This window comes from Neofelis nebulosa, chromosome 10, assembly GCF_028018385.1.
Source record: "Neofelis nebulosa isolate mNeoNeb1 chromosome 10, mNeoNeb1.pri, whole genome shotgun sequence".
Classification (NCBI taxonomy): domain Eukaryota; kingdom Metazoa; phylum Chordata; class Mammalia; order Carnivora; family Felidae; genus Neofelis; species Neofelis nebulosa.
The window spans coordinates 105,445,292-105,501,081 of NC_080791.1; the positions used below are offsets into that span (position 1 = coordinate 105,445,292).

General features: G+C 46.8%; 3 protein-coding genes across 11 annotated transcripts; 2 read left to right on the forward strand and 1 right to left on the reverse strand.

The window, feature by feature from the left end:
- The first annotated feature begins 1,961 nt into the window (after nt 1–1,961).
- On the forward strand, nt 1,962–6,402 carry TMEM216 (transmembrane protein 216). Of its 3 annotated transcripts, none has more exons than XM_058689226.1 (5): nt 1,962–2,090; nt 2,680–2,781; nt 3,346–3,438; nt 5,342–5,543; nt 5,835–6,402. In XM_058689226.1, the coding sequence occupies exons 1-5, from the start codon at nt 2,078–2,080 to the stop codon at nt 5,848–5,850; spliced, it is 426 nt and encodes a 141-aa protein (XP_058545209.1). In that variant the 5' UTR covers nt 1,962–2,077; the 3' UTR covers nt 5,851–6,402. The 3 variants fall into 3 exon arrangements, with proteins under 3 accessions (XP_058545209.1, XP_058545210.1, XP_058545211.1); XM_058689227.1 differs by having other exon boundaries at nt 1,980–2,104; XM_058689228.1 differs by lacking the exons at nt 1,962–2,090; nt 2,680–2,781 and adding an exon at nt 2,910–3,205.
- A 2,848-nt stretch (nt 6,403–9,250) lies between these two features.
- On the reverse strand, nt 9,251–33,589 carry CPSF7 (cleavage and polyadenylation specific factor 7). Of its 5 annotated transcripts, XM_058689221.1 has the most exons (11): nt 33,474–33,589; nt 32,744–32,862; nt 25,003–25,221; nt 24,073–24,176; nt 23,515–23,687; nt 20,543–20,698; nt 20,284–20,341; nt 19,660–19,778; nt 17,195–17,363; nt 16,376–16,543; nt 9,251–11,344 (listed from the first exon to the last, which is right to left on the reverse strand). In XM_058689221.1, the coding sequence occupies exons 2-10, from the start codon at nt 32,795–32,797 to the stop codon at nt 16,381–16,383; spliced, it is 1,215 nt and encodes a 404-aa protein (XP_058545204.1). In that variant the 5' UTR covers nt 32,798–32,862; nt 33,474–33,589; the 3' UTR covers nt 9,251–11,344; nt 16,376–16,380. The 5 variants fall into 5 exon arrangements, with proteins under 5 accessions (XP_058545204.1, XP_058545203.1, XP_058545200.1 ...); XM_058689220.1 differs by having other exon boundaries at nt 20,284–20,698; nt 23,542–23,687; XM_058689217.1 differs by having other exon boundaries at nt 20,284–20,698.
- An 11-nt stretch (nt 33,590–33,600) lies between these two features.
- Nucleotides 33,601–47,986, forward strand: SDHAF2 (succinate dehydrogenase complex assembly factor 2). Of its 3 annotated transcripts, XM_058689222.1 has the most exons (5): nt 33,632–33,730; nt 37,557–37,634; nt 37,970–38,193; nt 38,278–38,387; nt 47,697–47,986. In XM_058689222.1, exons 1-5 carry the CDS (start codon nt 33,695–33,697, stop codon nt 47,825–47,827), a joined length of 579 nt encoding a protein of 192 aa, XP_058545205.1. In that variant the 5' UTR covers nt 33,632–33,694; the 3' UTR covers nt 47,828–47,986. The 3 variants fall into 3 exon arrangements, with proteins under 3 accessions (XP_058545207.1, XP_058545205.1, XP_058545208.1); XM_058689224.1 differs by lacking the exon at nt 37,557–37,634 and having other exon boundaries at nt 33,601–33,730; XM_058689225.1 differs by lacking the exons at nt 33,632–33,730; nt 37,557–37,634 and adding an exon at nt 33,787–33,892.
- The last annotated feature ends 7,804 nt before the right edge of the window (nt 47,987–55,790 follow it).

Genomic DNA, 55,790 nt, shown 5'->3' on the forward strand with positions numbered 1-55,790 from the left:
AGATTTTTGTCTGTTTTGTTACTGAGCTGTATAAATTCTCTATAGATTTTGGATCTTAATCCCTTACTGGATACATAACTACATTGTAATTGCTCCCTCCTCCAGGCGCCCTGGCTTATTAGCCGCTTGCTCAGAAACGTGCTAAGTCCTTGCCCTGGGCTTCTCAGCTGTGGCATCTATTGTGTGCACCTCTATCTGGGCTCACAGGACTTGAGTGCCGGGAAACCAGGTATGTTCCCGCTGCTTGCTGTGCTGCGAGCAACTCAGTCTTATCCCCTACTCTGGGCGCCTACAGAGTCGTGGCAATTTTACTCCTCGCCATCCTCTATGACAGGGGTGACAACGTTTTTCTTAAAGGGCCAGCTGCAGTATTCCAGGCTGCAGGCCACGTTTTCTCTGTTGGCAACTACTCAGCTTAACCACGGTAGCCTGCCGGAAGCTGTTTACAGTATGCAAATGAGTGGATGTCGTTGTGTTTCCCCCCTCAGAATTTTAAGTACAAGAACCAGCAGCTGGCCCACCTTCCTTCTCAGATGGGACAGGTGAGGCTCGGAGGAACCTGCCTAATGGCTCTTATCTGGCAGGCAGTGGAGGTAAGGAAGTGGAGGTGAAGGTGGCCCTTTGTTGGTACATCCCTTTCCACCTTTCCCCACTTTAGTCTCTGCTTTTTTTCACCGGTGCTAAAGAAAACCTCCAGCTTGCGGTTAAGTTCCTAACAATGGGAGGCACGAGCCGAGACCGGAAGACAGAGGACAGGGGAGGGAAACGTAATCGGTAATTCAGCCACCAGCTTCTCAGACCGCCGCCCCCTGGCGGGAGGACTTCTCGCTACGTCTCTCCAGGTGCATGGAGTTGCTTCTGCTCTTTCCCTTTTAGGACTAAGAAGAGATGACCGTCCCACCTCCATTCCAACTAGGTAGGAGCACAGCACTGTCCTTAAAGGTTGATCACTCGACTCAAATGACCTGTTTCTTGCTCTGCGGGGACTGACTGCGGGTCAACAGTCAAGCCAGCTGGAGTCCTCTAAAAACCCTTTTTCTTTCCACTCCACTGCGGGAAGTAACACACTTTACTCCACGTTGTCGTCAGGCTTCAAATCCCAGTTCACAGGCCATCTCTTGGAAACTTCTTTTTCTCTTTCTTTCTTTCTTTCTTTCTCTCTTTCTTTCCTTTCTTCTTTCTCTCTCTTTCTTTCTTTCTTTTTCTTTCTGGAGACAGTGTTTCTATTATTGCTTTTAATGTGTGTTTATTTGTTTTAAGAGCACACCAGCCTGAGAGCGGGGGAGGGGCAGAGAGAATCCCAAGCGGACTCCCAGTCCTCAGGGCAGAGCCTGACAAGGGGTCCATCTCACGAAGTGTGAGATGTGAGATCATGACCTGAGACAAAATCAAGAGCCCCAGCTTAACAGACTGAGCCATCCAGGGACCCTTTGGAAACTTCTTTCAGGTCCTACCCAGGAGTACTTTGTCCTCTCAACTCCCCCTGCACGTTCTGGGGTCACGTGGTGATCACGTTTCATCTGTGTGTCTCATCCGTGCTCCTTGGAAGGAGCCTCTAGTTCTGATTCGCTTTGGTGCCCGCTAACTACCTGGTTCGTAAATCCGCCACACAAAAGACCGATGCTAAACCCAACCAGGCGTTTGCCGAGCACCGTCGCGCAAACCGTTTCTCATTAAGACCGCTATTAGAAAAAAGAATCGTGGGGCTAAGGCCTATTTACCAATCCCGCGGTCACACCGCCACAACTGACCACTTCTGCCAACACACTGTCACCTGGGGCTGGGGGGGCCGAGAACTGCCCCTGCCCCGGAGCCCTGCGGCCGACGGCTTCGGGCTCAGCCTCTGACCCCCTAAGCCTCAGCGAGCCGAAATCCCAGCGCAAGCCTTTCGCGCCGGCAGTCCTCCCCGCGCACGCGCAGCCTGCCCCCGGTCGGGCCCCGGCCCTGGAAACCATAGAGTGCCGGGGCTAAGCAGAGGGGCCAGAAAGCCGGGGTCGCTCCATCTCCTGCTTCCGGCTGCGCCTCGCTGCTCTGGGAGCGGCTGTAGCGGCGTACGCAGTTTCCATGGGGACTGAAGATGGCGCCGCGAGGTGAGATTCCGGAGGTGTGTGAGTCGCTGGTCCTGATGCCTTCAGTGCCCCTCTCTCCCCTGACAGAGCTCGACCTCAGCTCTTCTTCTCGGGTGTTAGGGACATCGCTCCTCACCTGTCCAGAGTGGGGTTTCGAGCCCCACCCACGCTGAGTGCGTGAAGGTCTTGAGGTGCAGATCTCAGAAACCCCCCAATCCTGGGCTCGGCCTGTTCTAGGCAGGATCGGTTACAGATTTGCTGTGTGACCTGGACCAGGCCATTGCTGGCCTCTGCGCACCAGTTTCTTCTCCCAAATAGTGACGGGGTTAGATCTTAGAGCGGCCTTGCCTTTCACCCCGAAGCCGAGTCGAGTTGGACGGCGATTCCCGGGGAAAGGGGGGATTGAAGGAAGCCCCCTACACACACACGCACGCACGCACGCACGCACACACCTTCATCATCATCAATCGCAAGTGCCCCGAATGGCCTTTCCCACTACTGCGACCTCGTGTGTTCTTCAAGTTAGATACCGAACCATTCGAAGAACAGAGATTGAACAGAGATTGAGCTGCCCCCCGCCCATACCTCTTTTTTGTGCTTATCTTTTCAGGTAAACGACTGTCCTCCACCCCGCTGGAAATCCTGTTCTTTCTGAACGGGTGGTATTATGCCACCTACTTCCTGCTGGAACTCTTCATATTTCTGTATAAAGGTAAGGCCTGGGGCTTGACTACCATTGGCCCCAATATCCCTTCCCCACTTCAGCCCAGAGCCAACTCCCATCAAGTGCCTTCTTATTTTTCATTCTTTCCTGTAGCTCCTCTTCGCTGCAAGGTAGAAGGCTCTTCATCATATGGCTTCTTTGAGAATGATTCAGTAGGAAGCCCCGCAGCAAGAATCTCCTGAGTTTGAGAAATGTGGGCTTCTCCATCCTTACTCTCCCTCATCGCCTCTTTGCAGAACTGCACGTTAAGCTCACTGGTGACCCTCAGGATCTATTCAGCGGCCAGTGTACCCTTGTAGATCCGATCATTTTGGAGAATGGGGTCCTCACAGACTTTGGCTTAGGAGTAAAATCTCCTAATAATGCGCGTGCCTCCAACAGTCGCACTAGGAGTTAACATATCCTGCAGCAGGTGAACAGATCCTGCCCATACCTCATGAACTAGTTCATGGAAAGCTGATAAGACTCATGCCCTCATTATCCCCAGGCGTGTGGGTGTTCTTGTGGGTGCCGGTGTATGTTGTTTGCAAACTCTGGCTTTTGTGTTGGCAGCTCTCCTCCTACCATACCCAACAGCCAATCTAGTCTTGGATGTGGTGATGCTCCTCCTTTACCTTGGAATTGAAGTGATCCGACTGTTTTTTGGTGAGTGTTGGCCAGAGAATCCTTCCATTCCCTCTGAGAAGAACTGCTACCTGTAACTTGATTAACGAGAACAAGTACATAACCTAGTCTCACAATAAGAGATTGGATCTAGTGGGATGTCCCATTATGCCCTCTCTGAAGTTTCAAGCGGCTTCCTATTTTGGGTCAGGATCTGTTTGTGTGTTGCTCTGTAGGGGCAGGAGTGGGCAGTAGCAGGAGATTTTAGATTGTTCCCTCCCGAACTGCATAACTGCCAGGAGAGCCTGGTTCCTCTCCCTGGTTTGCTTGGGAGAATAGATTTACCTGGAAGGAACTCCATGTTCAAGGCAGTGCATGTCACCCGAGTCAGCACTCAGGTCCCTTCCACTTCTCTGAACAGGGGTTTCTGTAGGACAAGTTTATCCTCAGGTCTAGAGCAAACCTCCTATTAGTTAGAATAGCTCATCCCATAAAACACAAAGAAGAAACAATACTTCCAACACATGTAATGAAGGATGAAGAAGGTCCACATAAATCAATAAGGAAAAGACAACCTAATTTTAAAAACTGTGAAGGGACACGAATAGGCAGTTCCCATAAGAATAATAAGAGGATCAATAATCATGATAAAATGCCCAAACTCACTAATAAAAAGCAAATTGAAACAACAAGGTAACAGTTTCATCCAGCAGATTAAAAGGATTTCCAAATACCTAGCATTAGATTGGGTGTGAGGACCAGGTCTCTATATTCCCACACTCTTTGGGAACGTAAATTACAGCAGTCATTTTGCTAATCGTTTTGCCATGTAAAATTGTATTCTTGGACCTAACAATTACACTTCTAAAACTGGGTGAAAAAAACAAACACTTCCACAGATATGTAAAGATATCGATGTGTTTTGTAACCTGAAAACATTAGAGGGGTGCCTGGCTGGGTCGGTCATGGAGTGAGCGACTCTTGACTTTGGGCTTGTGAGTTCAAGCCCCAAGTTGGGTGTAGAGATTACTTAAAATAATACATTCTTAAGAAAAAAAGAAATTAGAAACAACCTAAACATCTGTCAGTACAGGATTAAATTATGGAATTGCTTCAATGAAATCGTTCATAGCGATTAAGAAAAGAATAAGGTAGTTACATGTGGCAAGCTGTCTAACTCCTGTTAAATGGGGAAAAAATATAAGTTGAAAACAGTATGTAGAGTATGATTCCATTTTTATAATAATAGTAATATGTAAGTATACACACATAACAAAATCTGAAACAATATACATCGTTCCATAAGAATGGCTATCTCCAGTGAGGAATCATGGGGTCTTTTTAGTTTCTAGATTTTCTAAAATTATTTTCTGTATTTGTATTAGTTGGAAAGTTTTCAATGATTATATAATTAAAAAATATATTTCCGGGGCGCCTGGGTGGCGCAGTCGGTTAAGCGTCCGACTTCAGCCAGGTCACGATCTCGCGGTCCGTGAGTTCGAGCCCCGCGTCAGGCTCTGGGCTGATGGCTCGGAGCCTGGAGCCTGTTTCCGATTCTGTGTCTCCCTCTCTCTCTGCCCTTCCCCTGTTCATGCTCTGTCTCTCTCTGTCCCAAAAATAAATAAAAAACGTTGAAAAAAAATTTAAAAAAAAAAAAAATATATATTTCCCCCCAAGTAAAGAACCCATTGTCCCAGAGTGGGAGCCAGACCTGAAGCAGGACCTTTGGAGTGAATGACTCCAACCCTAATGGCTCCTCCAAAACCTCTCATTTTGAGCACAGAGGGACCCCACTTATAATCCTGCCCATCTCCATCCAGGACCAGTTTTCTCTGCCTTGCTGGTCCATCCCATCCCATCCCATCCCATCCCATCCCCCCAACGTTTTCTCTGAGCCCAGGGAAAGCAGGCCACTGGAGGTGACCCCATGGGCTGTGTCTGACAGGTACCAAGGGAAACCTCTGCCAACGAAAGATGCCACTTGGTATTAGTGTGGCTTTGACCTTCCCATCTGCCATGATGGCCTCCTATTACCTGCTGCTACAGACCTACGTGCTCCGCCTGGAAGCCATTATGAACAGCATCTTGCTTTTCTTCTGTGGTTCCGAGCTGCTGCTTGAGGTGCTCACCCTGACTGCTTTCTCCAGGTACTGCTGCTGAGGGACCATTTCCTGTCACCTGAGGGTTGGGTTCCCATCCCATCCTAGGGAGGGATTCATTGTTCTTCTGAAGCCCGATGGGTCTCTAAAGGATTGCTAAGGGGAAAGGGGTGTCTGTGAGATTGCTTTTCCTATTTAGGGTAGACCGTTACCCAGGGAAGACATTCTCCTTGTTCTTTGGGGCCAAGAGGCTTGGAATATAGAACAGTTCAGGCCAGTCGCTTTTGTTCACTGGTCTTTTAACATTTTCTTTCTTTCTTTCTTTCTTTCTGCCATCAGTATGGACAGGATTTGAAGTGCAAAAATTTCAGCCAGCAGTCCTCAGGGGCTGAGACCACAGATACTTCTGGTCTTTAGGCACACCAGTGAGAAGTGGTGGGTCACGTTGTCCCGGGAAAGTTGCAGCTTTTCCTCAACACAGATATTTGGGCAACAAACTGAGCATCAGGCCACTGGGCATCATCTTCTAAACCAGGACCATCAGCCTGAGAGACTGTTCTACACTCCAGTGTAGGGAGGGGCAAGGCTGTCCCAAGCTGGCCCTTCTCAGAACCAGTTCCCTGCTGCCCTCAAGTCCTCTGTGATCCTCGTGGCTTGTGTGGACCACGGAGGCTCGTTGGGCTTCCAGCAGGACTGGAGCCCCACACTCCCCGTACGTGCCGTGCCACCCCTGTCACCCGAGCACAGAGAGCCTCAGGATGCCTGCCCCTAGAGTGACGCAAAAGCCTCTCACCTCATTCCTCAGAGACTGAGCTCCGGAACTTTTTTTTTAGTAGCTCATAGTGTTATTTTTCTACTCTCATCATGAAACAAACATTATTTTGTAATAAACGTGTATTTTCCGTCATGGGGGTTGCAGCCTTTTTCTTATGGCACCTGTCCCTAGAATTTCATCCACGACAAGGGAAGGGAGCGACTGTCCCGGCAGGTTTTTCTCAGGCTGTGCTCGGCGACCCAGCGTGAACGCAAAGGCAGCGATGACTTTCTTCCCCCAGCGGTAGCCTAGATTAATCCCTAAAGGCAGCAGTTTCCGTATCTTCTTCAGGCCTGTCATCCTGTAAAAGACTCTGCTTTATATTCTTCGCCTCTGCCCCCAATCCCGCATCCCCGCGTCTTTTCCCTCCTCCCTCTTACAGACAGCTGTCAGCTGCTTTCCAGAGTGAGGCATAAATAATTGGAAGAAGTATATGCAAAATTTGGCAGCATTTTTGTCATCTGGTTTAAAATTTCAATTTCATGTAAAAGGAAACCCTTTTTTTTTTTTTTTTTTAATAAGCTGGGGAAATATTGTCCTTAGTACATCATTCCCTTCTCCAAGCAAGAGAAATATTGTCCTGAGTACATCATTCCCTTCTCCAAGCGACCAGCTTTAAACCTGTTTCTCATCTTACTTGGTAGTGGCTTTTTTGTTTGTTTTTCTAAGTCCCAGGACACATGACAGAATTCACTTTAGAAACCCTTGAGCCATATGGCTATTTGCTATCAGATGAATCCTCTGATATCTACTCTTGCTCCCAGTAGAAAGTGAATTGGTCTTTAAGCGTTTTCATGCTGGTTTTTAATTCTGCTTATTTCCTGGGGTTGAGCTCATTTTCATCCTGTGAAGGTCACCGCTGTCCAAAGCACTGAGACTTTTCTCGTTTCCTACCTCTTCTGTGTCCTTGCCTCCTAGCTGCCTTTGGGTCTACCCAAAAGCTATAGTAGACAGGTGTAATCAACCACGAAACAGTAACAAAAAATCCAGTGGGAACCTCCCTGATACTTGTCACAAACCCCGCTAATCCCCTGACTTTTCTGCTGCTCACACTGCTTTCTCTATCTGCGCTTTGAAGAAGTTGCTGGCATCAAACTGGACAGGAACTTTTTCCATGGCCTCCCCGTTTCTTCGAGAGGTTCAGTGGTTAAGGTCACTCTCCTGGCAACACAGATAAAGGAATGAAAGACTCCGCTGAAGTTTAGAGTTGGCTTCAAATTTAAAAGGGACCTTAGAAATGAATCTAATCCCCCACCTTGCAGGCTTAGCAACGAGGAACAGCCAAGCCTCGCACACCTGGTTAAACAGCTGGAAATAGAAACCTTGTCTGAGGAGTCTCCATTTAGATCAAGCAAACTCTATTTCAACAGGTACCGCTTGAGGATGAGAAGGAGTGGTTGAAAATGGGGATAGGCTACAACAGGAAGTCCCCTCATTTTTTCATGCTTATCTGGGAGCTTCGTGCCTCTTGCTTCCTGTGTATGGCTCCACCCATGTTCAATCTTCCTGGTGCTTGTTGGAGCCACCTGTGCGGGTGCAGTCACACCAGAGTAGAAAGAACATCATTCAACAGACACCGAGGCAGCAGAGGACAGGAATGAGGACAGCTAGCCTTTCAGGGTCAGTGTGGTACAGTGGAGAGGACCTGAGTGAAGGAGCAGGCTGTGGTCACAGGTGCTGGTAGAGACCTGCTCAGATATTCACACTCATGGCTAGAACTTGTCAAGTGACTGCAGTGGCCATCTCTAGAGGCTGAGGTGTGGCCCAGTTCAGGAAGCACTTCGGACCCACAGATTCAGGTTTCTGGCTCTATACCCTGACAGCAATGTGTAGGAGACTATGTCCCATCCAGGGCCTGGCAGAGTATATTTTAATCCATGCTGCGATCCTATAAGGCAGAAAATCAACTTGAATGTGAAGTCAACTTGTGTCTGAGCGCATTTAGCTTAAAAAGTAAGAGTTGGGATTTGAACCTAGAGTAACCCAAAGGTCACCCCTTTCTGTACCACCATGGTAGCTCTTCGATGAAGGATGTGTTTCCTTCTCTAAGCCACCAGTCCTCACGCTTTACTTTACATAAAAGTCATCTGGGCATAAAAAGTAGGTTTCTAGATTTCACGTAGAAGTGGATGCAGGCAGAGAAGAGGCACTTTTAGCAAGCACAGCACGTACCTGAGACGCAGGGGACCACGTTACTGGCCTGGACTAAGCACACTTACTTCCCTCACGCTGCTTCTGGTCATAGAGTTTCTGGGGCTCTCCCTCCCCCTGGAAGTGTTTTTTTATGCCAGTCTTGCCTGTGCTCGTCCCAATACTCATTCACTATCACCTGATCTCTGGTTCATCTTTTTATACATGTGACTCTCCTCTTGCTCACCTGGCTTTCTGGAATTCCAAGGAACTGACTCACAACACTTGGCTGAACTTTCCAAATGTGTACTTCCCGACGTTTAGACAGCAATCCAGTTTCCAAAACACGTTCACGTTATCTCTGATTCTTAAGACACCCCTGTGTGGAAGGCAGAATAGCTGTTCTCAGCTCAGAGGAGACAGGCTATGCTGCTGTCAACAGCCAGGTAAACAGACGGTGGAAGCAGGCACTGCGAGCACACTTCCTAAGTCCGGGCAGAGGAATCTTCCCTTCCTGAGCGTGAGAACATCAGAACGTTCTCCTTACTCTGAGCATGAATCTTAGGGATCTTAAAGGATAAAGGACTTGGGATGTTTCTTTCCCTAGGTTAGATGGCTAAGGAAGAAGGCTAAGCCTCAAGGGGGGCACTTCCAAAGGTTTGCACTAGAGGCCTCCTCGGGGCACCACAGGCGCCCGGGTGCCCGCCAGGCGATTCCGGCCGAGGGCTCAGGGTTCCGCTCCCATCCCACAGACTCTCCATCAGCCCATGCCCACGTCCCAGACACCTCAACAAATCTATTCAATGCAGAATCCATAAAACAGCTCACACCCCATTTATTATTTAAAAATATTTTGTTACAAAAGGAAAAAAATACAATGCAGTATAAAAGATTGACAGCGTCATCAAGTTTATTACACAATTTTCAACCTATCAGAAAGACAAACAAATCACCGACAACAGGGGGACGGGGCCTTGGCTTTTTTGAGGGCTGGGTTGTTTTTTTTTTTTTTTTTTTCCTTTTGCTATCAGGAAATAAAACTAAAATTTGTGTCATTGAGTAAAAACAAAACAAAAGTGGGGAGAAAAAAATTCTCCGGGTAAACGGCTTTTCTGGTATTCTATATATTTTCTTCCTTAAACTGTCACCTTACTTGGTTTTCTCTACATTTTAAAAAGACACCCGGAGCTGCTCTTGAGGATAAGCACATCACTTAACACTTGGCCAGTTGGGCGGGGGGCCGTGTTCTGAAGTGGAGGTGGGGATGGGGTTGGGGGACAGGGGGAAAAAAGCTACAAACCTGTAGCCTCTGTCCCAAGGGAATGTGCCTCTCCAACCCTGGGGGGACCCCTCACTGACTGATTGAGGGCTATGTCAGAAACGTGCAGGGAACAGAGGAAGGGTTCAGTCCCACTCAGTCTCTCCCCTCTGAGCCAGAAGGGTCTCCAGTGACCCTACGTCTCACATGCCAAGTCTCATCTCACACGCCACGTCTCTTCTCATGTCGGATGTCACATGCCCTGTAAATGCAGGCAGAAACAGCCCCCGTCGCCCCATGGGTACCGCAGGACCCCGTCGCCGCTTCTTCCTTCAGCAGCAACCACATCACAACTTAGATGTTATGGGAAAAGCAATTCCATTTGCCTGTGTAGAAAACGGCCCCCAGAGTGGTGGTCCTTAGAACGCTGAGCTGAACTCATTCGAGTCAGGCTCCACTTCTTCCTTGCTCCCCATGAGAGGCAGGAAGTGCCTCCACGTAGAGCGAGGGGAGCTATTAAGTCAACAGTCAAAAGGTGGAAAGACACCACATTTGTGACTTTACCTGCCTACTAGTGCCAGGTTATCCCACGGTAAGTAAAGGTATGTACCTGGAGGATGTAAGCCCCTGCTCACATCGAACCTGAAAACAGAAAAGCCTATGGAAGTAGGCTCTCTCTCGCCCAGCTTGCCTCCTCTCCCACTCCTCCTGGTACTTCACAAGGGTTCTTCGTTGCTGAGGTCCGATGTCCCCATCTCCCAGTGGCAGTATCTTCCTCTAAAACAAGGAAGCAGCCTTCTTGGGGGAGGGGCTCCACGTGTGAAATGGAAAAGCCCCAGGAAAGGGAACACCTAGTACAGGTGGTTATTGCAAGAGGCGACCAAGCACGAAGCAGCAGAGGGTGGTAAGTGGCGCTGCCGGCTCCCCGGCAGAAAGCGACCTCAGGGGCCTTCTCTGCTTAGGAGGGGCAGGTCCACTGAGGCGGCTGGGCGGCAGGGGGCCGGAAAGGTTCGGCCCTCTGGGAGGTCAGGGAAACCAACCGTCAATACGTAAGAGGGGAACGCAAGAACAGGAGAGGCTGCTCATAAGGGAATTTCTGTTCTCAGGGTCCCTCTCAAAGGGCTGGGAGGGTAAAGGAGTTAAACAAAGAAGTGGTATGTTAGCAAGGGGTTTGGACCCTCTTGGCCCCATCAAACCTAGTGCCGAGGGCAGGACCCCGGGCGTATTTTGGCGCACCCAGTCCCTCTCCTAGATCCTGCAGGGAGGATCCATCTTCTTTGGGAAGAGAGCCTTCCCGCCAACCTCACCACTGAACCGCTCCTGGAGAATCAGAAACTCCTACGTTTCCTTGGACCGAGCACCATTCTCTATGGAGACCAGGGGCCTGGACATGTTTTCTTCCTGTCTGCCACCCCTCCCAACCACACGAAGTCTTTAGGTTCGTTCCCCTGACAAACAGGAGGTGTGGGATTGGGAGGGCCGCCAGGCAACCTTCAATCCTGTAGGGCAGAGGGTATTCCCTGGGTGTCTGAAGGGGGTTAGGGGCTTGGAGGAAGGGGGAGGGGTGGAGTGGCCTCCGTCCTTTAGTCCTGATCAAGGTGAGGAGATGCAAGTCCATTAAAAAAACATTTGCTTCCAACCAGACTCCTGCAATGAGAACATCAGAAGAAAAGAAAGAAAACGCAAGTTAGAGGTTACTTTCCGAATGATGGGCTTCTATGAACGACACTGGCATTTTTCTCAAGTTACCACATACGAAGTAGCGCATATACACGGACTGCAAGCCTGGGAGGGTGAAAGCAAGCAGGCAAGACTGTCCAGGGGCGTCCGGCACTGTGAGCAGTGAGGGAGAGGCTGCAGGAGCTACGGTGAGCAGAAAGAGAAAGCAGGGGCATCTCACTTGGAGGTTAGGGGGAAACAGACAATGAAAAGAGCTCTCAAAGCAGTTTGATTGGAAAGTAGGTGTTGGCTGGAAAAGTACGGAAACTCCAGCATTTCAAGAAAAGCTGCTCTAAGGGAATATGGGGAGTTTAAAGCCTGTTTCAGAAAATCTATTTTGAGCAAGTCCTAGCTTACCTTAAGGGGAGGGGTAAACATCTGGAAACGGGAGGCACAAGGGTTAAGAAAACAAGCAGGTACACGACCAAATCTACTGACTCCAAACACCCAGGAGGCCCTGTCAGGGAGCATGTACTTACACAGGAGACTCCTATACTTTTCTTTTAAAGAAGCCCCGTTTAAAACAGACTCCAGTGTCTACGAGAACACTTGTGGAGGCACACGTGCAAAGAGCCAGGGATGTTCTAAGCTGTACTAAAGGGATTTTAAGTCTTTACCCAGATGACAGCTCTGAGTGAGGGACCAAGAAGCATCCTGATACCAAGCAAGAGTGATCTGGCCAGGCCCCAACAGAAAGCAAGGAATGGAAGTAAAAGAATCGGCAGTTACCATCCAAGAAACCCAAAAGCACAAGTAAGAACTTCTGCCCAACAGTAAGGTACTGCTAAGCTACTTGCCACATCGCTACCAAACTTATAAGGTCCCTAGTACGTTCAACTCTGTTCCAATGCTGCAGTACCAGTAAGCGGGGGATGGGGGGGGGCGGGGGAGAGGTAGCTGGATCAATCTGACCATATAAGACAAAATTAATCACTAACAGGAAAAAGGGAGATTAAATTTGGGCTTAGGATGTCTACTAATGGCCAAACCAGCAACACAGCCTCCACACAAATGCTCCCTCTTTATGTATGCACTTCTGTGACCTAGAGGGGCTATCCGAGAAAAACACATCCACAAGCTACCTGATCCTTCTACGTTCTGAAATGGCACTATTTCGGCTTGGGATCTTCAGAATCTGTTACAGAAGCCTCTGTTTTCCGGTTTCTCTAAATACCTGTGCTGGCAGATGTCTGTCTCATTTTCTATATGGGAAAACTGAAGCCCTCAGTGCCTTCTCCATTTCTCACCATTGGGGTTTCTGAATCTCTGCATCGGATCAAAACTGAACACAATGTTTAGTTTTCACTGGACCAGGAGGATGGGAACGAGGTGAGAATGACCATCTTAAATAGGATAATAGCCCCAAATAATGAGCCAATAGCCAAGAACTACAGGAAGTTGAAGCCAAAGCCACAGATTACCTAAGAATATCCTCAAATTCCAAAGCATACACCTGTATACCCCAAAAGAGATGTAATTTGGGAATTGTCCCTACAAAGCAAAACATGAAGGATAACTAGTACATCAGGAGACGTAAACTGTAGCACCCAATTCTTAGAGGGTATGGTTACATCTGCTGGTAATGTTTGGATGCAGGCAGAAGCCAAAGTGGGCCAATCAGACTTCGTGCCCCAGTGCTGGTGTCCATCGTGAGGAAGGATGGAGAAAAAAGGTTGCTGTTGAATTGCTGCCTCTAGACAGAAGACACCTTTTGCTCTCAGGAAACACCTGTCTATACAATATAAACACTATTCTTTTCTAACTAAAAGGTGTTGTACATAGAACCCGCAAGGTTCTCCAGATATATGGGCCCATGTACATCTCCCCAACATGAGATCTCCTACGTCACAACTTGGCGACTGCAGATAGAACGAAGAGCCCTTAGGATGAGGATGTGAGAAAGTGACATTTTTGGGGTGTCTCAATCAGTTCTTTGGACTAGTTGTTCGGAGGGAATAACCAACGTGTCTAAGGGGTAAAAAATGGGGAACTGGAAAACCCATCGCAGAGTTCCTTTTCCTTGTCTTGTCATAGGCCTGCACAGGCCAAATGACTTTTCTGGGTACTGGGTTAAGGGATTCTTCAGTTATCCAAATGGAATCACCCTCCTCATGGAAGAAACAGTCCCATTTTACAGGTGGGAGAAATGAAGCAAAAGGACAGCTAAAGTCTCAGGTTCAGATGTTCAGTCCCCAAAGTACTAATTATCAGTGGACCTCACAAGTTCTCTATCAAAAGGCCGTGAAAAGCAAAGCCACCAGGAATGGTGACATGCAGGGACATGTTCTAACTGCTGAACCGAAGGTAGCCCCAGAGACTACAATCCGTGCTCTGCACGGACAAGTGCCTCCCTCGTCACTGTTCTCCTAGTCTCCACTCTGAAGGACCTACACCGTGAGCAGCAGGATTGGGGAAGGGGGGACACTGGACCCACAGCAACACTAGCAACTGTGCTAGCTCAAACAAGAGAAGGGGGATGCTGCCGCTGCCACCGAAGGGTGAGACAGGGACAAAGGTCTACCCCAATGCCTAGCTCTCCTGCCCACTCTGAGGCCAAATTAGCCAAGAGCTATTAGCAGCTCCACCTCCCCTCAAGTCTGTTTTTCTGGAAGATATATGGGCACCTTCTCAAACTCAACTTGTTGCAAAATCTAGAAAGAAGTATCTGGAACCCACAGCCTAACTGTTGATTTTATGTGGACTACCTTAGATTTCAGTGATCTCAAGCACTCTAAAATTTTGTGGAATAAATACGTGGTTTAAGAACAGAGAAGGAGGGGCGCCTGGGTGGCTCAGTAGGTTAACTGCCTGACTTTGGCTCAGGTCCTGATCTCATCGTTCATGAGTTCAAGCCCCGCATCGGGCTCTCTGCTGTCAGTGCAGAGCCTGCTTCGGATCCTCTCTCTGCCCCTCTCCCACCTCTCAAAAATAAAACTAAAAAAGAAGGGAAGCAGTTAAAAAGTTTAACTTTTCATTTTCCCACTTATTCGCCTCCTACAAAAGACGACAGAAAAGAATTTCCAGCTCTAACTGCTTAAATTAATGGCAGATAATGCCAAACAACAAAGTAGAAGGCAGCACCACATAACAGAACTTTCTTGTTAGCAGGTTGTCAGCAGGCCTAACACCACAGTTTCTGTCTACAGTCCCACCATTGCGTGTGAAGCACAGGCACTCTCAGGTAGCGGGAGGCTTTCTTTCCCCTTCTTCATCCAGTCATCCATCCAGCCACCCCTCAGACATGACAGAACCACTCCTAAGCCTCACCTTACCCCTCCTCACCCTGTTACTTCAGACCAACCAAACTGGCAAAAAAAAAACCAGGACACCTTCGTAACACACTTGACGTGAAACCACAATGTTGAAAAGAGCCCCCCCCGCGCCCGGTCACCTGGGTCACTCAGTAGCCTTCGGGAACCATGAACAGACCACCATCCCAGCCAGAGTCTAGACTACCGTTAAAGGTCTCCACGAAAAGAGAATCAACAATCACTCCTGCTTGCTTATAGACTAGAAACAATCTTCATTGGAAGTATTCTTTCAGTTGGGATTACTAAGCTGGTAGGACATAACTGGGAACTATGGGGCCCCTGCCCCCTTCCCTCAAGGTCTGAGAATGAAGACCGAGAAAAAGCAGGGTTGAGACATGCGGAGGGATTAAGTCCTGAGGGCACAGCTGGAGCCCCTGGATCCAGCTTACCCTTACTCAACTTCTCCATTACCTGAGTTAAAAAGTTCCCCCCACAACTCTTCTGCTTTTGCTTTGGAAAAAAAAAAAAAAACAAACAAAAAAACCCCCCAAAAAAACCCCATAGGACTGTCAATGAGATTTTTTCCCCCAAAAACAAATGTATCCTTCCATTGAAGTATACTCCACACTATTACATTAAATATGATTTTTTTAGATCAGACTTCTCCTCTGACTAAAGTATCCTGAGTTTCAAAATCTTTTTAATAGATATTAATTCTTAAAATCATTAATGCTGTGCCTTTTGAAAACTAACAAGAAGGCAATGGTCTTACTTTTTGTCTTGGTCAGTTCTTCTGATTTCTTACTTGCAAGTTTGGTGAGGTGAAAACAGAAGTGGCTATCATCTATTGAGAACTTGGTATGTGACAAGTCCTATGAGCGCTAAATGCTCTACATGGACTGTCTCACTGAATTCAACAATTCGGGGAGACAGTTGTTTTTATTATCTTCATTCCCAAATGAGGAAACTGAAGAACAAAGTAATAAGGCCCACAGGGGTGCCTGGGTGGCTCAATTGGTTAAGCGTCCTGTAAAACGTCCAACTCTTGGTTTCGGCTCGGGTCATGATCTCATGGTTCGGGAGATCTCAAGCCCCATGCATGGCTCTCCACCAAGTGTGTAGCCTGTTTGGGATTCTCTCTCTCCCTCTCTCTCTCCAAATAAATAAATAAACTTAAAAACAACAACAGGGGCGCCTGGGTGGCTCAGTCGGTTAAGTGGCCGACTTCGGCTCAGGTCATGATCTCACGGTCTGTGAGTTCGAGCCCCGCGTCAGGCTCTGTGCTGACAGCTCAGAGCCTGGAGCCTGTTTCAGATTCTGTGTCTCCCTCTCTCTCTGCCCCTCCCCTGTTCACGCTCTGTCTCTGTCTCAAAAATAAATAAACGTTAAAACAACAACAACAACAACAACAACAACAAAGTAATACGGCCCGCAGACACTGTGCTCTCAGCCCAGACGCCATGCTGTCTCCCAGGTACGAGCCTAAGGCAGACAAGACACAGACAAAACCAGCACAATCTCAGGTCCATTTCAGGGTGAGTCTTCTCCAAACGAGCCCCAAATCTGCCCTCCTCAACTTCCGGTTACCTAAGTCAAAAGTCCTCCCTTCCCCTTTATTTGCTTTAAAGAGAGAGAGCAAAATCTTTGCCGTAAGTATTTTTCCTTTCACACGAGGTGTCCCGCAGCCAGGAACAGGGCCTCATCCCACCTTTCTCAGTGGTGCCGGTCCCGCTCTCTATCCCGGTGTCGCTCATGCTCCCGGTTCCTTTCTTGGAAATAATCATCATGTCGATCTTCGTTATGAAGCAGGTCCCGATGCCTCCTGCTGCTCTCCCGGGACCGGCTAGGTGACCTCTCTCGGGATCGATGTCTTTTCCTATTAGAAAGATCCTTCAGCCTCACTCGGAGGACCTACCACACGCCTTCCAAGAGTGTTGTGTTTCGGTGTCTTCTGGTATTTGTCTGAACCACTTTTCTAGCATGGGCCCAATGTCTGAGGATTTAGCTCTTTGAGGACTCGTCTTTTTTTGGGGAAACAGTAACAGTCAAGTTTGTTGAGATCTTACTAATGTATCAGGCACAGTGCTAAGAGCTTTACATGCTTCTCTCACCTCATCTTTACGACAGGTCGGTACGATAAGTACTACTGTTGTCCCCTTTTTAAAAATGAGAAAAATGAGGTTTGGAAAGCCGAGTGACTTCCATACTCAAAGTCACACAGGTACTTAGAAGCAGAACTGAGATTCAAACCCAAGCACGTATGGCTTCAAAGCCCACGTTCTTAACTATGCCAGTCTATCTTTATTCCTAAATAGCCCACTGCCTCACCCAACACAGGTTCCAGACATCACGTCATTTGTCAACACAGGTGTTTGACTAACTCCTTCCCCTTAAAGACGTTACAGGGCTAGATCTGCTCTTTCAGCCAGGGCCCTGCCAGACCCCCTGGGCTCTTTTCCTCCCCCTGCCAATCCCTGGAAGAGTGCTACTCAGGGCTGGGAGGCCGCGGAAGCAACCAACAACTCACCTGGATGAGCTCCCGCTGGCACCCACACTGTAGGACTTGGCTTCAATGCCATGAAGACAGTCCTTAAGAGAGGAGATGAGGACACGGCAACGCTCATCATTGGCGACCCGGGACTGTTTGATAACAGCAATGGCTGTGAGCAGCGTCTCAATCGCGTCACTGTAATCCCCTGATAGGGGACGGATGGGAAAGGCCAACGATGAGCAGAGGCAGTAGACTATCGGGACCAAAAGGAGAACTCAGGAGGACACAATCAAGAGTAACTAGCTGTCCCACAGAACCATGGTAAAATGGACGAAGCAGAAGTGGCAGGTATAAAGCTGGACGGCACCTATATTCCAATGGTCTGGAATCAGACTGACGTTCTCAGATGTTGCTAGTGGATGTACAAACTGGTGCGTGGTTGTCTGAGGGCGACTGGACGATATCCGTTAAAATAAACAACATGCATACTTTTCGACCCAGCAATTCTAAAAATGTTCTACTTCTCTTCACAAGTATGTATGCTTAACAACGTATGTTTCGGCATTATTTTGTCAAAGAACTAGACACGACTTCAGTAGGGTCTGGCTATATGAATTATGGGACATTGGTTTTATAGAACACTACATAACCGTTAAAAAGCATAAGATAAATCTGTAGGTAAACAGAGTAATCCACATAAAGCGCTTAGCACAGTGCCAGGCACACAGTAAGGGCTCAATAAATGTTAGGTATTAGTACATATTGATAGATGTCCAGGATGTATTAATTTTTAAAAAGTTGCAAAACAGTATTCCATTTTTGTAAAAATAAAAATTACATGTATGCTGTCCTATACTGACACTAAATTGTAGATGGTCTTGGTGGTAGTCCTTGTATAGAGGACTTTCATTTATTAACAATGCACATTTCTAAGTCTGAATTATTTTAAATCTATAATCAGATGTGTGTACACATGTGTGTAACGTGTACCTAACACTTCTACACGTAGTGTGTGTGCGTATACATTTTTAAGTTACACTGCCATCAAGAACCAGCCCCTTCATTCCCCAAATATGAGCAATGCCTGGCTCAGGGATAGTGGTCATGGGCTGGGTACTTGCACGATGCTTTCCCAAGCTAGGTCAAGTGCATTACAGACAGAAGACAATGCGAGGGAAGCATGAAACCAGACAGGGGTCCAATGAGGAGGACTGGTAGCTTCCTCTGTGCAAGACAGTAAGAACAGAACAGAAGCTGAGGAGGAACTGTGATTCTGTAGAGGTCCAGGCACACCAGGCTGTCCGCTCTACCGGGGTGGGGAATTTTTGCTTATTTTGTAGGTATTCAATAAGTATTTGTGGTTTGAATGACTGGAATGAGAACAACAAAAAGGGAGGGAGATAGAGATTCAGTTATTGATCATCTCGAAGTGAAGGAGTTGGTAAGGAAGAACAATGATTATTTCCCTTATACTCCTCTGTATATATCTGACTTTAGTTACAATGAGCACTGATTACTTTCTAATTTAAAAATCACTCAGATGTCAATGAATGTTTTGGGGAGGAAAAAAAAAGGAAATAAGAAATATATATATATATATATGTGTGTGTATATATATATATATGTGTGTATATATATATATATATGCGTGTGTGTGTGTATATATATATATATATATATATATATATATATATGTGTGTGTGTATATATATAAAATATTTCCTGTCTTTAACCTACTCTGTGGATTCAAATTTGGCAGCCAGAGATGAGAAATTACAGAAAACAGACAATATTTACTGTTAACCTATTTCTTAGACGGTCCACATTTACGTCAAATGGGAAACTCACAAGAAGGAAGTGAATATGACTAATATCGTAATGTGAAACTCAGACCAGAACTCTATAAAGAACCAAAGATTCCATGCCCGGGGCTCTCAGAGTCACAGCTTCTGGTTCTGCCCACTGATTGCTGACAGCAGGGCCAAAGTCAGCCATTAGGGCATATCATGTCTTACGATGACACCCAACAGACCTCCTTATTTCTAGGATAGGCTGCGTGGAGGCCACCAGTTCTGCCAAGACCCCCGGATATAAGGAGATTCCCTAACAAACCACATCTAGCTGGGGCATGAGTCCTAAAAACCCAGGGTCTACACTTGGCACTGCAGACACTAGATGCCCTGATCAACCGCTGAGATCTCCACGAGGCCAGGAATTTCATTCTACAACAAATACTATGCTGAGGTATTATTAGTCCTTTATGACCTAGGCACGAAGTTTGTTTTCATGGGGCAGGTTTAGGTACAGGTTCAATAAATAACACCAGTGAAGCTTCTGCAAAGCCACAACATCAGGTTATATATACTGCTTCTCAAAATGTGCCACTCTTGAGACTCTAACAGTGCTCCAACTTTATCTTACTGAACTTCCTGCCAATGGAAATGACAAAACCTGGGAAAACCAAAGGTAAGGAGAAGACAGCAAAGGTAAGGGTGAGTTACCTGCACTGGCTCCAGATACCGCTTTGGAAATGGCACTGCTGGAAATCGCTCTATTTCGCTTCATGATCTCTTCAAATTCTGCTTCGCTCACTGTGGAGGGCGGAGGGCCCGAGTCTCGGCTGCACAGAAAGAACATTTCTGATTGCCCACACCCCTTATGATCTTTACCACACCCTACAGTACGATGTCACTTAATCGTGCTCTCCTATAGAACGTCTTAAGTGGTTCTCACCCTGTTCATGTTTTATGTGTTCACATTCTCCTCAAGGACAGGACTGACATCGTGTTCTTTTGTAATTTTGGCATGACCCAATAGCACTAGGCATTCCCAGCATCCCTAATAGCCACTTATGGCGCTCAATTTAATCAAGCTCCTTAAAAAGGGATGTGACAGGCATGGTTTGGGTCAAGAGACTAAGATGCAACCAAAACACCAAATAAAAAACGTTACCTAACAGACGGTTAACTACTTCCCAGGACTCAACACTGTGGCAACAGAGTTTCCACAAGGGAAAACACAAGAATTCACGCTCACTTACTTCCTCAGGGGAGAACAAAATGCTTAACACATGGTCTACCCTACTATACCTGGCTCAGATCAGAAAGGAACAAGATAGTCCTTACCTGCCATGGTGGTTATAGGGTGCTGAGGCCTTCATGTAAGTATCTGGTGGAGGCCCCACTGTAGCATTTGGTGGGGGGAAGAAGGCTGGATTGAGGTGAAGGGCAGGTGGGATGGCCCCAGGGGGAGGTACAGCCAGATGAGGAGGTAATCGAGGAGGAGGGGGCATGAGATGCTGGTAGTGGATGCCAGGAGGAGGAGGAGGGACCCCAAAGCTTGAGGAGAGAGGGGGTGGGGGTGGAATTGGGGGTGGGGGCAGACCCATCAGGGGGAGGGCTGAAGGAGGGCGATTGAAGTAGGGCAGCACACTGGGGGGCTTATCCACACGGGCAGATGAGGGTACAAGGTTCTCAGAGGGTGTGGCCCGTCCATCAGCAGAATCACTAGAATCCCGGGAATGGGCCCGTGGAGGTATTCCTATGAAGCAAAACAGAACTAACATTACTGCCCAGGCTTTACACGTACCCACGGGACCAGCTCATCCTTCAGCAAGAGTCCTCCGACACCACACTGAGGAAGGCGACAGGTAGCTGAGAAAGAAGATGAAATCATCGGCTCCCTTTTCTTTGGCCTCAGAAAAAAAGGCAAGCGAGTTAAGTCATAAACCCAGACAGCACGATCACTCTAGTCCTGTTTGTCAGAGGATGCTCTTTATCCAGAACTCTCAGTGCTTTACACTGAATTTAGCCTCAGATTTGCTTTCAATTTCTAAATGCAGGGTCCTAATTAACCCCCAAGAAAATGACCTGTTCAAGTATGTTCATGACTGTTCAGCTGGATTCAAGCAGACGTGAAATCCCAGGGCCCTTCTCCTTCGGCCAGTACTAGCTGATCTTAGACTAATGTGCTAACATACACTTGAAATTCTCTTTGCCGTGGCACTATGGCCAGGGAATTTGGGAAAAGGGAAGGGAGGGCAGGGGACATATTTCTTCCAACCATATACTGAAACTAGTCACTGGGACGGGGAACAGACATATACCACAGAAGGCTTGGAGGTCAAGTTGAGAGGTAGGGAGAAAATGGGAGGTAAGCCAAGATAAGATGTGCCCACAGAACGAGCAGAAGGCACACAGCCGAGAGCAGGGACTCCTAGTAAAAGCTTCGTGAAAAACAAGCCTCATACCTGGGGAACTCCCACTATATTTCAGTGGCCCAAACACTGTACCCCACAGGGCAGCCTACCAGGGAACATCACCATAGCACCTTGGTATGGTGTTGTGCACAACAGGGACTCAAACATGCTTGTACGCAGCTGGGAATGGGGTCGTAAACTGTCAAGTCACCCAGTTAAACTTGTTCACTCTCCCAATTTAACAGTCGACTCCAAGCCTGGTTAGTGTGGAATTGAACAGAAGAACACGATCACATGGCCTTAAAGGTCTTGCCGGGAGGCAGAGATGCCATTAGCAGTCAAATGTGGACAGAAAGGAGAGTGCTCCGTAAACTAACACTTGCTGGCAGACACGACTCCAGGTTCAAACACAGGGGGAGGGGGTCCATCACCCAGCAACCACCGAGCTTTCTTCACCGTAGTGTACCACCAGTGCCTGTCACGGCACACTTGTGCTCTTCGTGCCTCAAACACACGGCAGCTTGTCTCTTCCCTGAGTTCTCGCAAATCGAAGAAAGAGGTATTAGCACGTGTGATCCTCTGCAAGTTCGCCATCTTCTCGGTTACTGCTCCCACTTCTGCACGGGTTCTGTTTTGTATCTATGGCTACAATCCCAAGAGCAGCAACCATTTTTAGGCGGAGGAAGTCCACCAGCTGTACTCAGTGACTTAACGGAGCCCAAGTCTGTCAGCATGACAGAGCAGACCACCACCACTCGGTCACTACCATTATTTCAGCCAAGAACGGGAACGCTGAGTAAGCAGCCAGGTGGAGGTAGGAATGTTATCCCTAATGCGACTGTCAATTTATGCATCTTAGGAAAGTCAGAAGAGGGTTGAATTACATAAAGGCTCTGAAACAGAAACTTGAAAATTCAAGTTGTCAAGGAAGAAAAGTGGGTGCCTTTTAACCCAGAGCAATGGGAGCTCACACTACACCCATCTAGGCTCTCAAACTAGTTAAAAGAACAGTTTTTCCTATGCAAGAGACAAGTGGCCAGATTTTCACGTTCCATCAATCAATACAAGGCGCTATCTTGAGAGCAGGACCTAAGAAATGACAGAACGTAGGCGGTGAGTCTGTCCCCCTCCCCCGCCACCCCCGCTGTCAGAAAAGAAAAGTAAAGCCAGTTGGCGGCTTCAGGCAGGGCCTTGCAGGGTGGCTGCACCTTGTGAGGTCAGGACAATCCAAGGTCTGGTCCTCAGGTTTCGCAGGTTCAGAAACTCGATTTTAACAGTACATCCAGGGGTGATTGTACCCTAGGAAACTGATTCACGCTAACCAAACTCACAAGAGACTGATTCATAAACCAGAATGCCAATTTATTAATTTACAATGAGAAATATAACTGCCAAGCAGACCGGAATACTTGTGTCGGCTGGTCAGCGCATTCTCTTCCCAGTAGGAGAGCCTAGTTGGGAAACCAAATTAGTATCAGAAGGTGGCTTGGTGAGTACAGAATCAGAACAAAGGGAGCAAGGTGAACTTAAGTGATACCATCATCAAGCTAAGGTAGTAAATATGATGCAGCTTTATTAGTGGGAAGGATCTGCCAAGCAGACTAAAATACCTGGTCACTGAAAGGGCACCCTCTCCCCCAGACAATGCTAGAAAAACACTGTGAAATTCTTATTTTCCAGCCCTCCTTTTGGTTGATTCCTTACAGAGCACCCTTCCAACATAGGTTTATGACAAGATTAGAGCCATCTTTATGCCTATTACCAACACATTAGGGTGGCTGCTGCTTGTTAATTAACAGAGGGCACAGGTTACAATTAAGCGCATACACGGATTTTTTAGATAGAAACGCGTAATTTAGAGTTGACAGGAACTTTGAACATCACGTATCTACTTCAGAGAAGGGAAGAGGTCCTAAGCAGTAAAGTGACTTGCCCAAGGTCACACGATGAGTTAGTGGCAGAACCAAACTATAACTTGAACCTACCTCTCAGCACAGTGTTCTTTCTTGTACACAGCCTCATGTTTGGGTCTAACTGACCGCGCCACCACCCATAACCCCCGCCACCCACCCCCGCGCCCCACACTGTAGGCAGAGCCCACAACACAGCAAACAACCCCACAAACTTGCCCCCCTTCAGACAGATGGTCTCCACGTACCCCCTCTTGGGACTCGGACGCACTCACGTTTCCGAGCCTGTGCCTCAAACTGTGACAGGTTCTGCCGGGTGGCCGGCCTCACGTCCACTTTTTCTCCATTAAGAACTTTTCCTGGCAGGAGTTCCAACAATTTGTGGACAGAGTTTTCAGAGGCTACCACCACCTCAGCATACCTTGGGGAAGAAAAATTGAAAACGAGTGAGATCTACTAGCCGAACAAGAGAGGGACAAAGAAACACTCTTCCGCTTTTAGTGAAAATTGGTAAAGCAAAAGAAAGATTTCTTGCTAATACAACATATACAAAACCACCCTTGATAAAAAGGTGTCACCCTTTAATCTTCCTATTTATTTGGAATTAGAAATCAGCTTTCTTGGCCCCTCAATGGATGGACATTGTTACGCTGCAGCTAGGTCCCCATTCTACAGCAGTGTGCCAAAACCAAGGAAATAATCCTGGCCAGGGGTAGGAGGGATTAAAATCCAGGGTCAAAATACAGTGCAGATCTGTTATCCTAACGGTGACAAACTAAAAGGGGCTTCTCAAATCCAGACCTCACCCTTTGGACTGGCCATTTGCTCGATTCTCTGCAAATTTCAACTCCACCACATCATAGACTCCTATAGAGCGAATAACCTGGATCAGCTGCTGGTCTGTAGTCCACTGGGGCCGGCAAGATGGAAAAGGAAGAAATGTCAACAGCTACACCCCCGCCCCACCTAGAATGTCCCAAACCCCTTCACCAAACCTAGGATTCTAGTCACAACCACGACCTCCCAGAGAAACCCTAAAGCCCATCAACATTTCAATTAGTGCAGGCTTTTCTTATTATCCTCATCCATACAGAATCCCAAAACTTCCCACCCCCTCCCCAATCCCCGTCTTTTGAGATTAAGAAGATTAAAACCTATTTTAACTTTGACTGCCATTTGGGCTGGCTGGTCATCGGTTCAAACACTGATTATTAGCAGCTTTAATTACAGAGCTGACAGGCTACAGTTTGACCACTGTCAGGAGTATGTTCATTTTCTAATTTGGGCTCTCCCTCTACCAGTCCCAAAACATGTTATACAAGAACTTTTGCAGAACAACAATCACCACCTACCCCGAGTATACTAGAACTATCAAGGTCTTTGATCCCTGTCTCACCCATCGTTATCAAAGGACCGTCTAATGACCACCAAGAGTTCAAGGTGCTCATTCTGAAATCTCATCCCACAGATGACCCTACTGGACATAAAGCCCCAGGGTCAGGGGCATTAACAAGATGGCAGAAAAAGCAACTACCCACTTAATCATTGCTTTCTTCGGCACCAGTACGTCCTCAGGATAGTTCTCTTTCAGAGATCAATCCAACCTGATCCCAGGAAAAAGAAATCCAACCCCATCAGAGCACAAAACAGTGCAACAGTGGTTTTTGAAAATGCCATCACCTCCCAGTGCTCTCCCTCCAGCCTACCCAGGGGCCTTTTTGGTTCCCCATGCTCACCCAGGAGAAGCTGCCCACATAGACAGCAGCTCGCCTATTACGCAGGCCACTGTACGTGTACAGGATTGCAGGGCTCTTGTTATTGGGCTTGGGAGACGGCTCCTGGCGAACAGGGGGAGGTGGCTCAGTGCTGCTGCTTCTGTCATCTGAGGGCTGTGAGGTGGCTGTCAACACGTCATCATACAGGTCAATCTGATCTGTATTGTTGAACTCCGGGTCCTAAGAGATGAGGGGTTGACAAAGGTGGGTTTGCAGACCTTCCACTGGGTTCGTTCTATTTCATTCTAGTTCACTTAGAATCCACGGTCAAGTGCTTCATAAAACAACATGTAAAACTTCTTTGTCCTACTCCAGGAAACTAGGTAAGAATAATTTCCTTTTAAGAATAATATTTCACTTAAAACCATGTCATTGAATTATGCTTCTGTAGGCTTTTCTTCTAAGACCCTGTTAGTAGTCTGCGACGTGTCCAGCTTCAGCCAGCTGTGAGAATCAGAAAGTCACGGTGATTAAAGAAGCAAACTAAGAATGCATACAGATGCAACTACTACGGCTACCAAAGAGGGCAGCTTCTAAAGGCCACATCGAAGACACAGCAACGAAAACTTACTTCCACCATCTCATGCTGCTTCCACGATCAAGAGTTACACAAAACTTACTACTCTATTTAATCAGAAAGACAGTACATTCATTCAGAAGGAAAAAGCATATGAAAGCGGAAACTAGAATGCAAAAAAGAATTGGGAGTTACTGGTTTAAACTTCTACATTTACACAAATGATTTAGAGAGGCTCTGAAACTCAGTCAGCCCACAGTCCCGTCTTTCTACTAACCACCAAAGAAACATTAAAAAAAAGGGGGGTGGGGAGAGGAATAACTCTGGGAGATTTTCCCTTACTATTTCTCAAATGACAATGCAGATCCAATACGTTACTATGACACTTATATGAGAGACTTTTGGGGAGAAACACCAAAGACATTCAATGATACACAAAAACAGTGAAGTTCTCTAAAACAGAAGGGCAGAAAACAGGCCAAGCACCCATGTCGCAAACTGTGTCACGGTTAGCATTTACAATGTGGACACGTACTCTGAAAGACACGTGAAATGTACTTTGTGTGTATGTGATATATTGCTGTTACGGACCGAATGCCTGTGGCCCCTCCAAAGTGCATACGCTGAAACCCTCTTCCCCGGTGTGATGGTATTAGGAGGAGGGGCCTTTGGGAGATAACCGAAATTAAATGAGGTTTTGAGGGGGAACCCTCGTGAAAAGGATTAGTACCCATATAAAAGCCAAGAGAAAGCATGCCTGCCTTGTATCCCTGCTCAGCCTGCTGGCATTCTGCCCCCAGAAGAGGGCCCTCACCAGACCCAAACCTGATTTTAGTCTTCCAGTTTCCAGAACAGGGAGATACATTTCTGTTGTTTATAAGCACTAAGTGTTTGGTATTTTGTTACAGCAGCCTAAGTTAACACTATGTACCCCCAATCCTAAAACCACGAGAACTACTGCCAAGTGACCTCAACGTTTCAGATTTTGCAATGTATCTCAGAGAGCTCTTTTTAAGGATCAGTGTTTTCTCAGAGAACGTTCGAAAACATCCCGACCGTGCTAAAGATGCTGCTGCCAACATGTCAGACAGAAGTTCAAAGTGTTTGAGGGGAACTACAGCTCATCATGTCATTGCTGTGTTTTTAAAAAGGAAACAAAGAAGAACCTACGTTAGGTAACTTGTCTAGTTCTCTGAAGGACAGCACTTCCTATGATGTAACTCAGGATAGGAAGTTCCAGGAACTTTCTCTGTTCAATTCCATCACAACTGCAGATTCTAAAATGAGACTAGAGACGAGACTCACTACTAGATTCATTCCTAGACCTATATACCATCACAGACTTCTGGAAACAATTTTCTAGTTCCTCAGTTCATCTGAAGAACAATGGAAGAACGTACACACAAAAATAGCATTACCGGCCTGTTCTGGTAGTGAAGGGGGAAAGGGTTCCACTCCCCGAGGCATGTAAATAATTCCAAATATTACATATACCCTAAAAACCCCTGTAAGAGGAGTGTATACACTTGCTAAAACATCAGAAATAGGATGGCAAAAGAGAATAACCTTTTTATTTTTTTTTAAGTTTATTTATTCAGGGGCGCCTGGATAGCTCAGTCGGTTGAGCATCCGGCTTTGGCTCAGGTCATGATCTCACGGTTCGTGAGTTCGGGCCCCGCATCGGGCTCTGTGCTGACAGCTCAGAGCCTGGAGCCTGCTTCCGATTCTGTCTCTCCCTCTCTCTCTGCCCCTCCCCCACATGCGCTCTCTCTCTGCCTCTCAAAAATAAAGAATACTGAAAAAAAAATTAAAGTTTATTCATTTTGAGAGAGAGAGAGCACACGCGAGCGGGAGAGGGGTAGAGAGAGAGAGAGAGAGAGAGAGAGAGAGAGAGGGAATTAAGCAGGCTCTGCGCTGACAGAGCTGGGCTCTGGGCTCGATCTCATGAACTGTGAGATCATGACCTGAGCTGAAACCAAGAGTTGGATGCTTAACTGAGGCACCCCAAGACAGACCTTTTTGGAGGCGACTTGTAAGTAAGAAAAGGAATTAATGAGATAAATAAGCACAAAAAGACTGTTCTAGATAGTCAATTTATAAATAAGGATCTTCCATAAAGAGTATGTAAAGAACAGGAAGAGAAGCTAACACTGGAGAGCACGGGGGGCATAATAACGGGAGTACAGCGAAGGGCTAAAAACTTGACAAACACAATGTGCGTAAAATACTTCACAGCTATTATGTCTCGGGAATTGCAACTCTAGACAAAATCATTTATTTCCTTATTCCTGTACTAAGTATGGTGATACGCCCTTGTGGTTCAAAGGAAGAAGATGGAAACCGCTTGAGCCTCTTCAACGTTCTAATCCTTAGAGAGCAATAGTCCACACCAGGGCGCTTTTAAAATTCACTTCTTTATTTACTGAGTGTTTCTTTATTTTTGAGAAGGAGAGAGAAAGAGTGTGTGCAGGGGAGGGGCAGAGCGAGGGGGGCAGAGGATTCGAAGTGGGCTCCACTCTCACAGCAGACAGCCTGACGTGGGACCCCAACTCATGATCCGTGAGATCATGACCTGAGTCAAAGCTGGGAGCTTAACGGACTGAGCCACCCAAGCACCCCACTTCTTAAATTTAAATCGAGGATTTTGAAATGGAACTTAAAGGGAATAAAGAAACACACCATCTTGGATACTCAGTGGAACCAAATTAGGATTCCTTCCGGCACTATCTGTGATTCAGAGATGCGAATCTAAAAGTTGTAATACAAAAATCAGCACCGATACTTGGGTAGTGAACTAGCGTGCAGATTTGGGCCAGCTCAGAGATCACACACGTGACCAGGAAACCTCCCGTACTGCAAGCCTAGGCAAACAATCTACTCTTTTAGGGACCCTTAGAGAACACGGTAAGACTCAAATCCTGAAAAACCTTGTACATGATTACCTTACCACTTTAAGAAGCACAAAAGGATTCAATGAATCCAAAACTGGCACAAGATTCAAATGGTTTCTCTGGGCCATAGAACCTGGGAACTGTTCTGATGCACAGAGCAGGCCTGTGGAGGAGTCTGCTGAAGAAACAACGTATCAAGTTGTGTTTGAATTTAAGTCTACTAGCAACACCAATTCATTTTAAGTTCTTGAGCTGGTAAGAGAAAAACAGATAAGGCCTTGAAGCTTTTCTGATTACCAAAGGAGCTGGCGATTTACTCAGTGTTGAATTAGGTTAAAGCAAAATCTAATTCTACAAATTAAGGGAAAAATACAATGTTTTATGTGCACTGATGCCAAAGGTTTAGTTCCAGGGAGATTAAAAAGTATGTATTCGTATTTAAAAGTGATTATATCAGGAAGAATTTTGTGTTTAATCGTATAGGAAGAACTGTGACAGTCTCAAGAAGCTCTTTAGATAAAAAACAACTTGCATGATTCTGAATTTAAGGAAGAACCTCTCCACCTGTATGTTCCATGTTTCTACCCTCCATCCCCCTTTTCCTGATATCTGAGAGAAGAAAGGTTAGCATTTATTTTTCTCAAAGCAACCTACTCAATGTTCCTTTTAATTGTAACTAAAGCTCAAAGTTTTTGCCTTTATGACGACTGTCTCCAGTCCTCACCTCATACCTGCCTTCCTTGCCACTATCCACTGCCCTCAACCGCCAGGAATGGAATGTCTTTTGAACACAGGGATCCATTTGTTCCCATTCCCTCACTGGTCTTGACACAGTGCCTAGCAAACAGAAATTGCTCAATAAATACTTGATGGAAATAGCAAAGAGAACTGGGTAGTGTGCAAAGCACCTTGCTTAGCACAAGGAACAGAGAGAAACACTCAGCAAAGCGGCAGCTCTCACTCACTTTTCCAGAGTACCTCCCAGCCCAAGAGAGCAGCTGTGAATTTCAAGACTCCCGATGTGACAGCAGTAAAGCAGTTCGGTAAAAAGAGGCTTTTATAGCACGCTACAGGGGATCAGGGAGTCAGCACCACAGGGTTCCATCTAGAAACTGTTCATTTTGCCTGGGGACCAGAGTACCATGTGGCAAGGTTCTTGAGCATGGGTTCTTGAGCTTGGGATGAATCCTTAATATTCTTAAAACATTCTAAAACACAATCTGTCCTGGCTGTCTTCAGTCTAACCTTGCTTTTTACAATGCTTGCCAAACAAAACCTTAATCATTTCTTTAGCAGCCTCCCAATTACACTAAAACCGGCTTTACCAAAAATTTACTCATGAGAGGAACACTCCTCCCTGGACCTTCCGTAAATGGACATGATATTCAAAATCTGTACTTCTTCCAACTTGCCAAGCATTAATTATTGTCTATTTGATACAAACGTCTACTAGATTCCACACACCATCTTTGGCCTTACACCCATAAACAAGTCTTTTTTTTTTTTTTTTTTAAACGTTTATTTATTTTTGAGACAGAGAGAGACAGAGCATGAACGGGGGAGGGTCAGAGAGAGGGAGACACAGAATCGGAAACAGGCTCCAGGCTCTGAGCGGTCAGCACAGAGCCCGACATGGGGCTCGAACTCAGGGACCGTGAGATCGTGACCTGAGCTGAAGTCGGACGCTCAACTGACCGAGCCACCCAGGCGCCCCAGGTCTTTTTTAACTAAAGACACAGGAGAACAAATTGTTGAGGCCAAAGACACGGCAGCGACCACTGGATAAGGTCTGTGCCTTGACTATACCCTGTAAGTTATACTGCTTAAGAAATTCTGAAATTCCATTTTCTAAGACCAAATGTGACTAGACCTATCCTGTTCTGCTCATTTCTCAAAGTGATTCAGCAGCATGGTTATCTACCTATAGAGAAGAAAATTAAGGGGGGAAAAAAGGGTTTTTAAAAAAAATTTTTTTTTTTCAATGTTTTTAATTTATTTTTGGGACAGAGAGAGACAGAGCATGAACGGGGGAGGGGCAGAGAGAGAGGGAGACACAGAATCGGAAACAGGCTCCAGGCTCTGAGCCATCAGCCCAGAGCCTGACGCGGGGCTCGAACTCACGGACCGCGAGATCGTGACCTGGCTGAAGTCGGACGCTTAACCGACTGCGCCACCCAGGCGCCCCAAAAAAGGGTTTTTTATTAATAACTATCCTTCTTATCATGTACTAAAAACAAAACAAAAAAATGAAAACCACCCATAACTTGTAAAGAATAGTAAAGGTCTGATTCAAAGTAATATGGAAAACTCAGGAAAACAATGGTTGTAACTAAACTGATATACTGAACCTTTCTATTCATCCATAATTATTTGACTTGAGCTTAAAAATTTTTTTCATGTATTTAGATCAACATGTAGATGACTCCAGTATACCTGAGGAGATGTGGGAAAATGACTATTAAAAAGTATAACTGAAGGGGCGCCTGGGTGGCGCAGTCGGTTAAGCGTCCGACTTCAGCCGGGTCACGATCTCGCGCTCCGTGAGTTCGAGCCCCGCGCCAGGCTCTGGGCTGATGGCTCAGAGCCTGGAGCCTGTTTCCGATTCTGTGTCTCCCTCTCTCTCTGCCCCTCCCCCGTTCATGCTCTGTCTCCCTCTGTCCCAAAAATAAAAAACGTTGAAAAAAAAAATTAAAAAAAAAAAAAAAAAAAGTATAACTGAAGGGGCGCCTGGGTGGCGCAGTCGGTTAAGCGTCCGACTTCAGCCAGGTCACGATCTTGCGGTCCGTGAGTTCGAGCCCCGCGTCAGGCTCTGGGCTGATGGCTCGGAGCCTGGAGCCTGTTTCCGATTCTGTGTCTCCCTCTCTCTCTGCCCCTCCCCCGTTCATGCTCTGTCTCTCTCTGTCCCAAAAATAAATAAAAAAATAAAAATAAAAAAAAAAAGTATAACTGATGAAGCTGTACGATGGGTGCAAGATCATTATACTATTCTCTCTACTTTTGTATTTTAACGTCTCCATGTTAAAATGGCATAACGTGTTAATTTTTTTTTTTTTTTAACGCAAACTTTTGCCAAGTGTACAGAACCTCTTCTGTTGCCTTGTATAAAAGTCAGGGTCCAACCAGGGCACTCTCCTTCCCTAGTCTCTTCTTTTTACCCTCTTTCCAGGTTCTTGTGTGTATGCATTGAAAGACACCAATGAAAGAACAAGTTTACTCAAGTAAAATGGTCCTGAAAACAATCCAGGCAAGATACCACTAAGTTTTAAAAAGAGACTTTGAGAGGTGCCTGGGTGGCTCAGTTGGTTGAGTGACTGACTCCTGATTTTGGCTCAGGTCATGATCCCACGGTCATGGGATCAAGCCCCACTTCAGGCTCTGCACTGAATGTGGAGCCTGCTTAAGATTCTCTCTCTCTCTCTCTCTCTCTCTCTCTCTCTCTCTCTCACACACACTCATACTCTCTCCCTCCCTCTGCCCCTCTCCTCCACTAGCACGTCCTCTAAATAAATCAATCAATGAATGTTTGGTAGAATTTATCAAAAAAACAGAATAAAAAGAGACTTCAGAACATTCTTGAGCTTGACCTCAATATATTACTGTTTCAAGGGAAATCACCATGTAATGTTCCTCGACGTAACATAAAGAGATCAACAAATCCACAGGTCTATGCATGCTTTTTAACTGGTTTTCCCTCAAAACAATGAGATTCATCAATAAAATAAAATTTATTACACCAAAATGCCTACGCACCGCTGAAGACTGGAGTCAAACTACTTACAGGAAGAAGTAAAACCCAGAACAGTCAGAATGGAGCTGCGACTAATTGTTCAAGTATCTTTTATAGTGTGCTTTTGCACTGCCTCATGGAGGAGGAGACTACATTTCTCCAGCTGCCGTTTGAAAGAGTCACAAAGGAACGGGTATGAACACTGTCTTCACGAATACTACAGCAAACATAATTCTGATTTTTAAGTGTGCTCAGTCTCTGAGCAGACTGGCACCCAACTCTGGCCTCCTGGGGGAGCAAGTTCCACAGGTTGATCCCCATTCTATTAAACCTGATTTTTATTTGCTCTTAAATCAAAGCTTGTAAAATTAAGCCTGGAGGCTTAAAATTAACATAAAGCGGAACGGTCAGAAGTCTCGAAAGTCTCTGATAGAGGAAACATTTTAGACCCTACAGAGGGATGTTCAGGCCTAGCAAAGACTGCCATAGCCTGGAACCACCGCAAGTTTGGGGAAAGTGATTCCTCAGCTGATCCAGGACAAGCCAATGCTCCCGATGACCCCTCACCTGATTGAACTCCTCGTCAGCATATATATCAATCAAGTCCACTCCTTCTGACATGGCTCCGGAAGGAAGATCGCGAGCCCGGAGAACCGACCAAGTAAGAAAGATGCCACTGCGGTATCCTGGAAGAGGCAAGAGTTAGAAGGCGTGAGGGTCCCGGGCTGGGAGGAGAGCAATGGTTGCCAACCTCCGGTCTCCAGAGACGCAGCATCCCGGCAGCCCAAGCTCGGTCCCACCCGCTCCGCCCCGCCCCCGGCCTCGCGCCGCCCCTCGCTCTCCCAGGCCGCCGGGGCTCGCGGGGCTCGCTGCCCATCACCCTCGGGCCCGACCCGAGTTGCGCCGCAGCTGCCCGCGGCGCGACGGGAAAGTCCAGGCCTCTGCTCCTAGGGGCCCTGGGACGGCGCTGCGAAGAACGACCGCGGCGAAGCCCGCTGCCCCAGCCCGCCGCACCTGCCTAGGCCCCAGAGCGGCCCCGGCTTGCGTCCCTGCGGGTCGCGGAGCTCCAGCCGCCTTCGCTCCCCACCCAGGCCCAGTCCTCGCCCCCGGCTAGGCCCGCCCCGCTCCCTCCCCACAGACTCGGCCTGGCGCCCTCGGCCTCCTCCCTCAAAGGCCCGCGCCTCCCTCCGCCCGCCGACTCCGGCTGCCCCAAACTCAACCGACCCCCTCCCAGTTTCAGCGCTGGCCCCGAGCCCTCTTCCGGCCCAGCCGGCCCCCGGCCGCGCGCCCCCGTTACCGGGAATATGGCGGCGGCGGCGGCGAGTCCGGACTAGGCCCGAAGCGCGCGAACCGCTCTCGGTCCCAGGTCCCGCCCCCCCCCGCCGCTGGCGTCACACGCACAGCCACTTCCGCCATACGCAGGGACTCATCTTCCGGCTCAGGTCCTCAGAGCCGAAGTCCACAGTTCAGGCGTCCGGAAGTGCCTGGGCCACAGGCTTCCGGTGAGGGTCGGGAAGGATGGCGGTGGCCACCATGTTCCCGGGTCTGGCACGGGTGAGGAGAGTGGAGGTTTTAGGGTCCTGGGCAGGCCGTAGTGGGGACTGAGTCTCGTCTTCCAACGCAGTCATGGAGACTGCGAGGAGCGTCCAGCTGCCTGATAGCCCAGGGCAAGGGCAGACCCAAGGAGAGATCCGTCTTGAAACATAGGAGATTCAGGTCACATCCACTCTTTTCTGAGCCCACTGTGTGCCTGACTCGTGCGAGACCCAATTCAGATTTCACCTGTTCCCCAGGTGGAGCTGGCTGCACCGCCTCTGTGCGCCGCTTCTCTCTGTTCTTGAGTCTCTGTTCTTACGTGTCTAATACATGTTAGGATTTCACATCGTAGATTTTTTTTTTCTTTTTTAATGCAGGCATTTCAGACTGTAAACTTCTCTCTACTTTTTTATTGCACCTCGTAAGTTTTTGTATGTTGTGTTTTCGCTGGTCTCAGGATGTTTTGGAATTCCCCTTTTGATTCCTTCTTTGACCCGTTAGAACTATTGGTTTATTCATGACCTAGAGTGTGTTCATTTTCACATATTTGTGAATTTTCCAGTTTTCCTTCTGCTGTGGATCTCTAGTTTTAGTTCATTGTGGTCAGAAAAGATACTTTGTGTAATGTTAACCTATTTTAATTTGGTAAGACTTGTTTTGCAACCTAAGGTGATCTGTCTTGGAGAATATTCCCAGTGTGCTTGCAAAGAATGTGTTCTGCTGGAATGTTCTGTATGTGTCCGTTTTGGTCCACTTGATCTATAATGTTGTTAAGGTCTTCTGTTTACTTATTGATCATCTGTCCAGATGTTCTATCCATTGATAGATATCCATTGATATCTATCCAATGATAGATATCCATTGAATGTGGAGTACTGAAATCTATTTTTATTGTTTTGCTGTTTCTTTCTTTCTTCAGTTGTGTCAATGTTTGCTTCGCGTGTTTGGGTGCTCTGATGTTGGCTGCATGTATGTTTATGATTGTTACATATTCCTGGTGCATTGATCCTTTTATCATTCTATAATAATGTTCCTTATCTCTTGTGACAGTTTTTGACCCAAAGCCTATTTTGGTTGACATGAGTAGTGCCATCTTTGCTCTTTGGTTACCATTTGCACGGGTTATCTTTTTTTTCATCCTTTCGCTTTTCAGCCTGTGTAGTCTTACATCTAAAAGGAGTCTTTTGTAACAGCTTATAGTTGGATCCTGTTTTGTTTTGTGTTTTTAATTTTTTTTGATGTTTATTTATTTTTTTTTAAATTTTTTTTAGTGTTTATTTTTGAGACAGAGAGAGACAGAGCATGAACAGGGGAGGGTCAGAGAGAGGGAGGCACAGAATCTGAAACAGGCTCCAGGCTCTGAGCGGTCAGTCAGCACAGAGCCCGACGCGGGGCTCGAACCCACGGACTGAGAGATCGTGACCTGAGCCGAAGTCAGCCGCTTAACTGACTGAGCCACCCAGGCACCCCAATGTTTATTTATTTTTGACAGAGACAGAGCATGAGTGGGGGAGGGGCAGAGAGCAAGGGAGACATAGAATCCAAAGCAGGCTCCAGGCCCCGAATTGTCAGCACAGAGCCCAACGAGGGGCTCAGATGAGCCCGGAGATCATGACCTGAGCCGAAGTCGGACACTTGACCGACTGAGCCACCCAGACGCCTCTGAACCCTGTTTTTTAATCCATCTAGCCACTCTAGTGTTTTGTTTGGAGAGTTTAATTCATTTATGTGTAATTACTGATCGAGAAGAACTTACTATTGCCATTTTATTTTCTATCCTAATTACTGATCGAGAAGAACTTACTATTGCCATTTTGTTTTCTATCCATCTTGTAGCTTTTGTGTCCCTTTTTTCCTCTCTTGTTATTATCCTTTGTGTTTCATTGTTTTGTTTTGTTTGTAGAGACCGGCGTTAATCCTTTTCTCATTTTCTGTATGTATCTTTTATGGGTATTTTCTTTTTGGTTACCATTGGGCTTACATAAAGCATAGTCTATTTTAAGATGATAGCAATTTAACTCTACTGTCATTGCAAAAAAACTACTCTTACTCCTCCCGCTTTATGTTTTTGATGTCGCAACTGCATATTTTTATATTGAGTATCTATTAGTATATTTTGTTATTTTTTGATGTTTTTCTCTTTTAACTTCTGTACTAGCATTAAAAGTGATTTACCTATCACTTACAATATTACAATGTTCTGTATTTGTCATATATTTATCTTTACCAGTGATCTTAATACCTATCACTTACAATATTACAGTATTCTGTATTTGTCATATATTTATCTTTACCAGTGATCTTTATGCTTTCATATGCTTTTGTATTGTTTTCTATTGTCCTTTGGGTCCTTTGGGCTTCTTAAATTTGGATGTCCAAACTTCCCCAAATTTGGCAAGTTTCTGGCCATTTCTTTTTTTTTTAATTTTTTTTTTAATGTTTTATTTATTTTTAAGACAGAGAGAGACAGAACATGAGTGGGGATGGGGCAGAGAGAGACGGAGACACAGAATCTGAAGCAGGCTCCAGGCTCTGAGCTGTCAGCACAGAGCCTGACGTGGGGCTCGAACTCACGAACCGTGAGATCGTGACCTGAGCCGAAGTCGGACGCTCAACCGACTGAGCCACCCAGGCGCCCCTCTGGTCATCTCTTTGTATTAATTTCTTTTTTTTGGTAAGCTGTACACCCGATGTGGGGCTCAAACTCACAATCCCAAGATCAATAGTCACATGCTCCCACCGACCGAGCCAGCCAGCCACCCCTGGCCATTTCTTTAAATAAGCTTTCTGTCTCTTTTCTCCTTTTGGGACCCCATAATATTTGTGTTGGTTTGCTTGATGATGTCCCATAAGTCCCTTAGGCATATTTCACTCTTTTGCATTCTTTTTTTTTTTTTTCTTTCTCTGATTGGGAAATTTCAAATCACCTGCCTTTAAGTTTACTGATTCTTTCTTCTGCTTGATCAAGTCTGCTAGTTAACCCCCATAGCGAATTTGTTTTCATTTGGTTATTGTATTCTTTAGCTACAAAATTTCTGTTTGGTTCTTTTTAATATTTGTCTCTGTTTATATCGTAATTCCATTCATTCACTGTCTTCCAGAGCAAATTGAACATCTTGATGACAGTTGTTTTGAATTCTGTGTCAGGTAATTCATACGCCTCTGTTTCTTAAGGGTTGGCTTCTACAGATTTATTTTGTTTCTTTGATTGGGCCATGTTTTTTCCTGTTTCTTCGTGTCCCTTGCAAATTTATGTTGAATCCAGGCTTTCAAAAAAACAGTCTGCTCTCCCGGTCTTTTTAGATTGGCTTTGTACAAGGAAAGACCTTCAGCGGTCAGCCTGGCTAAGGATTCTGGGAGCCTCTCAAACATTATTGTGTGGATATATCTTCTCTAGGCTGGTGCATATAAATTCTCTATTGGAAGGATTTTCTGACTTCTTATTTCTTTTTTTTTTTTTTTTTTAATTTTTTTTTCAACGTTTTTTATTTATTTTTGGGACAGAGAGAGACAGAGCATGAACGGGGGAGGGGCAGAGAGAGAGGGAGACACAGAATCGGAAACAGGCTCCAGGCTCCGAGCCATCGGCCCAGAGCCTGACGCGGGGCTCGAACTCACGGACCGCGAGATCGTGACCTGGCTGAAGTCGGACGCTTAACCGACTGCGCCACCCAGGCGCCCCCTGACTTCTTATTTCAGGAGCTTCTTACCTGGTTTCTGGATTTCTCATAAAGGGAATCGGTCCATGTATTGTAGAGTTGCTGTCTCCGTGGGAGGAGGGGAGTGGGGGCTTCCTGTTCCACCATCTTGCTGGCATCACTGCCTTCTCGTTGCATCTTGATAGGTTTTACCCTTCTCTAGATTGGGAGTCTTCTGGGGATTAGGAACCATGCCATCACTGTATACTCAGACTCTAACACAGGCAAGTAACTAAAATATATACAACACCATAAGAATTTTAAGGGAATGCAAAGGAAGGAGAAGATACTTCTGCTGGAGAATTTCTGGAAAGGTACCAGTTAAGAACACATGTGCAGTTAGGGCCATGTTCTAGTCCTAACTGCAGTCACTCTGTGGGTGACTTGGTAATTATTTAACCTCTTCTAGCCTCAGCTTCCTAAGCTATAAAGTGGGAACAGTATCAACATAACTTCTTAAGGACTAAAGGAGATTGAATGAGCTTAGTACTTAGGAAGTGTTGAGGGAATGACAGTGACGGTAGTTATTATAAAGATGTTTGTGCTTTATTTATTTCAGATGCTTGCTCTGCCAAGGCGCCACCTAGTGTCACCCTCGCTCAGCACGACATCATTCAGCCGTTTCTACAGAGGTGACAGCCCAACAGATTCCCAAAAAGACATGATCGAAATCCCTTTACCTCCATGGCAGGAGCGAACTGATGAATCCATAGAAACCAAAAGAGCCCGGCTGCTCTATGAGAGCAGAAAGAGGGGAATGTTGGAAAACTGCATTCTGCTTAGGTAGGGAAATACGAGTCTTGGCATCGCTTGTCTCGTACTGGAGACCGCCTTTTCAGCTTCCTTCTCTCTCTTTCTCGTTTTTAGCCTCTTTGCTAAAGAATATCTGCACCACATGACAGAGAAACAGCTGAACCTGTATGATCGTCTGATTAATGAGCCCAGTAACGACTGGGATATTTACTACTGGGCCACAGGTACTGGGCATGATAAACAAGCAGCATGATATGAGAAATAGGATGGCTTGTGGTGATTTGCGTCTGGAATTGTAGCCTAGGCAAATTTTTTTGCCGTTCATTCACGTAATGAACACTCAACCCAAACACTCTTCACATTCTTCAGAGTGAAGAAACGGTTTTGCAAAACAAGTGCAAAATGCTTTTGTTACTTAAAGTTCGCTGAGGCTCCATCTGTCCCTTCCATGTTCCAGCCAGGAGTCGACGTATAGAAGCACACACCCGATTCTTTCCGGATCCTTCTTGGGAAATTCTGCACCGCGCTTCTGCTTACTTTCCATTAGCCACAGTTTAGTCACATGGCTACACCTCATCATAATGAGAAAATACTATAGTCTATGTGTCTAGGTGACTTGGGAGTTCCTTTATTATCAAGGAAAAATGAGAGAACGGGTATTAGGGGACATCGTGTCGTTTCTGTCACACTCTGGGTCTTTGGTTATTATGTTTCCACTCAATATCTGAGTCATAAAATAGACACCATTCTGTAGGTTCCACGTGTAGAGTGTGATGGTACAGTCTAGAGGTTTATGTAGCCATTGGAAAACCCACAAGGTGTAAACTCTTTACGCGCTGGTCTTTTAGTGTCGTTGAGTAAAGTTGTATCGTGTGGGCGTACCACAGTTTGTCTGTCCATTGACCAGTAGAGGGATATCATGGTATTTCCAGTTTTAGGTGATTATGAATAAAGCCACTGTAAATGCATATAGCTTTTTGTGGAAGTAGGTTTTAGTTTTTCTTGGGTAGATACCCAGGAGAAGGGTTAATGAGTCCTGTTGTAAGTGTATGTTTATGACAAACTTTTTCTATAATGGGACAGGTAGTAAATATTTTAGGCTTTGCCGACCATATAGTCTCTGGCGTGATACTCACCTCCTGCCCTTAGAGCATGCAAACTGTCACGGACGATAGGTAAACAATTGAGTGTGACCGTGATATAATAAAATTATTGACAGGCACTGAACCTTGGATTTCATATAATTTTCACGTGTCACGAAATAACTTTTTTCCTCAACCATTTAAAAGTCATCCTTAGCTCACAGGCCATAGTTTGCCGACTCCTGTGCAAGTGAAAGGGGCCAGGATCGAAGACTGACCATACAAACTGTATGATTCCATTTGTATGATATTCTGGGAAAGGCAAAAGTGTAGGGACATAAAACAGACCAGTGATTGCCAGGGACTGGGTGTGAAGTTCCACATCCTTACCAGCACTTGCTATTATCAGGGTTTTGTTCTTGTTTTTAGCCACTCTAAGTAAGGAGTATGCAGTGGTATTTCACTGTAGTGAATCGGCATGGCTCTGATCATTAAGGATATTGAGGCTCGGGGCGCCTGGGTGGCGCAGTTGGTTAAGCGGCCGACTTCAGCCAGGTCACGATCTCGCGTCTGTGAGTTCGAGCCCCGCGTCGGGCTCTGTGCTGACAGCTCGGAGCCTGGAGCCTGTTTCCAATTCTGTGTCTCCCTCTCTCTCTGCCCCTCCCCCATTCATGCTCTGTGTCTCTCTGTCCCAAAAATAAATAAAAAACATTGAAAAAAAAAAAATTTAAAAAAAAAAAAGGATATTGAGGCTCTTTTTTCAGTGTTTATTTGCCATTCCTATATCTTTGCTGATATGTCTCTTCAAATCTTACCCCACCTTTGTTTTTTTTCTTAATTGGGCTTGTTTTCTAATTGAGTTTTGAGTGTTCTGTATGTTGGATTCAAGTCCTTTATCAGATGATGTGTCTTACAGATTTCTTTTTACTTGTCCATGGCTTGTCTTTTCATTTTCTTAACATTATTTTTCAAAGAGCAGGTTTTTTTTTTTAATGTTTATTTATGTTTGATAAAGAGAGAGAGAGACAGACAGTGTGAGTGGGGGAAGGACAGAGAGAGAGAGAGTCACAGAATCTGAAGCAGGCTCCAGGCTCTGAGCTGTCAGCACAGAGACCAACTTGGGGCTCAAACTCGTGACCCATGAGATCATGACCCAAGCTGAAGTTGGAGGCTTAACCCACTGAGCCAACCAGGAGCCCCGCAAAGAGCAGTTTTTAATTTTGGTGATGTACCATGTTTTATTGGGTGATTTAGTGGATTGTGCGTTTGATACTGTGTCTAAGAACGCTGCCTGATTCAAAGTCACAAAGATTTTTGCTGTTTTCTTCTAGGAATTGTATAGGTTTAGAATCACCTGTTCAGTTTCTCTAAAAAAAACAAAAAAAATCCTACTTGGATTTTGATTGGAGTTGTGTTAAATCAACAGATCAATTTGGAAAAATTTTTTTAGCAATTTAGAATTGTCTGATCTATGAACATGCTGTATTTCCATTTATTTAGGCCTTTGACTTCTTTAATCAGCATGTTCTCTATTGTTGCATAACAGATTACCCCAAAACTTACTGATTTAAAACAAACCCACCTTTATTATCTCATCGTTGCTGTGGGTCTGGAATCCAGGCGTGGCTTAGCTGGGTCCTGGGCCTTATTCTGTCACGAGGTTACAGTCAAGGTGTCAGCCTGGGTTCGGGAGTCTCATATGGAGGCTCAGCTAGGGAAGGAGCTGCTTCAAGTTCTCTCTGCTGTTGGCAGAATGAAGTGCCTCACAGGTTCCCCACCTGCAGGCCTGAGTTCCTTGCTGGCTGTTGCCTGGAGGCTGCCTTCTGTTCGTTGTCACCAGCGCCTCTCCCACTTGGCAGCTTGCTTCTTTGGAGCCTGCCAGCTGAGAAGGCGACAAGAGGAGTCCGCTAGTATGACGGAAGTCTCAGTGTTTTGTAACATAATCCCAGAAATGACATTCTGTTATCCTCACCACGTTCTGTTGGTTAGAATTAAAGAGTTCGGTCCAGCGCAGGGTGGGGGTGGGGATCACACAAGGGCTTGATACCAAGAGGGGGACCTCAGTGGGGGCCATCCTAGAAGTCTGACTGCTACAATCCGTGTGGTGGAGTTTTCAGCGTTATTTTGGACATCTTTTGCTGGATTTATACCTAGGTAGTTCATGTATTTTGGCGCTGTTATAAGTGGTACTTTAAGAAAAGCTTCCAATCTCCCATTGTTGGTGGAATGTCAGAGTATAATTGATTTTTGTATCCTGTGACCTTGCTAAGCTCACTCAGTTCTAGAAGCTATTTTGTAGATTCTTCAGGATTTTCCATGTAGACAGTTGTGTCATTTGTGAAGAGAGATGTTTTTTTTTCTTCTTTTCCAGTGTGTATTATACCCCCTTTATATCTTTAATTTGCTTTATTGAACTATCTGGGATGTCTCGTATGCTGAATAGCAGCAGTGAGAGCAGGCATCCTTGCTTTGTTCCCACTGTTCCCACTGTTGGGGGGAAGTATTCAGTCTTTCACCATTAAATATAACATTAGCTGGGCGCCTGGGTGGCTCAGTCAGTGAAGTGTCCGACTTCGGCTCAGGTCGTGATCTCACTGCTCATGAGTTTGAGCCCCGCATCAGGCTCTCTGCTGTTAGCACAGAGCCCGCTTCACATCCTCTGTCCTCCTCTTTCTCTGCCCTCCCCCCGCTTGTGTGTGCATGCGTGTGTGTGTGCTCTCAAAAATGAACATTTAAAAAAAAAAAAAATTAAAAATAAATAAATAAATAAATAAATAAATAAATAAGTTAGCTGTAGGTTAGTTGTAAATTCCTTTTATCAGATTGAGAAAATTTCCTTCTGGTTCTAGTATATTGAGTGTTTTTCCATAGATACTGAATTTTGTCAGGTGCTTTCTAGGCATTTCTGTAGAAATGATCATTTTTTGGTCATATGATTTTTTTCCCTTTAGTTTATTGATATGATGAATTTTTGACTGCTTGGTTTTTAGATATTGAACCAACCTTGCATTACCGTGCTAAACCCCACCTGGGCTTGATAGGTATTTGATTTGCTAATATTTTGAAGATCTTTGTATCTGTCTTCATGAGGGTTTTGGCGGGTAGTTATCTTGTAACGTCATCTGGTTTTGATGGGGGTCGTGCTGTCTTCATAAAATGAGTTGTGAAGTGTTCTCCTTTGTCATTTCCTGGAAGAGTATATAGAATTGGTATTATTTCTCCTTAAATGTTTGGTAGAATGTGCTAGGGAAGCCATCTGGATCTGAGCTTTTCCCCGTTGGAAGTTTTTAACTGTGAAGTCTGATGTTTTATTTTTTACTAGCTGTGGAACAGTTCCTGTTACCTGTTTCTTCTTGGACGAGATTTGTTAGTTTGTGTGTGTTTAATAAGTGCCCATTATCATAAGCTGTTAAATCTAAGTTGTGGTAGTATTCCCTTTCTCTTTGAATGTCTGAAGAGCCGTAGTGAGGTCCCTCCTTTATTTTTGATGATTTATGGGTTTTTCTTTTTTTCTTGATCAGTCTGGCTAAAAGTTTATCAATTTTATTTATTTTTTCAGAGAACCAGCGTTTGATTTCATTGATTTTCTCTATTTTTCTTTTTCTAATTCCATTGATTGCTGCTCATTATTTCCTTTTTTCTGCTTGTGTTCGGCTTAATTTGCTCTTATTTTTTTAGTTTTTTAAGGGGGAGGTTGAGCTCAATGATTTGAGACACCTTTTCTCCTATACACATTTAATGCTGTGAATTTCCCTCTAAGCACTGCTTTAGCTGCATGTTGCCACTTTGGATATGTTAATGTTTTCATTTGCATTCAGTTCAGATTATTTTCTAATTTCCTTTCTGACTTCCTCTTTGATCTGTGAGTTATTTAGAAGTTTCCAGATACTTCTCTGTTATTGATTCCATTGTGACCACAGAACGTATGTTGTATAGTTTTGGTTAAGTTTCTTGAAATTTGTTTTATGGCCTGAACTGTGATCATGATATTTGATAAATGTTTCACGTGCACTTATTTGAACATAACAGGTCTTTTGCACCTGCGGGTGAAGTGTGCTGTAAATGTCAACTAGGTCAGCTTGGTTGATACTATTCTTCATGTCCTCGTATTCTGACTGGTTTTCTCTGTACATATCCTGTCAACTAATCAGAGAAGAGTGTCAGAATCTCCAGTTGTAATTGTGGATTTGTCTGTTACTCCTTTCAATTCTCTCAGTTTTTCCTTTATGTATTTTGTAGCTCTGTGGTGTGTGAAAACATATTTAGGATTATTGTATTGATGAATTGATTCTTTTACCATTATATAATGGCTCTTTCTGTTTTTTTTTTTAAGTTTATTCATTTTCAAGAGAGCACGAAAAAAACCACATGTGATTATGTTAGAACCACCTAGATAATTTTCCTGTCCTGAGGTTAGCCGTGCTGCGTATACAGCCTGATCACGATAGTGAAGACCATTGTGCCCACAATCCTGAAGATTATGCAGGCCCTGTACACCAGGGGAGTGGGAAATACTGAGGGCCAACTTAGAAGTCTGCCTCCCACACCATTCTTTTCCTTTGAACCTGTATTTGTCTTTATATGTATTTTTTAAATTAATTTATTTAAGTAGTCTCTACACCCAGAGTGGGGCTCAGACTCACAAACCTGAGATCCAAGAGTCGCATGCTCTACCAACTGAGTCAGCCAGGTGCCCCATATCTTTGCCTTTATGTTTAGTTTGAGCTTCTTATAGATAGCATATGTCGTCTCTTTTTCATTCAATCTTATGGTCTCTGTCTTTCCACTGGTGTGTTATGTATCATTAAGGAGCAATGTGGTTGAATTAAAATCTGCTGTCTTTGTTTCCTGTTTTTCCATCTGTTCTTTTTCCTTTCCCCCTCTATTTCCATGTTTGTTTGTTTTTTAACATTTTAAATTTCATACGACCTCTAGTGTTGGTTTATTACTTATACCTCTCGTTATAATTTTTCTAGTGATTGCAGTAGGGTTTACAACCTACATCCTTAATCACAGGATCTCTTCAAGTAATCTTATACTGAATTGTGTATGATGTAAGAACTTCACAGTAATATGCTCCCAAATCCTCCCTCCCATCTTTTGTGATGCTCTTGACATACTTTTTACTTCTACTTATGCTGTAAGTCTACACTACATTTCTCCTGCTTCACTTTAGACAGTTATCTTTAGAGCAGTTTAAAATAAGGAAAAGAGTACATTATATTTTACATTTGTGTATAGATAATTATAACTCTTATATGTGTTGTGTATATGACAACAATATGTAACACAGTGTGTCACATATATTTTATATTTACCTTTGTGTTATTTCTGGAGATCTTCATTTCTTTGCATAGATCCATGTTTCTATATGATATCATATTCCTTCTGCCGAAAGAACTTCCTTTAATATTTCTTGCAGTGCAGGTCTACTATTATGAATTTTCTCTGCTTTTGTCATTTTTAAGGGATACTTTCTTTCACTGGGTATAGAATTATAGGTTCACGGTATTTTCTTTCAGCACTTTGCAGGGGCGCATTTCATTTGCCAGGCTGTTAGTGTGCAGGGTTGAGTCGGTCTGGTCAGGAGTTGAGCTGGGTTTGGGTTTGTTTTGATTACCTTCATCATAGCATTAACTTCAAATTCTGGGTACTGTTTTCTGGTTTGCATGGTTTCTGACGAGAGGTCTGCTGTGTCTTTCTTTATTCCTTTGTATGCAGCGTGTCATTTGTTTCATCTTTGGTTGTTAGCTGCTTGGACACGATGTGTCTTGATGTTTGTTTTTGGGATTTTTCTGCTTGGGTTCTCTGGGAATGTTGGATCCCATTACTCCATTTAATATTACCCCACAGCTTTTGGATTCTGTTTTGTGTCTTTAACACTTTTTTTCTTTGTTTTCTTTTTTTTTTTCTTTTTAAAATATTTGTTTACTTAAGTAATCCCTACACCGACATGGGGCTTGAACTCACACCACAGAGATCAAGAGTTGCTTGTTCTTCCCACTGAGCCAGCCAGGCACCCCAACTCTTTTCTTTTTATGTATCAGTTTGAGGAATTTTTATTGGGTAATATTGATTGATCTGTCTTCCAGTTCCCCAAATGTTGAATCTCTTGATGAGCCTGTTGAGGTCAATCGGCTTTTTTGCTACTGTATTTTTATTTTTAACATTAACGTTTAACTTTTACGGTTTCTAACTCTCTGCTGAAGTTGCTTATCTGTTCCTACATTTTGTCTACTTTTTCTACTAGAGCCTTTAACATATTAGTTACTTGAAATTCCCTAATAGTTCTAAAATCTGGGTCATCCATGAGTGTTTTTCTGTTGATTGCTTTGTCCCTTCACAGTGTGTTGTGTTTTTCCTCTTTTGTGTGCATGTGTATCATAATTTTTGATAGAATGTTGGACATTATGAGGAAAACACTAAAGACTAAAGTAGATAGTATTTATATATGCCTAGAAATGGGCACACTTCCACTAGGCTATTAGATGGGGATCAAATCAGTCTAGTTAGGAGTAAAGCTCCCTTAGATTCTGTTTTGGTTTTGGTTTTTTAAATAGGCTCCACGTCAAGCGTGGAGCCCAGTGCAGGGCTTGAACTCACAACCCTGAGATCAAGACCTGAGCTGAGATCAAGAGTCCGACGCTTAACCGACTGAACCATCCAGGTACCCCTAAGTTCTGTTACTGCTTTGGTTCCCTTCACTGCACCACGAGCCTCTGTTGCTACCATGTCCTTAGAGTAGGGGCTGAGTTTCCAGAGGCATATCTCAGTGTTCCCCTTCTATGCTCAGCGTTGTGTCTTCCTTGTATTTCTGTGCCTCAAAAGGGATCTCTCCATGCTGTGTCCTTCCCCAGCCGTAGATTCCTGTCGCGCCCACTTGGTGCTTCCCTCCCTTGGGGCAAGGAAAGTTGGGAGGGCATTCTCTGTTATCCTGGTTCACATTCAGTCCCTGTGGCCCTGGGCTCCCAGGGGTGGACTTTCTCTGGCTCTGCCTGTCCCACAGGAATAGAATTTTTTTCCTTTTCCCTTTTTACCCCTGTAGGAGACTGGATTTGGAGACCTAGTCTCAGTCTCTTAAGGCTTTTATTCTTGAGAGGAGAAGGGTTGGGCTGGGCTTTATGCTGTTTTTGCACTGTTGGCCGCTCCCCTCCTCCTGGCCTGCCTCACTGAGGGAGGCATTCTCCCGCTTCCTGCTCTGAACCTAGTCTTTGTCAGGAGCGCATTCTGGAGGTCTGTTGACAACAGCCTGCAGGGTGTGAACTCCTCTGGTGTCTGTGGCCCACACCTGGCTCGGAGCAGTTTGTTCAAAATTGTAGCCAAACTCTTACCTGTTCATGGGGTATCCAATGTCTCTTCTTCCCACACCTGTCTCGGGCGAGCAGGTGCCCATGTGGAGTTTCTCCTTTGAGGGGCTTCTCTTCCCTTACATTTTATTCTACTTGGTTGCCCCGCGACCTCCGTTCTCTGACGACTTCACAGAAAGTCGTGCTCTTTGTATTTTATCTGGCTTTTGTTGTCAGGATGAGCGCAGTGTTCTCTTGAACTTTCACTGTCTTTGGGGGAAGCCTGAATCTCCTGGACTTTATTTTCATCGCCACAGAAAACAGATGCCAGGTCCATTGGATGCCGGGCTCTGTGCTGAGTGAGGGGGAATTGGGCATTGTTGTGAGGAATTCTCTCTCCCAGCATTGTGGTCTTGATAGGAGGGTCATTCTCCAGCACGTTATTACCCAAGCTTTCCCAGCGGGAGGCTTTGCTTGTAATTTGAACCTTAGGTGAGTGTCTCAAGTTGGAGAGAGAGGTTGGAGGTGAAGGTGCTTACTGGGATTCCCTCGTGTGCTCCCAAGATGACGCTCTTGTGTTTCTGCCCTCGATGCTGTTCCGTTGTCTGTCCATTCAAGTCTGGTTCTCCGGGTTTGTGTCCATTTTGCGTGCATAGCCTTGCAATGCATTCCTTTTTGCTTAAGTCAGTAGAGCTACTAGTTTGTCATGTACAACTGAGGATTTTTGCCTCGGGAAGTCCATAGGCTGGAAGGGGAAACACAACACCCAGAAAACCAGAGAATACCAAGTGCAGAGCAAAACGGTGCGGCTGAGCTGGGACGGTCCAGGGGTCGGCACACTTGTCCCTAAAAGACCAGACGGTGAATACTTTTTGTCTTGTGGCCATACGGTCTCTGTTGCGGCTACTCAACCCTGCCGTGGTAGTGCCACAACAGCCACGGACAGTGTGTCAACAGATGGGAGCGGCTGTTCCGATAGGACTGGTTACAAATATGGGCTGCCGTAGTTTGCCGACTCCCGGTGGAGGCTGCTGTGTATACTTAGAGGGAGGATGGAGACAGTCTATGTATCTACTGGTTCTTTGCCAAGGCTAGAGTTTCAGGTTTCAAGGTCCTTGTGCCTGAGTATTGACTGACATTCTTTCTGTCTATCCTTCTCTTGCAGAAGCAAAACCAGCCCCAGAAATCTTTGAAAACGAAGTCATGACGATGCTCAGAGACTTCGCTAAAAACAAAAACAAAGAGCAGAGACTGCGTGCCCCGGATCTTGAATACCTCTTTGAAAAGCCTTGTTGAGCTGTGCACCGCTGCCTGCCACGGGGGCTCAGTCCACAGGCCCTAACATGATAGGCAATGGCCTTGACTTCCTGCCTCTCCTTAGCCCACCCAGACCATTCGGCTTGCCTCCAATCATGGACCCATCTCTCAGGCCGTGTAAATGTTCAGTTTGACTCATTCTGACATTTTTGTGCAGTTTTTACACCTCAGAAGTGGTTGTCAGGGTTGCTGGCACTCAGGTCCGTTTCTGTGGCTGCTGTCTCCGGAGGCAGGCCTCTGCCACAGGAGGGCACTGTAGGTTAGCGATGGGCCTGGCTCACTGCTTCAGCCACGAGAGGTGTGTGCTCAGTGGAAAGAGGCAGCCAGCGGCTGGTCCCTGAGCAGCCCAGGGCCTTATTCAAGTGAAATTCCCCCTTCCCGCCCCCAGTGTGGTCCTTTCTACCAAGGGAAGTGGATCCAAGCCCCCTGAGCTGAATCGTTCAAAGGCACCGCAGGCAGAATGAGGGCAGCAAGCTGGAATGTGTGGGCCGAAAGGTAATTAAACCGAAAGGTAATTAAATATTAAAGAATATTTCACAAAGGAAAATCACAATGCCCCAGCCCTCGCACCATGGTTTTAATGTTGTCTATTCTCACATCATCCGTAGTCCTTTGTCTCTAGAGTGTTACAGAGTCCCAACCACAGGTTTTATTTCCATGTAGCACGGTGGCAAACTTTTTCTGCATTTCTACGGTCTTGCCAATTACTTTGGCAAGTAATTTGTCAATTTGTAGTTGACAGAGTAACAACACATGAGAAATAGCATCTTCGAGTGAATTAGTGGGAAGTGTTGAGCCCTGGAGCCCGGGAGACTCCTGTGTGGTCAGCAGTGGTGTCGCTGGAGGGGTTTTGCCCTCAGAACTGTAATTCAGTCAGAGCAGTAGTGACCCAGACTACGCCGGGACCTTCTGAAGGTGTGGACCTCACGAAGGCAGGCCAGGATTGACGAGCACACGGTGGGTGATCACAGGAGATGCCTGCAGAGAGGAAGTGTGGGCTTCCAGTTTTGGGGAGCCGTAGGGTTCCCATAGAGCCTCCTCATGGTCCTTCCTGCCCTTCAGTGCCTCCAGCTGAGGAGAGAAGAGAACCAGTCTTTACTTATAGGACTTCGTGAAAGCCTCACAGCCTCACAGGGCCCCTATGGAAAAGTGGTGTCATGCTAATTTTGTAGATGAGAAAGTGGGCTCAGAGTCATTTGTCCCAGGTCAAGTAGCTATTCATTTGTAATTCACGGTCTCCTTTAGGGGCACCTAAAGTTAAGCATCCAGTTTCAGCTCAGGGAATGATCTCACGGTTCATGAGTTCAAGCCCCACGTCGGGCTCTTTGCTGACAGTGCAGAGCCTGCTTGGGATCCTGTCTGTCTGTCTGTCTGTCTGTCTGTCTCTCCCTCTCTCTCTGCCCCTCCCCCACTCACACTTTCTGTCTCAAAAATAAAAAAGCAAGAGAAAAAGCTCGTAAAGCCCTTATGTGCCCCCCCCCCCCCCCCCCCCCAGCACACTAGTTCTCAGTAGATATTAGGTGTCAGTGCTTGGTCATGGGCCCCTGAGGCCTGAGAGTTCAAGCTGTCTCCTAACACAGATTGCCTGGCATGTCCGTGAGGTCACCGGAGCTCGTGCAGGGCTGTCTCCTGCGCAGTGGTAGGAAAGCGCAACCTGTTAAAGACCCGCACGCTATCTTCCCAGCCAGTGAAGACAGAAACCCCCCTGGGGGTGAGAAGCACTCTCCCCGAAGCAAGGAGTAGGAGTGACCGTTGGGAGGCAGCAGCAGGGCCAATGAGAAGGCGTCCCCTGGCCGCCCTTGGGCCTCTTGGTGAACCGTGGGGAGGGCGTTAGATGGAGGGTTTGTATAGAGATCAAAGTGGATGTAAGAAGTACACACGAACCGGGCAGTGACTGACTCGTCTGTTCTGGGCGCTTGTGCAACCCACCCCACCAGCCTAGTGTGCAGCGTGAGCTCTTTTCCCCTGGGGTCTGATCTCCTCACCCTGACTATGTCTCATTTAATGTAACGTTAAGCTCAGGCCGCCTCCACCTGGGAATGGCGTGTTTCTAAAAGGGATTGTTTTCCTCCCAGGCTGCTGGCTTGTGTCATCTGAGAGCGAAGGATCTTGCTCACTTCAGCCGCCCAGTGTCAGACTCAGGGGTGCTATGTCAACAGTTTTTCCCTTTATTAGGCATTAACTGAAACTAGGCCGGCACAGTGCATTTTTTAAAAATTAATAAACGTCTAGCAAGGGCCTGCAGCCCCCCAAGGATCTGTGGTGAACAGGAGCTTGACCCATAGCTCTCAGTCTGACCCCTCAGTGCTCAGTGGCCTCATTGCGGGCCAGAGCCGGGCAGATGAGCGTCTGGCCCGTGAGTCCTGCCATTGCAGGCTGCCAGGTGACGCATCACGTTGGGTCATAAAGCTCTTCTCTTCCATTCGTTCCTCTCTCCATCATCTTAAGCCTTCAGAAGGCACAAACCAAACACCTTTGCCCCAGCTCTGTTACCTTGGGGTCACTGTGGACGTGCCTCTCGCTGGCTTTGAGCCCCATCTGGAGATGATCTGGTCCGACTCATAGCTCTAGCCAGGGTGGCACAGACACGCACCTGCTTCATACTTTGAAACGTCCCCAGGGGAAGAGATTGCACCGGCAGAATTAAGAGTCCCGGCTGCCCATCTGCCGCCACTGCTATGGCGAGATGGAGAGGAAGGGTCCGCGGGATGGAAGCTGGGCAGCCTTACGTGGCGAGCAGGTCTGGGAGACTCCTGAGCTGTCAGGTCCCTGTCATAGCCTAGTGTGTCTGACGGGGTGGGCTCGCCATCCTGTGGCCGTCAGGAGGGTGATGCCTATCAGCTTCCAAACAGCTTCCAGTTAAGCCACCTGTCGGCAGGCACTTCCGTTTGCCGGGGAGCCCTCTGGGAGGGAGGTCGCGTGCAGAATCTTCCCCAGTCGGTCGGGTAGAATGGCGCCGGTGGGACAGGTGGCCTGACGCAAGGGCTGCTCTTTCAGCTTCGAGAACCACATGTCTGTGAGCGGTCTGACATTTTTTAAGGAGGCTTATAGAAAAGTGGAAGCTTTCCAAGATAACAGGCTCGAAGCGGAAGAGCTGCAGCGAAGAAATCTACCACCTTGTAACCTGTAACCACAGAAGCGTCCAGGTCTTTTGCTGGGTCCCAGGTCTTGCCTGAATCCAGATACCCCTGCCAGAGCGGAGAACGTTCTCTCTAACAAGGGCACTGTGAACACATCTCACGTAACTACACATCACAGCAGGTAGTTTTAAAGCACATGGTGACATTAAGGTGTGCGGGGTTTTTTTGCCAGTGGATTTCGGGTTGGTGGGTATTGAATGGAATGTTCACATTTGGCGATGCCCTGGAACACATGTTTAGGGCAAATAGAGCAGGGCAGATGTTTGGGAGTCAGACTTAAGTAAACATTCTGGATCTCATTGGCGAGCCAAGTGGGCACAGCATTTAACCCCTGTGTGTGTGTGTGTGTGTGTGTGTGTGTGTGTGTGTGTAAAACGGAAAGGAAAGGAACCTCCCCGCACGTGTGGGGGGAAGGACCAAAAGGGTCACGCACGTCAGGCGCTCAGCGCAGTACCCCGCGCGTTGGCGGCACTCAGTAGTCATGGCAACAGCGCCGTGTGCCGAACGCGGGCCCAGCACTGCTAAGAGGACCACGTGGGCTCTATCACGGGATGCTCCCAACGGTAACGTGAGACGGGTACAGTTAGCATTCCCCTTCCACCGATGAGGAGAGTGAGGCGTGCTGAGACGAAGCTACGTGCAGGAGGTCACAGATGGGAAGGGGCGGAACAAGCATCTGAAGGCCGGCCTTGGTCACCATATGCTCCAGTGCCTCGAAACAGGAACGCCATCACCAGTACCCCTCTGCTACTGACTTCTCGTCCTGGGCCTCATCTTGGTCCGTGGAGGACTGACTGCTGGGCACACTTGGCAGAGATCCTCCCTTGGTTCCCGGGCCCGGGCTCTTGCAGAAATGACGTCATGGCCTCAGCAGCTCCAGCCTCAACCACCTGAGCCTTGCAAGCATGACAGGTGCAGTCTCCAGAGGATGGTTTGGAGAGACCCTTCTTTTGGACTTGGGGGACGGCCAGAGAGTGAGGCTCCAACTCTGCCCTGGTTTCGAGGGTTTTGCCCTTACCTCAAGCAGCGGGGAAGAGGTCTGAGGCTTTCCAGAGCTTCCTGTCACTGTCTGTCCTCTTCCTCCAAGTTGGAGGCTGGCTCTGAGAGCAGGATGTCGCTGGTGGGGAAGGCCACGAGAATCCCGTTCTAGGGGCCGAGACGAGCTGCCCACCCACACTGGCTCCAGGGCTTTTGTTAGGAAGACAGTGCTGGCTCTTAGCGGCTCAGACGCCAGGGCCCTGGTGAGCGGGACCCTCACCCTGTTCCCCTTGCCTCCCACCCCCCTCAGCAGGGGCCGGCAGAGGTGAGAAGTTCTTGTAGATGCTGCGCTAGATGATGTGTCTCCGGCTCAAGTAGAAAGAAGCAGCCGGTTTGGTCCAAAAAGGAAGTGATGCCCAGAAACTAATTTGAAAGATACACTGTAATGGTCTTCAGCACGGTGCGCATTAGCAAAACGTTTGGTAAAGCTACTGCCTGCTCTAACTTTAGAGGAAGCCCGCGTGCTTTCCAAGCTGACGACCCACGGAAAAGAGGTTGCAGAGCCAAAAACTAGTCATCTCTGTTGGCCGCTTTTGTGTGCGTTTGGTGAGGATTTACAAGGAAGAGATGAGCTCAGGAAAGAATTACCTTGTGTTCAAGAAGTAAGGAATGGAAGTGGAATCCGGAGATCCAGGGCCTTCCAGGGCTGATAAATCTTCTATACCCTAAGTAGAAAAAGATGAGATGTAAGAAAAATCGGGGGCAACAAAAGCCCAGTAAAACTTCTCCCTTGGATAAAGTGACTCAGGACAGGACCGGACGAGGCAATGCCTCCTGTTATTATTCTGAATAGCTTCAAGATAGCCATTGAGGGGAGAAGGAATAGTAGGGAGAGTGAACCAGCAAAACAAGTTAGGTTCTAGAATTGTCTAGGAAAGGAGGAGCCAAGATAGCAGAACAGCATGGAAGTATTTTGTGTGTTTCATGCATGTCCATGAAATAGAATTGTCTAGGAAAAGACTTTGGGGAGTGTGGCTACTGGCACACAGAACTGACTAGAAGCAAATGGGGTGGAAGCCAGCTAAGTCTGTGAGGGATTGTATTGCCCTTGGAACCATGAGCCGGGGCTCCCCTCCCCTCAAAAAATAAAAGTCCTTGAGACGCCTCATTGGCTCAGTCAGTTAAGTGTCTGACTTCAGCTCGGGTCATGGTCTCACAGTTGATGAGTTTAAGCCCCGCATCGGGCTCTGCGCTACCCTGCTGACCTGCCCGCTTGAGATTCTCTCCCTTCCTCCCTCTCTGCCCCTTCCCTGCTCACGCTTTCTTTCTCTCTCAAAATAAATAAATAAAAAGAAAAGTCCATGACAGTTTTGGGGCACCTGGGTGGCTGAGTCAGTTAAGCGTTCAACTCTTGGTTTTGGTTCAGGTCATGATCTCATGGTCCATGAGATCGAGTCCTGCATCAGGCTCTGCACTGGCAGCCCAGAGCCTGCTTGGGATTCTCTCTCTCTTCCTCTGTCTCTGCCCCTCCCCCCTGCGCTCTCTCTCTCTTTGAAAATAAATAAACATTAAAAAAATGTTCTTTAAAAAAGTCCTTGGGTCGCCTGGGTGGCTCAGTTGGTTAAGCATCCAACTTCGGCTCAGGTCATGATCTCGTGGTTCGTGGGTTCGAGCCCCCCAGTCAGGCTCTGTGCCAACAGCTCAGAGCCTGGGGCCTGTTTCGGATTCCGTGTCTCCTCTCTCTGCCCTTCCCCCACTCGCCCTCTATCTCTCTCTCAAAAATAGATAAACAGTAAAAACAGATTTTTTTTTTTAATGATTAAAAAAAAGTCCTTGCCAGTTTTCAGCTGGATGTCCAACCATCCATGGGCAGGAGGGAGAATGTGCAGCCCCCAAGGAGGACAGGCCTATGTCAGAGGTGGCCAAGGAGAAAGTTCCCAGTGGAAGGAGCCGGGCCAATGTGAGCAGGGGGCGGCTCTGCAAGGCAGAGCCAGTCGGGGAAGGAGTTTCCCTGCAGCGCCGTCTCTGCCCCACCGCTGTGCGGGGGCGGCTCTGCAAGGCAGAGCCAGTCGGGGAAGGAGTTTCCCTGCAGCGCCGTCTCTGCCCCACCGCTGTGCGGGGCAGGGCAAGGGGACAGCGGACCTGGCTTTTCAGTGCCAGGGGTCGTTGGCCCAGGAAGAGAAGAGGTTGCTGCACTGACGTCACCAGGGACGCTGGGCTTCGAGCCAGATGCAGGGACTGGGCGAGGCTCTGGGTGGTGTCCCTCGCGGAGAGCGTGCGTGGGGGCCACGTGGGAGCAGACACCTTGCTGGTTTGGCGAACGGAAGGGCGGCTGGGGCAGGGACTACAGGATCTGCCCATCGCCCCGTTTCTTCCTCCTGAGCGCCTAGAAGACCGCCAGCTCCCGGCCTCCCTTACGTAAGGGCGGTGCTGGGTGATCCGCACGGGCAGGTAGGACGTGGGCAAACATAACGAAGGCCACCTTCAGGCCTGGGCCCTTACGAACACCCCGAGTGACCTCAGGCCGCCGCCACCCGGCTGCAGACGTCCAAGACGCACGTTCGCGATGGGGTGCCCACGCCAAGGAGGAAGGCCACCGAAACGCTCCCATACTGCACGGATGAGATACGAGCCTTTACGGTGTCGAGTCAGGGCGGTTTTGTGTTTTATTGATTTCCTTTTCGCGGCCTTTTCTACTCTGACCAGCATGTCTTGTTGTATCAGATACACAGCACAGCAGACCCCTGAACCACGCGGGGGTGGAGATGCACGCACAGCTTTGACTCCCCGAAAACCCAGCTACGAATAGCCTACTGTGGACTGGAAGCCTTACCGATAACATGAACAGTCAATCAACACATCTTTTGGGTTGTGTATTATAGACTATGTTCGTACACAAAAGTAAGCTAGAAAGAAAATGTTATTTTTTAAAAATGCTTATTTTTGAAGGAGAGAGACAGAGCTTGAGCAGGGGAGGGGCAGAGAGAGTGGGAGACAAGAATCCGAAGCAGGCTCCAGGCTCCGAGCTGTCAGCACAGAGCCCGACACAGGGCTCGAACCCACAAACTGTGAGATCATGACCGGAGCTGAAGTCAGACGCTTGACTGACTGAGCCACCCAGGCACCCCCAGAAAGAAAATGTTATAAAGAATATCATGGCGGGGGGCTGGCTGGCTCGGTTGGTTAAGCATCCAACTCTTGCTTTCAGATCAGGTCATGGTCTCATGGTTCCCCAGATTGAGCCCCGTGTCGGGCTCTGTGCTGGCAGCGTGGAGCCTACTTGGGACTCTGTCTCCCTCGCTCTCTGCCCCTCCCCTGCTTGCATGCGCCCCCCCCCCAAATAAAAATTAAAAAATAATAATTAAAAGAATATCATAAGGTGGGGGCCTGGCTAACTCAGTGGAGCATGTGACTTAAAAAAAAATTTTTTTTAACGTTTATTTTTAAGACAGAGACAGAGCATGAATGGGGGAGGGTCAGAGAGGGAGACACAGAATCCGAAGCAGGCTCCAGGCTCTGAGCTGCCAGCACAGAGCCTGACGTGGGGCTCGAACTGACAGACTGCGAGATCTTGACCTGAGCCGGAAGTCAGACGCTTAACCCGCTTAACCAACCGACTGAGCCACCCAGGCGCCCTAGCATGTGACTTTTTAACTGTTTATTTATTTTGGGAGAGAGAGCATGAGTGGGGAGGGGGACAGAAAGAGAGAGAGAGGGAGAGAAAGAATCCCAAGCAGGCTCTGCACTGTCAGTGCAGAGCCCGACTTGGGGTTTGAACTCACGAACTGTGAGACCATAGCCACATAACCTGAGCCAAAATCAAG

Coding starts and splice junctions, on each gene's coding strand:
- TMEM216 (XM_058689226.1), top strand. Junction 2,782..3,345: donor CTTCATATTTCTGTATAAAG/GTAAGGCCTGGG, acceptor TTGTGTTGGCAG/CTCTCCTCCTACCATACCCA. Junction 3,439..5,341: donor AGTGATCCGACTGTTTTTTG/GTGAGTGTTGGC, acceptor TGTGTCTGACAG/GTACCAAGGGAAACCTCTGC.
- CPSF7 (XM_058689217.1), bottom strand. CDS start 32,797: ATGTCAGAAGGAGTGGACTTGATTGATATATATGCTGACGAGGAGTTC. Junction 24,177..25,002: donor ATGTGGGCAGCTTCTCCTGG/GTGAGCATGGGG, acceptor TGCCGGCCCCAG/TGGACTACAGACCAGCAGCT. Junction 23,688..24,072: donor GCAAATGGCCAGTCCAAAGG/GTGAGGTCTGGA, acceptor TTCTTCCCCAAG/GTATGCTGAGGTGGTGGTAG.
- SDHAF2 (XM_058689222.1), top strand. CDS start 33,695: ATGGCGGTGGCCACCATGTTCCCGGGTCTGGCACGG. Junction 33,731..37,556: donor TGTTCCCGGGTCTGGCACGG/GTGAGGAGAGTG, acceptor GCATCTTGATAG/GTTTTACCCTTCTCTAGATT. Junction 37,635..37,969: donor ATACTCAGACTCTAACACAG/GCAAGTAACTAA, acceptor TATTTATTTCAG/ATGCTTGCTCTGCCAAGGCG.